At 38.5% G+C, this 72089-nt stretch overlaps 1 protein-coding gene across 2 annotated transcripts; it reads left to right on the forward strand.

The window, feature by feature from the left end:
* Positions 1-28036: 28036 nt before the first annotated feature.
* Positions 28037-52313, forward strand: LOC129728342 (BCL2/adenovirus E1B 19 kDa protein-interacting protein 3). Of its 2 annotated transcripts, none has more exons than XM_055686781.1 (5): positions 28037-29076; positions 47794-48065; positions 48675-48751; positions 48819-48983; positions 49048-52313. In XM_055686781.1, exons 1-5 carry the CDS (start codon positions 28998-29000, stop codon positions 49097-49099), a joined length of 645 nt encoding a protein of 214 aa, XP_055542756.1. In that variant the 5' UTR covers positions 28037-28997; the 3' UTR covers positions 49100-52313. The 2 variants fall into 2 exon arrangements, with proteins under 2 accessions (XP_055542756.1, XP_055542761.1); XM_055686786.1 differs by lacking the exon at positions 28037-29076 and adding an exon at positions 35877-35897.
* Positions 52314-72089: the final 19776 nt, after the last annotated feature.

Genomic DNA, 72089 nt, shown 5'->3' on the forward strand with positions numbered 1-72089 from the left:
CGGTTCTCCCATTTTTTTTTTTGGAAATACACTAGAAGAATGAAGGTGTGCAGCCACATCATTTTGAGGTGGAATTTTTTGATATTGGTTTCTATAAAAGTGTGAATTCCAATATGATTGTTCTGTCTGCACTGATCAATGATTGCTATTGTTTACCATGGAAACTGTAAAACAACAAAATGGGTATTTGTGTTAGTGGTGTGTTTGTAGCTTGTTTATGATGCCATATTTATAGTGCTGTGACTGTGGTAGTTTTTTTCACGAAATGAGTTGATTCGACTTTAGAATCGTTAATCTAGAAGACGTAATGTGAAACCACAGACTAACAGACATAACACGTCGAACAAATTTTCAATTAAATCATCGTTTGGATGATTCCAGTACTTTACGTTAGTAACACTAGCACCATCTGCTGTCGTATTCGCGCTGCGTCATGTATTTCGACATTAGCGCCAGCGTTACTGCATGTGTCAAATGGGGAACTACAAAATATGTATGAGATTGCATGACAGCGCCCCAGACGACGTTTTCGCGCGATGACTGTAATTCGATTGAAAATTTAAAATGAACGTTTTTTGTGGCGATGGAGCCAGGTTCCAGTGTTACGTCTGTTAGTCTGTGGTGAAACTATTAAGCGGGTGAGTTCACGTAAATTTAAGAAATATTGTGTGCCAAACGCTCCCAACTCCTTCTTACTACTACATATATAAGTGTCGTTGATGATCATTAGAAGAATGATGGTTCTTTGACTCTTCAAGAAAGCAAATGTTTGTGTTTTTCTCAAACGCAGTTTCCAGAATATGTTGCGTTATTGCTTTTAAAGTAATAAGGAAACATTTTGCGTGTAGGTAATAGCACAGACTAACAGACGTAACACTGGAACCTGGCTCCATCGCCACAAAAAACGTTCATTTTAAATTTTCAATCGAATTACAGTCATCGCGCGAAAACGTCGTCTGGGGCGCTGTCATGCAATCTCATACATATTTTGTAGTTCCCCATTTGACACATGCAGTAACGCTGGCGCTAATGTCGAAATACATGACGCAGCGCGAACACGACAGCACATGGTGCTAGTGTTACTAACGTAAAGTACTGGAATCATCCAAACGATGATTTAATTGAAAATTTGTTCGACGTGTTATGTCTGTTAGTCTGTGGTAATAGTTTCAATTCAGATAACAAAAATTGAAGACAACTTATTCTGTTTAGGCGTCACCAGGTTAAAGTCCTTTAAGGTAATACTCCTAATTAAGCAAGCAGTAGGTGACATTGGATGCCATCCATACAGAATAACATAAAGTCGAGCCGTTTCAGCAGCATAAGCTTCAAACTTTGCAGTTTAAATACTGTATCCACTAGATAATACATCAAGTTTAACCTCAAATATATTGATGAGATTTATATCCACTCCAGTTATATTACGCGATGTAATACCGACTTCACCTTTCGGTAGATCCATCAATAGGCCCAATTGTTCTTCAAATGCAAGCTAAATTTCGAAGTTTTTTGAGACACAACTAGTTTTTCACTTTCTGTTCTTGCTTGCCATTTCATTATCGGCAGTTTACAAAATAAGCTCAAAAAATCTGATTATAGCATTCGATAAAGATAGGCCGAACTTGTAAGTCTCGGCACAGACTAACAGACATAACACGTCGAACAATTTTTTTAATAAAATCATCGTTTGGATGATTCCAGTACTTTACGTTAGTAACACTAGCACCATCTGCTGTCGTGTTCGCGCTGCGTCATGTATTTCGACATCAGCGCCAGCGTTACTGCATGTGTCAAATGGGGAACTACAAAATATGTATGAGATTGCATGACAGCGCCTCAGACGACGTTTTCGCGCGATGACTGTTATTCGATTGAAAATTTGAAATGAACGTTTTTTGCAGCGATGGAGCTAGGTTCCCGTGTTACGTCTGTTAGTCTGTGGTCTCGGGATTGGCTGTACTTTTCTTAGTAAGATTGTTAAAATCCTTCGAAGTTTCACCACATACATAGCATCGCATAGACGAACTAGTACCTGTAGCAGCATTGCACACTTTCCCCACAGACTAACAGACGTAACACTGGAACCTAGCTCCATCGCCGCAAAAACGTTCATTTCAAATTTACAATAGAATAACAGTCATCGCGCGAAAACGTCGTCTGGGGCGCTGTCTTGCAATCTCATACATATTTTGTAGTTCACCATTTGACACATGCAGTAACGCTGGCGCTGATGTCGAAATACATGACGCAGCGCGAACACGACAGCAGATGGTGCTAGACTTACTAACGTAAAGTACTGGAATCATCCAAACGATGATTTAATTGAAAATTTGTTCGACGTGTTATGTCTGTTAGTCTGTGCTTTCCCGTTAACCATAGTTAAAAGCAACGTACTATGGCCAGATGTCCAGTAGAAAGCGGAATTTCTGTTTCAGCTAGAAATTTTATTTAGTCCTCAATATATGTTATTTCTTCGTTTGTGGTATATTTGGATTCTCAGACAAATCTAAGTCCCCTAGGATGACAAAACCTTGGCGATGACGGAGCCGGATTTTGCCAAACAATTTTCTTATGACCATTGACATTGATTTGTAATCTCGGGAGAACGAACGAGCTGAAAGCGTGAGAACCAGATCCTGACTGATTTTCAAAAATTTTGATTATACTGGACCTGTTGGGATCCATTTAATCCCCACTTGCTGAATAACTTTATATTTTGTTTCTCTTCCTCTGGCAAATGATTTCATCGAGATACATACACATACGGGGCACTGTGTGATCCAATAACGACTGCAACTTATCCTTTGCAGAGGTATCTGTCACTAGAATTGCTTCCTCTGGAGGGTAACAAACTCGTTTTGTATTTTTCAGGAGTGAATAACAAGGGTAAAGATCTTTGTTTGCAGAATGGATAACATTGTACCTACTGCTTTTTTTAATGATCAGCATCAACCAATATAGCAGGAGCTTGTTCTGGTGAAAGCTTTTTTTTGCTAACATTAGATTCTACAGCTTTCAAGGCGTCTTTCGAATTTTCGCATTAGAAGGATCTTCCCCAGGGCTCATGTTTAAGCCCTCTCCTATATAATTTTTACGTCAATGACATCGATGAATGTCTTGCAAATTCATGCACGCTAAGGCAACTTGCAGACGATAGCGTTGTATCCATTACTGGTAGCGAGGCTAGCGATCTGCAAGGACCATTGCAAGATACCTTAGACAATTTGTCTGAATGGGCTCTTAAGCTGGGTATCGAATTCTCTCCGGAGAAAACTGAGCTGGTCGTTTTTTCTAGGAAGCATAACCCAGCTCAGCTGCAGCTCTTACTAACGGGTAGAACGATCTCTCAGGTTTTAGTCGCTAAATATCTCGGGGACTGGTGCGACTCTAAATGCACCTGGGCTTGTCATATTAGGTATCTGACACAAAAATGCCAACAGAGGATTAATTTTCTTCGTACGATTACCGGAACTTGGTGGGGTGCTCACCCAGGAGACCTTCTAAGGTTATACCAAACAACGATATTGTCAGTTCTTGAGTACGGCTGTTTCTGCTTTCGCTCCGCCGCGAACACGCACATTATAAAATTAGAGAGAATACAATATCGTTGTTTGCGTATTGCCTTGGGTTGCATGCAGTCGACCCATACGATGAGTCTTGAAGTGCTAGCGGGTAGGCTTCTGTTGAAACATCGTTTTTGGAATCTCTCTTACCGGTTGCTAATTCGATGCACAGTTATGAACCCATTAGTAATTGAAAATTTCGAGAGGTTGGTCGACCTTCAATCTCAATCCAGATTTATGACTTTATATTTTGACTATATGGCTCAAGATATTAATCCTTCTTCATACGATTCCTCCAATGTCGCACTTTTAGATACTTCTAATAATGCTATATTCTTCGACACCACCATGAAAGAAGATATTATTGGTATCCCGGATCATTTGCGACCGCAAGAGATCCCTAAGATTTTTTCCAATAAGTTCAAACTCGTTAGTTGTGATAAAATATTTTACACTGACGGATCTAATCTAGATGAGTCCACTGGCTTCGATGTTTTCCACGAAAATTTTACCGCCTCCTACAAACTCGATGCTCCTGCTTCCGTGTACGTCGCAGAACTTGCTGCCATTCAGTACTCTCTTGGGATCATCGAAACCCTGCCCATAGACCACTACTTCATCTTCACAGACAGTCTCAGTGCCATTGAGGCTCTGCGATCGATGAAGACTGTGAAGCACACCCCGTATTTCCTGGAGAAAATACGGCGGTTTTTAAGTGCTTTAACAGATAAAAATTACCGGGTTACCTTATCGTGGGTCCCTTCTCATTGTTCCATTCCGGGCAATGAAAAGGCTGACGCTTTAGCTATTGATGGCGATATTTACGTAAGACCAATTGCTTATGATGAATTTTATAGCATTTTGCGTCAGAGAACACTCAACAGTTGGCAATCATCATGGAACTCAGATGAACTGGGACGGTGGCTACATTCCATTTTTCCTAAGGTATCGACGAAAGCATGGTTCAAGGGGTTGGATGTAGGTCGGGACTTCATTCGCGTGATGTCCAGACTTATGTCCAATCACTATACGTTAAACACGCATCTCTTTCGTATAGGGCTTGTAGACAGTAATCACTGCGTTTGTGGCGATGGCTACCATGACATCGAGCATGTTGTTTGGTCGTGTACCGAATAGTGTAGTGTTAGGTCTGAGCTTATAGATTCCCTTCGGGCCCGAGGAAAACAACCGAACGTACCCGTTAGAGACATTCTGGGAAGCGGTGATCTCCAGTACAGGACACAGCTATACGGGTTTATAAAAAATGCTGGCATTAAAATTTTTGATTTCTTTTATCTATTTGCTAGAATACAATTTCTGTCACAAACTGAAAGAGAATGATACACCCGGCTTGAGACACTAAAACGAAGACTCGGCATCTCTATGTTTACGCAGACACCTCAGACCAAAACTGCTCAAATAGATCATCACTGGTTATCCACGTACAAATGAATACATTCTGTAATATAAAATAGTTAAAAACAAAATTGTAACACCCCTCCTCTCACCTTAAATCCCCACTAGCTCGTAGTCGGCCGCGAGATATAAAAAATGTGCCTCCCTCTTTTCCCTGCTTTTTTAGAATTAAAAAAAATGTACTTGGCTCAGTTAAACATAAATGGTATCGTGCCGTGTCAAATAAACTATTTAAAAACTCAACCAATGATAATTCGCAGCAATGAAACGAGTTTTTTCGTTTTCCGAAGTTGTCCATCTTTGTTTGAACTGGCTTTTAAAGCGGCTCAGTTGTCATCTTGAAGATCGAGTGTTTCTTGTGTTGAACTTTTTTTAAGTGTTAAAAAGACATTATTTTGCACTGAGAATCAAGGAGTAATTTATTAAATAATAATTACATCGAGTCATATATACATGATATGGTAGATTAGCGATTTATTTCTATTGCGTGTATTACATGTGTCTTCCCTTACTGAAAGCTCCTTTTTATATCAACGTTACGTAGCGTTATCTTTAACTTTGTATGAGTGTTTTGTCTAACGTTATCTTCTACTACATCTATCGTTGTTTAGTCTAAGCTTCTGTTCGTAACAGTTGTTTGGATGAATGACAAACTGTTTACATCTGCCGTGCTTGACCAGCATCTGCAGATAGTATTTTAACATCTTGGAGAACACTTGAAAATTTCTCTAAGTTTTTCCTCCAGAAACAGAAACTTTTTGTCGATTGAACGTTCAGAGCATTGCTCAATTAACCCAAATAGGGTATTTCTGGTGAAGAATTTGTGAGTTATTACTCAATATGGAACTCATTCTATGGAAATGATATACAGCAATCTGAACGTCACATAATTAGATTACAATCACGAATGGGTAAGGATGAAGAAGATATTTCTCGCGGTACTTATTCGGGAAAACCTAACCTTTCAAATAGTGGGTGAATTTCTGCTGGGACTTGCTGGGAACCAAAAACTCTGTTTTGTGAAAACTTTGTTAATCAAAAGAAACTAAACAACACGTGTCTGGCGAGGCCTTGTTTTGATGCAGTTTTTAAACCTATACAACACGTCACCGGCATACATTTACTTAACATACCTCTATTGTTACCGCTCATATTAAATTCTCACACAAAAATCAAGAGTTACAATAACGTCAGTGGAAGTTTTTGTTTCCCGTAGAAGAAATTGCGATTTATTCCTGCGCTCTAAACAATACCAAGGTTTGTGAACAACTCAGATAAATTCAAGATGACCGGCATACAATGCAGTAAGTATCAGAGAATGCAAAAATGAGCAATGGCACAAGGTACACTGGAATTTTTTTCGTATTTTGATCAGGTTTTTTTTATTGGAATACTCTTATGTGCGACATCTTAATCGATCTATACAAAATGGAAGCTGCTGATTTTGTACATTGAAGATGGTGCAATAATCCCAAATTAGCCATCTAACGGTGGTTCTTTGTGCAACTCCACTAACTCAGATCTGGTCGTTCAAGCACAAGCTCAACATCGATCTCAGAATTTTGACAGATATCGTTCCACGTTCGAAAAGTATGATATAATGAACAGTTTAATGCACAATTTCAGGAACTCATCACTTCCTGAAGCTCGAGTGAAATTTAGTACAGCAATTATTGATAACGAACTTCGACATATTATGCGTTTGAAGAACATCTATACCAAAAATTCCGTGATCCAGCTTTGAAAGTTATTTTTCAAGATTTACAGTAGAAAATTAAACATAGATTCACTGTTTTGCGAAAAGAAAAATTTATGAGAAAAGTTGAACAACAACAACCATATCCAAAACTCTTCTGGAAACTATCGACGGTTATGAAAAGGTCTTCAATGACTATTCCAGTGCTCAAAGATGATTATCGCATTTTTCTAATTAATGAATAATACGCTCAAAAACTTGCTCAGCAGTTTGATAGTGTGCATATTTTCAATTCGAACGGAGTGAGTCCTATTGAAAATGAAGTATGCCAAAAGTATGATCAGATAACCACTCCAGAATTTCTTTTTGAAGTGGTACTGGAAACGAGCTTGAATGATGTGCGACCAAGAACTTCAAAACATTAAAGCAACAGGGGATGACCGGACTTTAAATATCCTAATCCAAAGGAAAATATCTAATTTCAGTTTTTTCCTCTTTACATTGGAAAAATAATACAAAATTACTTGACTGACCACACTCTTCAGGTTAACTATTTAAATAGCAGATTTGATAGATCGCCTGTAAGAGCTGGTGTACCTCAAGGAAGTATCTTAGGTTCAATCTCATATAATACTTTCAGTTATAATCTTTCTGGTTCACCACCAGCATGTGAGGAAGCTTCGTTCGGCTCATATGCAGTCGATTGCAAAAGAGTCTAGGTATATTTTCTTCATACTCTCAGAAATGGAAGAAGTTTCTTGATCCATCAAAAACACAATTAATTAGTTGTTCTTATAAGCCAAAAGATTCATTCTTCGAACCCGCCAATAATCAAGCTGTTGATTGCTCAGAAACTTTTTTTTTATTATATACGGATTTGGAATAGAGGAGTAATAAAGCCTATTACCATCAGAAAGTTGTTGAAAATGCCTGTCAGATGCAAACTTTTTTAGAAAGGTCTCATTTTTTGCAAAACAATGCAGTACAAAAGCTGAATGTCTATAAATAAAATGTCATACAAACATAGTTAGCGTTTGCTAACGTTTGCGGTTAAGAGTGCAATAAAGTGATTAGAGGCAGTGCAGGCTTTTGCACATGCGTCCGATTGTCAATATGGATGCTATTTGGCGGGTCATATTACAAAAGTTCACATCTCATATAATACTTACGTAATCCTGTTCCCCTCACAAAAAATCTGATGGGGAACTTTTGAAATAGTTATCGCGCAGAGACGATCAACAGTCGGTTTTTGAGTGAGGGTCACACCAAGATCATTCATCTACTCAACTCTGTTCAATACGTGATCCAGTAGTTGAGTATTGTAAGCGGTTTTTACGATCGAAAGTTTTTACGTCGGAATCAGCAATGCAATTTACTCATGTATCACGAACGAATTAAATTTTAACATATCCTGGCGGCATTTACAATTCTCTTTGCAACGAATTGTCCAAAATATCTTAATACCGTCATCCAAAAACAGTACACAATCAACTCCAAGTGCAGCACTAGTGTCGTTGAAAAAAGAAATAAACAGCAGTGGTCCAATATTGCTGCCTTGTAATGACTGGAGATGATAATTGTAATCCTAATTTTACTGGAATCACTCTGCCACTCAAATATGAGCAGAGCCATTTTACGAATTGTTGGGAAGCACCCATTAGTAAAATCTTGTCCATAAGTCTTCGAGGAGTACTATAAAAGGAAAATACCAGTGATTACTTAACTTAATGCTTTATTTGGTAGGGTTGAAACTTGAAAAATAACATGCTTGATTTCATGAACAACAATTGTAAACAACTGTAGTTTCTATCAAGCTACTATGTATTAAACCCCTCAAGATTCATTGAAAATCATTTTGAAAAATGGTGGCAAATTTTAAAATAATTTCTGTCTCGTTCAGTGTAAAAATCACATCACATCAGTATCACTAAAGCATGCTGGAAAAAACGAACGTTATTTACATGTGACATACCTAGTTGAAATTGTATAATTAAAACAGGGGTGGCATTGCGCATTTCGTTTCGAGTGATTTTTGTTCGTTTCGACCACATTTGACATTGCCGATTTCGATTCGAGCTCGAAACGAGCAGATTGCGTATTATTGCAGTTGATCATCGAGCAAAACTGGCATTACGTAATGGTTTGATTGAGCATTTTTTAGCTTGAAAGTCATAAAAAATGGTCGATAAGTTGGAGACGTTCGTTTGTATCTAAGTTTGTTGACTAAAACATAAATAAATTCACTAAAAATCTGTGAATCGGAAAAACATTAATTTGGTAGGATCCACTAGCGAGTAAATTCAAAATAGAGGCTAACTTTAACGGAGCAGGAATCGTACTTGTGCAGTTTGGAGGGAAATATTGAATTTAAAATAAGTTTGAGTGCTCCCCGCCTTATCTTGAAATGTTGACGAAACCATGGAAAAAAATTTCTTTTGCATCAGAAAATAACTAACTTTGTTTCATTTAATGTAAGCCTAATACTCATATCTTATCGTTTACGTCTTTGTATATTCCTAAAACCAATCGTAGAAAAACATTCAAAGATTAAGATTTTGTTTCAAGGACAAATCTTATTATAAACGTAAAAAATACCTATCTCTAGGGACAAGACACTATAGATATATGGCGGAATATTTCCAATAATAGATATTACAAAGGATTTATCGTTGCATTAATAGGCGTCGGTGTGATGTCAATGTGTCGGATAAACGATAAACATCCAAATTTATCAACTGATATCGTATAATATATCTGAAATATTTTTCATAAAAATAAAGTTGTCTAGCCCCTAGATAAATCTGACATTTATTTTCGAGTCAATGTTTGCTCGAAATAAACTGCAATAAAATTGGGGTGTCGAAAATAATACGCAATACCAACTCCACTTCAAAACGAGTTTGATTTCTCTCGATTCGAGTTACTCGAACTTCGAGTAACATTTCGCTTCGAGTCTCGAAGCGAAATGCGCAATGTCACGCCAGTTTTAGCGCTGCGATAGACTTTTTCGAGCATGCAGCCCACCGTGCAGCGGATGAACCTCGCTCATGTTTCCTCTGTCGGTTTTTTTTTTGCTGGGTGATGGTTAGACGGTGATCAAGCAAGAGCAGCCGTAAACAGCTCCAGCAGAAGCAGCTCTTTGAAGCCCAGTTCGGACTCAGCGAGGGAGGTCCGCTGGCGGTGGCAGTGGAAACGCAACGGCTTCGGTAGTGTAGTGTGAAGAGAAAAACCTGCGGTGCGGTGTATCATTTAGCGTGTTTTCTTTTCCGTTTTTTTCATGTTGTGCCTTTTATTATTATTTGTCCGATTCTCATTCTTCACTTCACACAACACTAATATTCAATTTAAAATATTTTAACAGACGGGACCACACACATACAGGCACGCGCGGAACCGGCTTGCAAGTTGGAGGCGATGATCGTCCTCTCTCCGGTTGCCTGCGTCGATCGCCTGGGCTCCTACAAATCTGTTCCCTTGGATCACCGGCTTTTCGTGTTGGCTCTTCGGCAGCTTGTTAGCGTGGAAGAGGTAGAAGAAAATGTGATGACGGTCGTCCGGTGAATGATGATGATCATGAGGTGCGCGTTTGGGTGACCGTCGGCGCGGCAGCCGGCAGTAGGTATGTTGGATGCTGCCTGATGGCTTTTCGAATGTGCAGAAGTGGAAGCGATTTTTAAGAGAAACTGGGATAAGCGCATGTGTGTTCACGCCAGGTTCAAAAGCGTGTGGAAGAAGAGCGACGCATGTGGCTTCCTGAGAAAGGAATAAGCTTGGAATCCGGCGGCGTTTGACGATCTTGGGGCCTCTGTGTGAACGGAACGATTATGGTCGAGGGGAAGAGCCTGTTGATGGGTGCCGTGCAGGAAATCGAGAGTGCGGAATGCGAGATTTTAAACGCGCTTTATGTGAGCCAAAGATAACGAGAAAGACATTGGAAGCTGTTTGTGTTTATTGAGAAATGTTTTTGGAAAATGGGATTTTTATCTCTTGACGCTTTGTGAAGCTTTCTCGTTTCGGATCGCGATTTTGAAGTACTGGGGTACAGAGTATACAATGTGCTAAAGTAGTGTAGTTATACCACATATGCAAGACACAATATGTTGCAGTATGAATTTTAGATCTCCGACTGCCGCTGAATGGATACTATTTTTAGTTAGGTTTCCTGAATACTTTTACACAATAGTAAAGTGAGTCTCGGGATTTAGTCTGCTCTTGGAATATGTAATTTTTTTACTGAGGAAAAATTTCTCAGCCAACTGTTGGGGTATATTTTATATGTCGTGCCCTAAGACCTGTATCCAATAATGCCTCAAAAACTTAATACAGGTCGGACTCGATTATCCGGAGTTTTGAAAAACATTTCGCTCCGGATAACCGAATCCTCCGGATAATCGAGCCATTTTCACTTGTTAAATTTTCAACATCTCTCATCTAGAACAGTGAATTTTCTTTTATAATATATTGTACACAATACATGTGCCGACGAAAAAAAAAATGAAAATTGTCTTTCGACTGTTTGTTGGCGTTTGTTATACATATATACGTATTAATAAATTATGTTATATTGATAATCCTGAAGACGTAAAAACGGAATAAAATCCACAGTTGAATAAACAAAGTCAATCATAATGAGATGAATGGATCGTGCTACCTCTTTTTATGCATCATTCGGTTAACTATGTAATTGATATATAGACCATTGCATTTCGCTTTAAGAGTTTTGGTTCAATAATCCAGGACTATCCGGAACATAACCACGACAGGCCTGCTTGTGATTCTAAGTACTGCATTGATCATTATATACCAGGAATATGTTTTGGCCATAAATCCGAAACCGGTTGACCAATAGCGGTTGTCCTCATCTGCAACAAAAAATCATAATACCTTGCTTTTGGAGGTTGTTGAGTAAGAATTGGTTGAAGAAAGGACGAGAAAACTGCCAAACACCAACTGCCTAAGCAAAACGGGGCTTGTACCGTTATAATTTCAACAACCCCGAACCTCCCAATGACCCGGAAGACAAAAGTGCGTTATAGAAATACAGAAGAAAAAAAAAATACTCCGGATAATCGATCTCCGGATAATCGATCTCCGGATAATCGAGTCCGACCTGTAATTATATTTATTGAATGTTAATAGGCAAATATGCTGCATTCTTTTTATAGTTTTGGATGATATTTTTAATGTTTAAAACGAAAATATCTTCTGCCCAACGGCTATCAGAAAATGCTTTCTCCGAAGCATCCAATATTCACCCAAAATAAATAAATCCTTCCTTTGTTCAGTTTTCAAATATACCGACACTTTTTAGAAACATCAAAAGTCTTGTTTGTAAATCTGGTATACAAAGTGGTGCAGTTACTCAAGAGTTAGTGTATTTGGAGCCTGATTTGACTATTTAATTCAAAAGTACAATGTAATTAATGTGCGGATTATAATTTTTTGCCAGATTCTGCTAAGTTTGTCACTAACGAAATTTTTTAAAAACTTCCGAGATTATTTTTATTTACCATGCTTGGGCATTCAAGAACTCTTTTGTGTGTGTGTGTGTGTGTGTGTGTGTGTGTGTGTGTGTATGTGCAGATTTTTATTCTCACTCACTTTTCTCAGAGATGGCTGGACCGATTTTCATGAAATTAATTGCAAATGAAAGGTCTTGATGTCTCATAAGACCCTATTCAATTTTATTGTAATCGGATTTTTGGTTTAGAGGTTATTTAACAAAATGCAAAAATCATGAAACATCAATATCTCAGAAACTACACATTCGATTTTAACAAAAAATTGATTTCAAACGAACGGACTACCTGAAATACTCTTAACTTTTGAATTTTATAAAGATTGAACTTGTGGTTCAAAAGTTATGAAAAGAAACGTGTTTTGAAGACTGTTTAATCTCACTCATATTTCTCAGAGACGGCTGGACCGATTTTCATAAAATCAGTGTCAAATGGAAGGTCTAGTTGCCCCATAAGACCCTATTGATTTGTTTTACAATCGGACTATTACTTTGCCTGTTATGTTTAAAAATGTGATATCCAGCTATGAAAAGGAACATATTCTGAAGACTACTTGAACTAACTCACTCACTTTTCTCAGAGATGGCTGACCCGATTTCCACAAAATTAGTGTCAATTAATAAGTCCAGCTACCTCATAACACTCTATTGAATTTTACTGTAATCGGACTGTAACTTCGTCTGTAATGTACCGGAATGAGAAAACCACGAAACTTCATTATCTCAGAGACTACACAACCGATTTGATGAATATTATCATTAGATGAGCGGGCTAGTTAAGGGTTAACTGATTAATCATGATTGGACACGTGATTTCAAAGTTTGGCTACCCTATACGTTCCCATTTCATTTGATAATAATCGAACTTAAGCAACCGTTATATAATAAATTGTTAATAAAACAACGAAAGTCTATTATCTCAAAGATTACATGACTTATTTGAACATAACTATTGTCATACGAACAAGTCATCTCTCAAACTTACAAATAACAAACATCATAACAATTTGATTAGCGGCATTATGCGTTATGCGAAGAAAAGAAATTCAAAGACTTTTTAAAACTATACCTGCTTTGATCGATATATGTGGCCTCAACATAATTTGAATGTGGTGTCGTACTATTTGAACGTTCCAAATCCGTTGATTCCTTGCGATGTGCTTGAAATCTGCAAATGTACGACGAATCGGCCATAGGATATTTAACGTGTACTGAAGACTGTTTAATCTCACTCATGTTTCTCAGAGATGGCTGGACCGATTTTCATAAAATCAGTATCAAATCGAAGGTCTAGTTGCCAAAGTCAAATAAAAATCGTTTAAAATTATTGGTTTTATCGAAATGACAACATCGTCGACTTTTGGCTTCTGTACATTGCCTTAATTCTGAATATATTCATATTGGGTGGTATTCGGTCATTTTCAGCATCAGTCTGACACCGGAAATACCTATATTGGGAGGCATTTAGTTATTTTGGTTATTTTCCAGAAACTAAAAGTGGTCGTCTTTAAATTCAAAATGGTCTCCAGCGTCAATGTTTGGTTTCTATGCATCGTCTCGATTACGGAAACATCCATATTGAGTTATATTTTCGACTGTTTCCTAGAAGTTGCCATTTAGCAATTCAAAATGGTGCCTGAGGTCAATTGTTAGCTCATTGCATCATTCTGGCTCCAGAAATACTCATATTGAATGGTTTTTGGTCATTTCCGGCCATTTGACAGACACCGGAGTTCACCATCTTAAAATTCAAGATTGTGTCTATGATCAATTTTTAGCTTCTTCCCATCTTTCTGGTTCCGGAGATACTCAAATTTAATGGGAATCGTCCATTTTAGGCCGTTTTCTAGAAACCGGAAGTTGCCATCTTACAATTCAAAATGTTGTCGAAGTCGGTTCGTGGCTCCAGTGCATCATTACGGTTCCGGAAATACCCATATTGGATAGTATTTGCTCGTTTGCCTCTGTTTTTCCGAAACCTGAAGTCGCCATTTTGGATTTCATAATGGCATTTGAAGACAATTCAATCGATTTTAGCTCCTGTGTAGCATTCTAGATCCAGATACTATTATATTGGGTGGAAATCTGCCATTTTTGGCTGTTTTCCAGAAACCGGAAGTTGCCATCTTACAATTCAGAATGTTGCCCGAGGCCGCTTGTGGAACAAATTTGTTACCATTAAAAACATTCACCTGCCAAATATGGTTCCATTTAGTTGGCTAGCTCTCGAGATGTGCAGACATTTGTGTTTCTTCTGTATGGAACCCCTCCCTTCCAGAAAAGGAAGGGGTGTCGAACTATTATGGACATATTTGTTACATTTTTGTTTTGTTTCATTTGCTTGGTTTGTTTTTGAGTTGTGCAGAAATTCATGTTTCATTTGTATTGAACCTCTCTCTTCCAGAGGAGGGAGAGGTTCAATACAAATCGTGCACTGCATGCATTGCACGCATTTAAACTCAATCGATCAGAGTGTGCGGTGCAAAAAAACTCAAACTATCAAGAGGAAGTAGATACAAGTTGGATTCAAATCTGGAAAAGTGTTACTCAGTTCAACTTTGCACGAGTTCATGCCATCACTGTTTTAAAATATTACATGTCAAGCCTTAGGTTGTTCAGAAAACGGTTAAGTCCCAGAAGGTCGATTTTCGGTCAAAATTTCTGTTTGGAGATAACACTAGATCTCGACGATTCATGCATTTTGAAGACATTTGGCATGGAAAAAAAATGATTTTCTCAATTTCCTGTACTTCCTCTTAGGTATTTTTTCGTAGGTCGAAAAATCACAACTTTGAGCGCTTTAAGGCATCCCTAAGTCATGTCCGATTGAGCTAAAATTTTGCACAGATCATTTTTTTGGGCCAATGAACAAAATGTATATGGTCGGTTCTTAGAATTCAATGATAATTTTTTTTTCATACAAGCATTGTCACCCTATATAGGTAGAGTAATCAAAAGTATGATTACTATATACCATTTCGTTCCTCGGAATGTCCTTTACCAGTGTGGTATAGCTCCTTACTGTATGACCACTTCCAGGGAACCAGCAGGCATTGACAAAAGTGATAGTCAGTGTTGAGACGATTTACCTATCTATCTCTTAGTGATTACATTGAAGTTTTCGGAATTTAAATCAAAATCGAGTTCTAAATTCTCGTTAATTTCATAAATAAAACATGCTTGAATGTGTATAAAGAGCACCTAACTGCAACAAAAATAGAATAACCAACATGTTGAACCTTTAAGATCGACGATAAAATTCATTTTTCGCTGATTTTTTAGAGCAAGAAGTTACATCATAGCTTAAGGGGTAATATCCACCAAACGCTCAAGAAAACAAGGCTTTTTTCTTGATTTTTTTAAAAGAACATTCGAGATGTAAGGTATATAAATAATTTATCATTGGATTCAGCAACTCTTGCAGAAAAATATTATTTATTGCTATTTCTGTTACAACATGGCGGCTGTGCAGCGATTGCCGTGAACCGCTTTTTTCAAAAGTTGTTCCGCGGCGAGCAGTAGAAGTCGTGCCCAACTCCACCTATCACCAAAACAAAAATTTTCTCATTATCTACAGAAGTGTCGCTATTTAAGTGATGCTGATGATACACATGATCAGGGATACCAAATGTGCAGATTTGTCTGCAAAACGCAGATTTTTGGAGTCCTTGTGCAGATATTTATTGATTAGCAGATAATTGCAGTTTTTCCACGGTTTCTGCAGATTTTTGTCAGAGTCTCCTTATATTTGCGCAGATTTTCTAAAAATGTGTGCAGATTTTCACAGACTTTTGCCTGCGGGAGCGAATTTTTTTCGGATTACGGATAGATTTTTTTCAGATTTCGAGCACATTTTTCCGGTTTTTCGAGCAATTGCAGACATTTTTCAAAAACATCTGGCATCTCTGCACATGATTGTGTTTCTAGAATTTTTTTTCGCAAAATGACAAAGGTTTGGAAAAAAAATTTTCGACAAAAAATGTTTATAACTTTTGTTGTTGTTAATCAAAACTACAGTTAAAATTTCAAGTTAATCGAAACCGCACATCACTATTACATTTTTTACACACTCCTGATTCAGAAAGGACAGTAAATACAGCGAAAAATGTATGAAACAGTAGCCGAAATCCCTATCAACATCGCGATCACGCTTCAAATCTAAAGTTATAATTTTTTTCGCCGAGGTACTAACGTACTCCAAATCGCCTTTGAACGCATGACGGTTAGGCGGGTGTCAGGCCAAGTATAAATGACAGTTCTTAAAGGTGTGCTATTCACGTCGATGCATTGGTATCAGTGAGCGTTATGAACTTTTTCCAATTTTGTATGAAATTTAAAATGATTATGCATTTTAAACTAAACATACTAAAACATACTTTCCTGAAAAGTTATAGAAATGATGTTGAAACATGTTTTATTTGTGAGAAATACATAAGCATGCTGGGGTTTAGGTAAAATATGCTGTTTTTCATCAATTTGCCGGTAACCTTTTTGCACTTTTCGTTTTTTTCTTGTACTCTAATAGTGCTTCTAAACAGCGTCGCTTATGTTTCATACAGTAACAAAAGTCATAAGCTGTGACAATGACTATGATTATGCTCCAATTACAGTCGCCGTTCGATAACTGCAAGTCTTTTAACTGTAACGCTTTTTAACTGCAAGACCGATAGTTGCAACAACTTTGCAGTTATCGGACCGCAATCCGTCAAATCTGAAGTTAAAGTCATATTTGACATTGAAGTGACAAATATCGCGGGGGTATTCTAAATGCACCCGAAAATGAAAATTGTTCAATCTCTAGAAACATTTCAAAAGGACTTTTTCATTTTTCTCGATTTCGTTTACTTGTTGTATCTTCATTCTAGATGGGAGATTATAGATCTCAACTATTAATCATGAAGCAAAAATCACCATGTTATGTGGTTAACTTTCCATAATTGCTATAAGAGAAAAAAAAATATTCCTTGTGCATTGTTTGTCTAGCTTTCACTATTAAAGCAGGTATTATACGACGCAAATATTTGCTATTTTTCGTACGTTTTATATTTGCACAAAATAAAATCTGTATTGAAAAATAGCAAATATTTGCTTCGTCTAATACCTGCTTTAGTGAGGCAGTGCATAGTAGATCACAAACAATATTTTGTGACCTAGCGTTTAATAGACCATTTTAGGAACTGACGGATCCTGCTGACATTGATGTTGCTTTTACTTGCGTTATGTCAGCGGTTCCGAGCTTTCTGTCGAAATTTTGTAAGGTGCTACAAAATTTGTAGAAAAAGTTATTCACCTTAAACTGATCGAATGTCTGACGAACGGCTCAACATTGAATTTTTCCAGCAACACTGCTGCAGCATGCTGCTGTTGCAAACTCAACAACGTGATGAGAAACAGTTTCGCGTAGAATTAAGCTTGAAAGCGTGATTTTTTGCTCATAGTATCTTCGGAGAAAATGCTGAGAGTATCAATCCCTATATTTTGATAGTATTCGTTGTGTGATTTATACCCCTAAAAATGAGAAATCAGCTTTCTTCTTCATTATCGGAGAGCTTGCTTAAAATATTAACTATCAAGTTTAGATGTAGATTGATTACTCCCCCTAAAAAAGGGAAATAAGCTTTCTAAACACCCACGTCGAGTGACAACTTGCCAATTTAATAGATCATACCCAGGTGTCTTTCAGAATGGAGTTTGGAAGATACATAGCTACAATTTGCGCAGATACATGGCCAGCAGGTCACTACGAACCAATGAGGTATACACAGGTGAGAAAGAAGAAGACATTCGTCTGTTCTAGTAGCAAAAAAAGGGAAACAGAAGCAGGTGTTTGGATTGTGACGTAGATCTTGGTCAACAAGCAAATGCCATTTGAAACCAGGCTAGTCCAAACCCATGAGGAACTCGAAAAGTGCATGGGAGCTAATATTTATTATTTGTCCCACCCTAATGATCATAGGTAACTTCTACCATAGACTAGAAACATAGATATCCAAGTTGGAATTCGCTGCATATAATCTCAAGGCAACACTATGAACTTTCCATCTGTAGGCCGTTGGGTAAACTAAAGCATATCCACACGAAAAAATGTCATGGTACTTCTTTTCAGTGAGCTTGACCAGATTCGCACACCCAGTAAAATATCATGTTACTTTCAATCGAATTTGTACGGCGGTTTTCAGTCGACTATCGTATACACTGGGGTCTTTTTTACGCGGTTGATCTTATCGCTTTTTAAAGGTTAGATTAGATATACTTAAACTAAACTTATTTGATACCGAGTACAAATAGTCTTCTAAATCACCTAAAAATAATCCGCGTTATTGTAAAAAAATCGCGTTTAGTAAAACTCATAAAAACGAACCGCGTAAAAAAAGACCCCAGTGTATGGTCTAGATGATTTGGAATTCCAATTTATTACAACAATACTAAAAAGCAAATCTCGCGTAATTTTTCAAATTAGCGTGAGTTACAAAATGTAAACATCTCATAGATACTCTCATCAAATTGGCGAATGTGAAGAAGAGAAAAAAAAGCCTCACATTCTTTTTATTTACTGAACTATAAAAAAGTGCAGAAAATATTTAAGTTCACAGAAGAGGTCAATAATGTTTTTTACGTCCAGTGAATGTTATTCAACTGTATTTCGGCAAAAAAGTAAACCGACATCAGCATTCTCTCATGAAATTACAGAATGGCCAGTTAAATTTCAAATTTACTGGACGTGACCGTAATGAAAATTACCGAACAATTAAAACGAAATAAAGTGTGACTAGTCATCTTTGGTTATGCTTGAAACATATTGTTGAAACGACTATAAACGACTAATCATACTATTATCAAAATGAATAATTCATATCATGGTCATACATTGACAATTTTATCATTTACTCTTTTAGTCTTGTTGTAATAAATTATTATTATTATCTAGACTATATAGATTAGTCTGTTAAAAACACCGCACAAATCTGACCAAGCCTAAAAAAAATAGCAATTACCTGGGAAGGAGAAACGGATACGAAGCTGTGTGAGTGTCAAAACGAACCAGAATGAGCTGTCATTGACTGTCAATTTGTGCCAAGGGGAAAAAAGCATTTTTTGCAACGAGTATTATTATAACAGAACGGTATCGCGTTGCTCGAAAATATATTCATCGCAAACAGTTTTTGTATTCATTGTCGTTTTACAAAATATTTTGGTTTGTTTTGACGTAAAATAATAAATGTCACAAGCTTTAAGTAATAATCATGCTAGCGTACTGCGATTATTAAACATACGCTTCTTTGGATTTAAGGCTTTGGTTACAATTCCGAACGCACTTTATCACGGTCGAACTCAAAACTCTGAAGAAACTTTTATACAACGGCAAATTGAAAAAAAAAACACAGACTCGGAAAATTAGTCTGTAAAATTTGCACATTCAGTATTCCTGATGTTTCTAAAAACTTCGTTTGAGTCATGCATGTGTTACAGCAAGAGTTACACGCTATCAGAAAATGACACATGTGCGTGTTCTCTGTTTTGAGTGTAGTATTCGTTTCTCCCTCACAGGCAATTACCTTAATATTTTGCTGCGTGTGCGCAAGAAATTTAGTTCACCCGACCGCCATCATACTCGGAGGGGCGCCACATTTTTGTTGTATATAAATTCAAATATAAACATAAAGCTCATCACCTTCAAGATTTTTGAGATGCACTTTATCATTCCTCAGGGCTTCCACCGTCACCATTGAAAAAGTTAGTCAACATTGCGATTTGAGAAGAGATCTGGCACCTCTGACATGTGAAACGTAGCCAAATTGGCGGTTTTTTTCCATCGTTTATCTCTGAGTATCTCTAATTTTTACTGTATCCGATGGGTTCACATTTTTTTCCATTTTTTTAATTGAACTGACTGTTCAATTAAAAAAAAATTGATATATTTGAATTTTCCAACTACCCAAATTTCTGATAACTCACTACAAATAAAATCTGTACGGGCAAAATGCCGCTCGCAAAACACAATCATCAACTCTACTTTCGCTACATCAGTAATATAACGTGATATCAAAGATGACATAGAACAAGATACCACAAACAAGCAGACGTGCCTCTTCGAACAGAAATCCTGAAAAATATTCGTTCTTATTCGAAACGTTACACTCATGCGCCACCATGTGAGCTTATTGCCTACTAACTAGTTTTCGTAAAACGGTTTTTGTTTTTGCTAATGGGTGTGCACGCTTGCTTAAATCAACACAAGCGGCATTACTGATGGTTTTTGTCTTTGATAATGAAAAGGCACACATGCTTATATAGCGACACTGGCGGCATTATTGCTCACTAAGCAAAATTTCAAAATTATCGTTATTTTTCTGGTCGATGAAATCGTCATCGAGTGGCACGTCTGTTTGTCTGTGAAAATACTGCTTTCATTTTTTTTCATAGATTTTGGCCATGACACCTTTACAACAGTTAGTGCTGCCATCTGATTACTTAAATGCGCATTAAATTGGTTATCAGCAAAATCGATTTACCGTGCATAATCCGCCAGATGAAAATGAAATTTAGATGACAGCACCGTATAAGGATATTGAAAATTAAATGCAATTTAATCATCTCAAGTTTGAGAATATTTTTGAATAATATCATCGTCAAGACGAGTGACAGATGCGCATGCTGAGTTGATGGAAACGACTGTGTGATATTTTTTTGACATAAGAAGGAAAAGCAGTAGACGAAATCAAAACTTAACTGTCATTGAGCTGGGCTCCTCTCTCAGCTGTCAACCAATTTCATGCATATAACAGACTAACAGACGTAACACTGGAACCTAGCTCCATCACCACGAAAAACGATCATTTCGAATTTCCAATCGAAAAACATTCATCGCGCGAAAACTCCGTCTGGGGCACTGTAATGCAATCTCATACATATTTTGTAGTTCCACATTTGACACACGCAGTAACGCTAGCGCTGATATCGAAAAACATGACGCAGCGCGAACACGGCAGCAGATGATGCTAGTGTTACTAACGTAAAATACTGAAATCATCCGAACGATGATTTTATTGAAAATTCGAAGTGTCATGTCTTTTAGTCTGTGTGCATATGTTGTAGTTACGAATTTGACACATGCAGGCACGCTAGCGCTAATTTCGAAATACAAGACGCAATGCAAACATGACAGTAGATGGTGCTAGTAGTACCAACGTAAAGTGTGACGATTTTCTTTGAATATTTGCTCAACTTGTTCCTCTCGATGACGATTTCTTCGTCCAGCTCACATAGCGGCGTGTAAGTGTATCGTTTTGAACAATGACGAAGATTTTTCAGAATTTTGACGTTGACTAACGTCTATATCGAAGTTAGGCCCCTGAATTTGAAAATCTAGTAATTCAACCAGGGAAAACCAGAGAAAAGTGGTCAGGTTTTGAGCGCTTATTTTGCAGTCATCTATAATCGGGTTCTCGAGGTTTTGGCATCAATCGATCAGAAATTCTTTTACGGTTAAATTTATGTAACAAAAACAAACTATTGTTTGAGATACACTATTGAAAAATTGGTAATTAATATCGATTGTCTAAATCATACCGCGCCGCCAATCACTACCTCTCTTCCCAAGCACAGTCGACACTAACGGATACAATCTATCTGACTTTGTTGTTATTGTTGTTGTCACTTTCTGTTTCCGATGTTTATGCTGCTGCTAGCGGAAAAAACCTTGCAAATATGCCTCTTTTTGTTGATGTTAATTTTACGACAGCGGCCGGCGCCCCATCATTCTGATTCCAAAACCGCACCAGTGACATGCGGACGCTAGGTGATAGCAGCTGAAAGGAGGAAATACAAAAAAAATAGTACCGGTCATCTCGTGCCGGTTTCACCCGTAATGCTGGTGGCTTTAGTAGTAAATGGCTACTGCAAAACACTTAAATGGCTGGAATTCTGGACGGACTAACCAGGAAACTATAATCGGCAACTGGCACCTTTTGGTGCCTCGAAATTTTGGTACAGAAGCGGCTAATTGAATTTTCTGTTTTACCAAATGCTGCTGCTAGCGGAAAAAACCTTGCAAAAATGCATGTTTGTGTTGGTGTTAATATTACGACAGCGGCCGGCGCAGCTTTCAAGAAAACTTTCAAGAAAGCTTTCGGCAACTGGTACCTTTTGGTCCCTCGAAATTTTGTTACAGAAGTTTTGTAAAAGAAGCGTTGCAATTCCCTCTACAATTCCCTCTTCAATGGAATATAAGAATACGGTAGTCAACGTCATGCGGTCGTGTCTTGAATACCACCCTCCTACTTTTTCACGAAGAGGCACGGCCGTTTATCTTTGTTCGAAGTGTTCTCGTGATGACTATTTTAAATTAGATTGAAAATTTGAAATTATAGTGTTGGCACAGAGAACAGACGTTCATCTTATTTTCAAAAGATGTGTAAAAACTTTCAACCGTCATTTAACAGTAAGTGGTAATGCTTCCGCGTTGTGGCGCTCGCGTCACTTAAAAACCAAGCACAGATATCGATAAAATATCGATACAGCAAAATTTATGCAGTGCAACTGGGGCACCACAAGACAGATGGCGTTAGTGCATTAATGTATTTGGATTCAAATTTTCGCACACGATTTTCAAATTTCTTTATATAAACATGAATGTCTGTTCTCTGTGGTGTTGGGTTTGTAGTTTCTTAATTTATGAACTTATTTTTGCATTTCAAAATTCATCGGCTCCCCAAACTCCTATAGACTGGTCAAAAACAAAGCATCATTATTTTTACATCAGTACCGGCTATGAGTCGAACAAAACTTTTATTTGCCCAGTAAGCCTATGATTACAATTTAATAATGATTGTTCTCTAATTCTGAAGCTCAATCGCCAGAAAAACACGATCATCTCAAACTTTCAATCAAATGAAAATCTTCGAACAATAACACCATGTTAGACACTGACAATCTCATGCTTTGTGGATCGAAATTTGAAATAAACGGATACGCTAGCGCTGCTCAGAGATGGTCGGGTTTCGGGTTCTTAAACCCAAAACCCGAACTCGACCTGTACCCGTCGGGGTCGGGTATGAAAAGTTTTGAATGTGTCGGGTTCGAGTTTTGAAATTTTTGAAGATGTCAGGTACGGGTCGGGTTCGGGTTTGGTGGGGAAAAAAATTTTCGGGTTCGGGTCGGGTTCGAGTTTGAAAATGTCTAATTTCATGCAACAGTAAAAATTACTAACATTTCAATACCAATCGAGGCTCAAAGCTTCAGGGCAGCCTCAAATTGATGCAAAAAATCGACCCTAAAAAAATCTCGGGTTCGGGTTCCACAAAAATAAAATTTTCGGGTTCGGGTCGGGTTCGGGTTTCAACCAAAAAAAAAACTCGGGTACGGGTTTGAAAAAAGCCAAACCCGACCATCTCCAGCGCTGCTGTCGAAACAGCACAGACTAACAGACATAACACGTTGAACAAATTTTCAATAAAATCATCGTTTGGATGATTCCAGTACTTTACGTTAGTAACACTAGCACCATCTGCTGTCATGTTCGCGCTGCGTCATGTATTTCGACATCAGCGTCAGCGTTACTGCATGTCTCAAATGGGGAACTACAAAATATGTATGAGATTGCATGACAGCGCCCCAGACGACGTTTTCGCGCGATGACTGTTATTCGGTTGAAAATTTGAAATGAACGTTTTTTGTGGCGATTGAGCTAGGTTCCAGTGTTACGTCTGTTAGTCTGTGGAAACAGTATGAAGCGGTTGAAAGACGGCAGCAGATGGCGTAAGTAAGGTTAAGTACTGTTACCAACTAAACGATATTATTTAAAATTTGCTCCATGTGTTATGCCTGTTAGTCTGTGGTATTCTACGAAACCGAATCTCAATTTATAAGTGAGATTTCTAACATGTTGCTTCACAAGCCTCACACCATACATCAATGGGACATCCGAAACAATGTTCAATGCTAAGAGATGGCGCTGTAGTAGTAGTGGTAGTAAAATCAAAATTTCAACGAGCATTTTGCTTAATAACCAAAAAAACCGGAAAAATTAGTTACCTTTTTGCCTTTCTCCTAGAAAGGTATTGCAATCACTGAAAAACCCTAAAGGTATTAAAGTTCTCCAGAGGGCCGAATGTCGTATATCACTCGACTTAGTTCGACGAGCTGAGCATTTTCTGTATGAATGTATGTATGTGTTTATGTGTGTGTGCGTGTGTGTGTATGTGCAACTTTTTTTTTCACTCACTTTTCTCAGAGATGGCTGAACCGATTTCCGTGAAATTAATTGCAAATGAAAGGTGTAGTTACCACATAGGTTGCTATTGAATTTCATTGTAATCGGATTTTTGGTTTAGAGGTTATGTATCAAAATGTAAAAATCACGAATCATCAATATCTCAGAAACTACACAACCGATTTTAACAAAACTGATGTCAGATGAACGGGCTATCTTAAGAAACTCTTAACTTATAAATTTCATAAAGATTAAACATATAGTTTAAAAGTTATGTAAAGAAATGTTTTCCAGAGGCTGTTTAAACTCACTCACTTTTCTCAGAGATGGCTGGACCGATTTTCATAGAACTAGTCCCGAATGAAAGGCCTAGTTCTCCCATAGGTCGCTAATGAATTTCATTGTAATCGGTTTGTAACTTTGTCCGTTATTTATAAAAATGTCCAATCACGTTATAAAAGCAAATCTGTAATGTATCGAAATGTGAAAATGTGTGTTAAGGGTTAACTGCTGTATTATGATTGAACACGAGGTTTCAAAGTTTGGCTGCTCTATACGTTCCCTTTTCATTTGATTATAATCGAACTTAAGCAACCGTTATGTATTAAATTGTCAAAACAACGAAAGTCTATTATCTCAAGTATTACACGACTTAATTGAACATAAGTAGTGTCATACAAACGAGTCATCTCTCAAACTTACAAATAACAAGCTTCATAACAATTTGATATGTGGTTCAAAAGTTTTGGAAAGAAAAGAAATTCAAAGACTATTCAAAACCATACCTGCTTTGATCAATATATATGGCCTCAACATGATTTAAATGTGGTATCGTACTATTTGAACCTTTCCGGTCAGGGCCGGATTTACGATTGTGGGGGCCCGGGGCCCAGTTATAGTGGGGGCCCCGAAATAAAACAAAACCTTTTTTTTATCGTACGAGTTAAAAACATTTATTTGCTATTGAAAAGTTATCAAAAATTTGTTAAATTTTTTCTTTCGTGTTGTTTTGCAGAATTAATTAATAAGTAATTAAATAATCAACATTCAACTCCTTCAGTATACTCGTACTCGAAACTTAATAATGCTAAGACTGCCTTTCATTCTCCACAGTCGTACGCAACCTATTTTTAATTAGTTTCATCTTCGATATTTTTTCTTGACACCTGAAAAAAAAACCTAATTTGAAAAATTTGCGATCCACAGGCAAAAATTTGCACACAATTTGAGAAAGACTGCGCAAATATAAGACGACTCTGACAATAATCTACAGAAACTAGGAAAAAACTACACACATCTGCAGGTCAATTAAATCTGCACACGAAATCAGAAAATCTGCATTTTGCAAAGCACATCTGGTGTTCCTGATTCGGACAAGTTAGCAAAAGCAATGCATTAAAAAAACTTGTGGGTTATTTTCTTTCTCTGCTTTATCTCCCATGCGCGCTGGTTCGATTCAAATGGTGTGTTAATGTGTGTCATTCCAAGAGAATCCAAGGCAGGGTTGCCACATATACAGATTTTTCTGTATTATACAGATTTTTGAATTAAAAAAGCAATACAGAATCTGTATTACAGAATTACAGAATATTGTCAAAAATACAGATTTTACAGAATCTTTTGCTATTCGAAATGAAATCAATTTTTTGGAAGGTTAAATTCAACTCAACGACCTTCAAACTTTTGTGAAAAAACCTGATGCTGTTTATGTTAGTATCGTTGCAGAAGAAGAGGGATGAGGCTTGGACGAAGGCGGAAAATAACGTTTCGAAATATTTGACGGGATTTCTATTTAAAATTTGTGAAACAAATTGCAAAGCTGTTCGATTTTATCGATTCTGTTGTAAAAACGGTAGCTTTATTCAATTCTAAACATTCGTGAAATTGGAAAATTAAAATGATTTGATTTCCAAAATTCGTAACAGTAACTGATCGACAAGACATGAATAACGAGTTTTACTCGCTAAGAACAAACTTTTTGACCGGAAGATTCGATGAAACAGATGACTTAACTTGGTCTGAGTAGTTGGACGCCACAATGCGAATGGTAAATTTATGTTTCCGTTACTGAGATCATTTGTGCGAATTTTTTCAATTATACCACATTCTTCGGCTTTTGTAGAACGCATATTTTCAATATATAATTGCAGCAAGTCTAAAGCCAGAAATCTCATGGCCCCTAAGCTTATGAGCTCAATTTTAAAAGCTAAAAGCTACGTTGCTAACCAAGCAGGAGCTACTAGAATTAAATTAACAAAAACATGCATGAACATCACGTAAAGATAAATAAGCAATATCGTGTTCAGTTACTACATTTGATTAACTCGCCTAATTATAAGTTTGGATCCAATAAAAAATTAGGCCAAAGCAAAAAATGGTGATTTGTTTCAATATATTCTTTAAGGAAGAAGATTTTCATGCAACATTTTTAGTTTGCTGGATACAGATTTTTTATATAGATTTTTTAGCCCATGAAACAGATAATACAGACATTTTCGAGCAAAAATACAGAAATAAATGTGGCAACCCTGATCCAAGGGGAGCTCCATGGATGTAGTTGTGATATTGGCGCTAGCGAAAAAATAACACTGAAAGAAAGTGTCAGATTGAAATGGTCTGATCAAATTTTCTTACTGTAATTCGAACTTTTGATTAAATCTCATTTTTTAAAGAGAAAAAACCTTTTTCTCAATTTGTGGGGGCCCCAAAAATGTGGGGGCCCGGGGCCCGGGCCCCCTGGGCCCCCCCATAAATCCGGCTCTGTTTCCGGTATAGCTCGTGATTAAATTGTTCGAAATTAAAAGTCGTTTCTTTTATTTCGCAATTTTTTAAGCACTAACATTACGTCAAATTTCATATTTTTTACTTCAATTACAACATCAATATATTGGAACCCAAAGAGTGAATACATCTCTATTGGATTCGTAAATCTATTTGTACAAATAATAAGTTTGAATGAGAAAGGCTGAGTTTGACCGCCAGGTGGATTAATTTAGGTTTTTATATTACTCTAACTTTCTAGTACTTACTGTTACTATAAGAAATCTATTTTTATCAAAAAACTTGATTTTCCTATACAACTCCATAGACTCAATAAAGTTGTATAGGAAAATCAAGTTTTCTGATAAAAATAGATTGTATAAAGTAAAAGTAACTACTAGAAAGTTAGAATAGTATAAAAACAGGGTAACTAATAGCAGTTTTTCCGGTCATTAAGCAAAATGCTCGTAGAAATTTCGATTTTACTACCAGTACCACTACAGCGTCTTCTCTTAGCATTGAACATTGTTTCGGATGTCGCATTTTGAAAAGATTAGTCATGAAATTTTGTCCTGGTTGTAGCGTAGCGAAAATTTTTGTATCACCACAACTTTTTTTTTTGAACCTGATACAACGATTATGAAACGGTCACGCAAACATGATAAGCTTTGCTTTAAACCGCATTGGAGCTTTTCACATGTTGTCGTTGAGTTTTGTTTTTCAAAGAGGCCACTAATAGCGTAAAAAAGATTGAATTCTCTGATAGCGACTAGTTGCCCCTTAACCGATGTCAGCGATGTAGCGGGGAATTTTCATACTACCGGTCGTCACGTACGCAAAGAACGGTGCACTCAAAACAAAGAACCAAACGAACAACAAAACACAGTTGAATGGCAAATAGTGAAGTCGTGCTTTCGCGAGTCGCTAGGTTTTGTTGTAAACAGAGAAAACAGGGTTTTCTAGTGAGCGTGTTTTGCTTGTGTGATCCGTATTGAAAATTACAATAAAATTGTTGCAAACGACGGCCAGTGAGAGTGAATGACGTGAAGCTGGAATGTTTTTCTGAGTTTTATTATATTTTGTGTAATCCTCAAGTCGTATCAGTAGAACACAGATTTAACTGGAGCGGATTGGTTTGTTGGGTTGGTTGTATTTTGGTTTTTACGTACAGACAACAGTAATGCGCAGCGAGGTGTCGACAGCTGGTAACTAAAAACACAACTGCGAATAAATTTGCATTAGCGCATTGTCGTTCGGACTGTGAGGACGCAGGTCGTATCAAGAGTTCCAGCGTTTTAAGCAGTATTCTACGAATCTCCCAGAGCTGTTATATTCCAATAGAATTATTAGTTCTGTGATTCATGGTGAAAGAAGAATCGCCATTTTATTACACCTTGTTAACGAAGTGAGTGAACAGAACTACGGCAGGGTTCAATAAAACGTTCTGTATACATTTTATGCATACAAAAGGTTCCGTTTACCTGCCTTGCGAAAAAAATTGCAGTGAAATAGAGTGCCCAAGTACATGAAAAGGAAACTGGATCGACGTAAACAGTTCTACAAAGGTGTGCGTTTTTTACGAATTGCGCGTTGAGTTGCGTTGGCAGCTGTGTTGGTGTTTTGTTTATACACAGTTTCTCCTTCTGTCGTAACCTGGAGAGACGGCTGCAAAGATTCCACGTACACCATCGGCATCTTTGTTTACAAATATAGCGAAGAGCAGTATCGGGGGAGAATTGATTTTTCCCTTGGCTCGGTGCACCAGCGCGCAGAGAATTTTTCTTGTACAACCAACCGGAAATCATCCATACATTCCAGACAAAGAACAGGAGAATGTTTAAGTCCATCAACCTAACGAGTGAAACGGGTAAAATGACAACGACGCCTAGAAAGAGTGAGGATTTACTAGGAGGTAAGTGAAGTGCGGTTGAGAACTTACGATAGAAAGTACTGTTTACGTTTACATTTTTTAGATATTTTTTTTTCTAGTGAATCATCGTTTTAATTTTACTATACTTACTTCAAGTGAATCACATTTCACCTTCGAATGGTCATTATCAAGTTACATTCACCGATCACTTTCCTGTCCCCTTCTTTCCTTCTGGGCTGAATACACAGCCAGAGCCCACCAAATCGCATATTGCGACGCAATTACGCTGAAGCTGTGAAAACATGGCGGGCTTTGTTTATTTTCGTATGCGGCATCTCTGACCGGCAGTATCGCGAAACCAGTTTCCAAACTGGTTTTTCATTATGGCGAATTGTTGGCTACGTGTCGATTCTCTGTTTTGTAGAAGTTTGCCAATTTTCAAAGAACCTTGGTTGAGGTCCATGTCAAAGTTGACGTGGCTTTTCGTAAGAAAAAAGTAGGTACATCACTAACAGTTTTAATCAATTGTAAAGGGCTGTTAAATGTAAAACCAATACTCTGTTTACTGCCTACATTTTTTTATCAAGCGATTTTCCAGAAAATTCGAAGTCGTCTTCATAGAAAACATCGAGTCAGTCAGTGAATTGTGTAGCAACTTGATAAACACACAGATGCCCCCGGTAGTATTAAGCAGACTGTACAAACTACCACATGTGTGTCGATATCAACAAACAGTAAACATTCACCGACCTGCTGAACTCGAATGTGATAGAAATCACAACGCCTTCCCTGGCCATTGGTTGGAAGCAGCTTCATAACTGCTAAATTTGGCTTCTAGCAGGCAGCGTCGGAAATAATATGCATTTTTCGCTTTAGACCTTGATCAATGTTTTCCTTTGTTGTATCTATGCTAGTTACTATTGTTGCAAAAATTTGGCTTCTTTGTTTCTGACCGTTTGAAAAGCTGCAATAGTTGATAGTTGTAGCCCATAGTTATGTTTGTTTATTGTACGCTATCGCTACAATTCTCAAATTTCAATTGGTTCGAAACAATTTGACTTGGGATTCGAAGAAGAGTTCTATCGTTCATAATATCGTTTCGTATTATCTAAAAACGTAGCAGTTCAAAGCAAATGCCAGCTCATCAAGCGACTGGAGCACGGATTTGTTGATTAGCAGAATGGACTGTACACTGCATGTCGTTGACATCGTTTTCTATTTTTGGAAGCGCAAATATGCGTCGTTGTGAAACGGGAAGTGGCCGGTAAGTTTGAGGCAACAGAGAGAAAGGGTAGTTTTGCTATATTCGGTGGAACCAAATAAAGCAAAATGTGTTTGTATTTGAGTGTGACGGCTAGATTTGACTTGTACAACAAACGAGAGTAAATATGACGATACGGGACAAAACCTGTCTGTCAGTTTAGCTAACCGATGGGTGAGCTGATAAGGCTAGTACTTCTTGCAATTCATTGAGCGATCGAAAGATGAGATGTGATAGTGCATTCACGTTAATAGTGACTCGTTTTACGTATGCCTAATGACGTGATTGATTCTACGATGTACGCAGTTCGACGGGATCGAAACCTCGCAATATAAATATTGCAGATTTACCCTTTGCGGGCATGGAGATTTCGTTTCTATAGAAATGTATAATTAGAATCGCTACAATATGTTGCATTATACTTTTTCTTAATTATTAGTTATTTCCTTCCTTGTAGCATGTTCTGATATCATACTCATTTTTCCATTGAGTTAATATTAGAATTTATATTTCAAATAAGCATCAATAGCACAGAACTATTGGGAATGAAATAAACTGATGATAACAATGCATTTATTAGTTAACCCTATCCCTGCGGAGAGAAATGAGTTTTTACATCGAAAAATGGCATTCAAACTCTTATTATTCAGCAACCGCATGCATATTAAGCACAAACTATAATATTGCATGTTAAAGATCAATCTGTTCTCTAACTGCTTAGAATATTTTCATCGTTAAAAATTTCAAGTATAGTTGTTACACTGTTATCAAAGTTTAAATGTTAGGTGATGCTCGCGGGTAATGGGTTAATGTATATTGCAAAACACGTCTGGATTCGGAGGTGTGCTGATGAACGTATAAATTATAAATATCGTCAATTTCGAGTGCACAAGAAAATTACCACACATTTTTCGTTTTTCGGAACCTAATATTAAAAATCATTCTGCCTATTTATTTTCACTGCTCTATCCGCTCTAGTTGTATGCCTTTAGTACGAGCTAGGCAATACTAGCTCTGGTTTCGCCATATTCCTTACTTGAGTTACCTGCTTATCGGAGTTCGTTACTCTTTCTTTGTTCCTTTTGAAAGTGTTCGTAGGCTGTCATCATTTCGACCACTAGTCATCGTTAGGATTTCCGCCGATTGCTGGTGCCACATCGAATTTCCTTTCTCGAAAATACTGAACGTATTTTCTCAAAGTGGGATGTTTGATAGCTAGTGAAGGGTGTCTCATATAAAATTAACCCCCCCCCCACTTTTGACGTTGGACTAACGTTTATATCGTTTATATATATTTATGTCCCACAAAAGTTAAAAATAATGGTCGCAGTGGTCCAAATCTTACAAAAAATCAGTCATATCTTTTCAGAATATCCAGGTTTTGACATCAACCGATCAGAAATTCTTTTTCGGTAAAATTTATTTGTCAAAACCAATCTATTGTTTGAGATACACTATTCAAAAATTGGTAAATAACATCGATTCTCCAAATCATAACGAGCAACCAATCACTACCTCTCTTCCCAAGCACAGCCGACACCAACGGATACAACCGATCTGACTTTGCAAATGATTTGTTGTTGAGTTGTTTTACTCGAGGTCGCTTTCTGCTTCTGATGCTTTTCTACTTTCTTTGCTATTCCCTATTCTTCTTGGCTCCGCCCTCTTTCCAAATAACTGATGGAACCTTGATATAAAAGGTACCATTTTATTTAGATCAAAAAAGGCTTTTTTAAGTACTGTAAATTATTGATAAAAAGAATGCCATAAATTATTGGTAAAAAGAATACCATAAATTATTGGTAAAGTTTTCTCAATGAGCATACATTTAATTTCCGTTTTTGTTTCTCGGTGCGCGGTTTTGTTTTCGTTTTTCGCACACAGAGAAAAAAAACAAACGTCTCTATCGTGAAAAATAATAAAACATTTATAAATGCGCTAAATCATAATTAAAAAAGTTGATATATATTTTCCTGTCTCTCGCCAAAACCTTGATAACAACTACGCAAGAAGCGTGTAATTGAGCTCTTGCTTTTTTGAGTCATTGAAATAAACGTAATTTCTTAAAATACTTGTAGTTATATGCTGGGCTGAAGCTAACCTAGCATGAGTTTTATCGGTTCAATGTCAAATAATTTCCAATCTTAGAATTTCCGCTTGAACGGTTCTGGTCTCTAATTTCAGTCAACTCAACGATTTGCTTTTTGCTAAGAAATGAAAATTTTACCCAATTCGCTGAATTAAATGATTGTCTTGGTAGTGCAGCTACGAACGAAGGTTTTGCGGTCGTGTCGTGGATACCACTCTCCCACTTTTTTCTTCATTTCATCCTCAGATTTATACTTGCTTTCGTAAAGTCCGCTTCACAATAGCCCAGTATTTTTAGATAGGCTTTAGTTACGCGGCGTTGGGAATATTCATGTCCTTGGGTACGAAAGTGATCTGGTGCCACTCCAGGACATAATTTGAACAGTGGCACGAAGCTAGATCCGGTCAGAGGATCGCAGGTCCCTCGTGCTGCTTTAACAGAGGAAGCAGACACCTCTGTAGACACTCCTTGAGGTATATCTCCCCGTTTACAGTCCCGGTAAGCACGAGCAGCACACTCCTTTTGCAACATGAGCTGATCGCTTGCCAAATCAGGTGTTTCTTGGCAAACTTTGAAAATTTTCGTTTCCTTACTTTTTCCGGAACATCAAACTTGGGTTGGGCAGTGAAGAATAGTAGCCCCGGAAGCTGCCGGAAGTTTGCTTTGACGTAAGTCTCATCATCCATGATAAGAAATTGAAGGCTTTGCCAGCCAGTGCTGATTAAAGTCATTTTCCACAGCAAAATTCTTCAAAAATTACAGTCAATCATTTTCAATTTTCACTTCCAATGTTCGCAGCACTCTTTCAGATACACGAAATTTTTGTCCTAGTAACGTGCTCTTATTCTCCGATGAAATATTTCGCGCGCATCGTTCACGGTTACGTGATAAAATTTGACGACTAATCCAACTAAATAATCTTCACTGTTCCTTCGTCGAAGCAAAAAAGAAAAACGAACAGCAAGCGTTATCAAGACGAAACGTCAATATTGATCTAAGCATGAGTGAATTCAAGAGAACAGTGGTCCACATGTAACCTCGAATTGTTCTAAGTTTTTTGCTCCAAACGTGATTGGCTAAATTTGACACCACAAATGGACGCAGCATTTACAACAACGCTTCGTTTGCTGTGTTTTTGTTTTTAAGTGCCGGATTTTTTTTGCTTCGCATGAAGGAAAACTGTGTGATTGCAAGCCGGTTAGGGTTCTGGTTGCGGCTGTGCCATTTTATTCCCCTCACTTTCGAAAATTGCAGATTGAGATTTCGCCAAAATCGGGAGAAGCGGTGGTTGTTTCTGGTAGCTGGTGGCACGACATTTTTAATATGAAACGCCAATTGTTTTTGGTGTAATATTTTTGTCCATTGTTGTCGTCGATCACAGAGTCTATGTTTGAAATAAGAGTCCCGCAAAGATGAAACCAAAGGAACCAAATCAGTGTCAAACGAGGGTACCAATCGAGCAATGTAAATAAACAAGGTGATAATGTAAGGAGTGGATGAAAAGTGTTGTAATTGAGCGTAATCAAGAATATGTGTTTTTCTGAAGTTTTACTTACACATTTTAATCCAACAATAAACCTGTACACTGGTTCACTTAAATTCAACAAAACATCACCGGTGCAATCTTTCAAAACTGTGTACCTTGGAAGAATTTCAAAGAATGATATTCGCTTATGCATAGTGAAAAACAGAACTGTATAGTTCTTGGCAACAAACGGCACAATAGCTGTGTTGCCGAAACGATAGATTTTCTCTTCGCGCGACTCTATATACACATAGACTCTGGTCGATCACTGTTTCGTTCCACTCAGCCAAAATCAACTTCTCCGAAACACTTTTTCACTGACACTGACCGATGACTTGACAACCTTCGTTAACGAAAGAACAAAGAAAGAGTAGATGAACATTGCATGAAAGTGAAATATTTCATCGGCATAGTGAAAAGAAATAAATTGATTTTGCTGTCTTGTTCCCATCGCATGGAAATCATATATGTTTCCATCGCATGAAATATAACGGAGTGTTTTGACAGTTCACTTTCATGCAAAACGCGGGAAGAGAGAACTCTGAAAGGATTGTGAAGAAATAACGTTTATGGTTGCTTTTTTTCACTTTCACTCAAGAGTGTTAACAAATATCAACCATGATCCTGATCACTAATGGAACATCCATTCTGACCGCATTTCTCCTTCCGTTCGATGCTCAGAGTTTCGTAGTAACGTTCAATTAGGGAACCTATACATTAGAGATTTTTCTAATGTATAGGTTCCCTACGTTGAATCACACGACTCACCGTTGACTGCACGATTCCGTGCTTGTGCAAAATCGAATCACGACATTGCTTTTCGGGTAACGGCATTTTTCCAATTTTACAATACACTCAAAACAATTTCTACCCAATTTTTTAAGACAAAATATCCTATGGGTGATTTTCTACAGCGGTTTTTCTCGTGATGCAATTTGATGTGGGATGCTCTTAATGATCGATCCGAATCACATTAACTCAGCATTTCACCAGAAAACTATCCAACTTTTGCGTGTACATCGTGTTAACTGTTCAAGCTGTCAACGCTGGAAAATTATGCTAAACAAAATCAGCTAGGAAATCTCCCATGACCTAGTCACCATGGATTTTATAAATTTCCGATAGTCCAAGCAGCTGGTTTGTTTTTTTTTCCTGTATGGACTTCCTCACTGCGACCAGAATCGTTGAACTATTGTAAGATATGCCAGGGTGTCTGCTGTATCCCGCACTTTTATTATTAGAAATACCGCTATTGAGAAGTGACATGCTTTTAATTTTTTTTTTTCGTCAGTGCTTGTGTGTAATGTTAAGTTACCCTTTCTTTTAGCACGCTTACTGTACTACTATACCGAGCCTCGTTCCTCCTGCCAAACATCAACAATTATAATTCCCTGGAGAAGGTTCGGCGTGCGTCCTTCTGGTCAGATTTATTGATAAGAGGGACTTATTGACGTTGACTAACGTCTATATCGTAGTTAGGCGCCTGAATTTGAAAATCTAGTCATTCAACCAGGGAAAACCAGGGAAAAGTGGTCAGGTTTTGAGCGCTTATTTTTCAGTCATTCATAATCAGGATTTCGAGGTTTTGGCATCAATCGGTCAGAAATTCTTTTACGGTTAAATTTATGTAACAAAAACAAACTATTGTTTGAGTTACACTATTGAAAAATTGGTAATTAATATCGATTGTCTAAATCATACCGCGCAGCCAATCACTAATCTCGACACTAACACGACACTAACGGATACAATCGATCTGACTTTGTTGTTATTGTTGTTGTCACTTTCTGTTTCCGATGCTTATTTACGTACCTTGTCATCCCATTTTCTGCTTAGTCCCTCCTTCTTTCTAACTAACTGACGAAGCCTTGGTATAAAAGGTACCGTTCGAACATTTCACCCCATCAGTTTCATTACTAAACCGGTTACATACGGACGCTAGGTGTTAGCTCACACAAAGGTATTATAGAATTCAGCGTAAAAGATGGGTAAGTGGTGGGGAAGTTTGAGAATAAACCCATGCTAAAAGTTCTGTTTGACATCGAATGGCCTGATTATACTAAGATTCGAACCCACGACCATCCGTTCGACAGAGCGGATTGTATAACTTTGCGGCTACGCAGCTCCCCGCATTTCAAGTAGTTACGAACGCTACGAACCTATTCTTGTCTCTAGTAGTGATTAAGTATGTGCTAGTATCAGGAAGTTTATCATTTTTTTTCTTTACACTTGTGCGCGGCCCCAACAGCATTCTTACTGTTTGTTAGTTTAAACGGGTACCAAAAATTAATAAGCTAATCGTGCTTCTCTAATCATTTAGCTGAACAAAGAATACATCAGAAATAGCTAAATCACTCATAGTGAATTCTCTAATCTACTCTTCTCTATTAACGAAAATTTGCCTTATGTGATCTTTGTGAAGATGCAGACATTAACACGGTCTCCAAACAACAAAGGTCACACAAACATTCCTTCTATCTTTTTAGCTTTTTGCAAGTGGACGGTGCCGTTATTGGGTTACTTAAACTTGTGCAATAAGAATGGTCGGTCACTCAGCCCTATCCAGTTGAATCACTGTGAATTTTACTGATTCGGATCAATAACGGAGTCAGCAACCATTGATACCTACGTGCAGTCAGTCTGAACTAAGAATAACAACGTAAAAAACAAGTAATAACGAAGTCGAACTTCTACCTCTCGATGCCGATGTCTTTCTCATGACAATTTGCGATTAAATAAATCTATCGAATCTATTTTTTGCCGATTTACGAAGGCTGCTGCCATTGGTGTGGGTTTGCTCTAGTGATAACCTACGAACCGGAGGAAAATGTGTACGATTCGTTCCAGTTGACGTCAGTCTTAGAAACGCAACCACGTTCCGCCCATTGGAGCGAAGCATTGTTGTTTTTTCTGATATACTGTGAAAACAATTAAGATACATAAAAAATACGCTAGTAGGATGACCATGGCTCGCAAGAAATGCACTAGATTCGAGGTGTTGCCGCCAGTTTGCGCTTATCTGTAGCAGGAAGAAAATATTATTGTGTTTTGTTTGGTTGAAAGATGACACCAGTCGAGTCACTGGGTACAGTCATAGACAACAACTTAGACAATGGATGTGTGAATATAAAAAAGCTACCCAGACAAACGGGTATTCAACAGAGCTTACCGCATCATGAAAATAAAATAAAGACCAGTGCAAATATTTAAAACGATTTGAGTCGCGAGTCCTCTGCAACACTCATTGTTCACTGGTGCAAGAGTCAACAAAGAATCCCTGTGAATGCCCTCAGTTCATTTATATTGAGATAGGCGAGGTATTAATTATATGAAACAACATCTCCTCACAGCTGTTGTCATTGAAATGGTGATATTCTCAAAAATAACTTGCTGCTGGTCGGTATCACAACGCAATTCCGATAATTTGGGAAGGAAATAAAGCACATTTTTTTACGAGAAGTTAGAATCGCGTGAAATGTGTTACCTTGAAAAATCTCGACGAAATATTCGCTCGAATAAAAGCAGTAGCTTAAGTTAGCTGACACGCCGCCTCGTAGTGGAATATTGCTACGAAACAAGGAAAGGAAAACAAACCACCTTCAACAAGAGCGAGATTTTTTTGTTCGCAGCCGTTTGGTTTTGCAAACTGTCTACTTCCGGAGCTGACTGACAATGCTAGTATCATCCACCGGGAACGTGATTGTGTTATGTTTGATTGGTTAATAATCGAGACTACAGTCGAGAGTTTCATAACGTGATTTTGGAATTATGAATTTCAAGCCCCATCTGGCGTTTTTTTCTGAAGATAATACTTTCAATCATGTCAATGTCAAGAAGGTTTTCTTGTCCGCCTAGTGCAAAACATTCAACGGTATGCCGCAGAAGAGGTGTATTTAAAAATCTCTGACAAAACGTTTTTTTAATGAGTCTTATTACAAACACAAATTAGCCGCTTGAATGTTTGAGTATTTGCTTGAGTTGTGGGAAGTTTAATTGTATCAGAACGCATCTGCGGCATGACGGATGTGGCTTTAGATACAAATGTCCGGCGATAAATTCTTTTAATGTGGTGTGACACCGATTTGGTTCACTCTGTAGTCGCGGAATTTCGCTTTTTATTTGTAAACAGCGGGTAAACGATGCTCGAACGTTTAGCGGGATTAGGTTAAACGATGATTCAGCATGTATTTTCTTGCGTTGCGTTGTTGTATCGATTGCCTTGGTCCACGTAAAACCCAAGCGTAAGTTCGAAATGCACCCGTTTCGACTCGTTTGCTCTAGTAGGGTAGTTTGGGGTAATTTGGATCCCCTAAGGAAAACTCCTGTTATTTCGTAACCTGTTTTTTCTATCCCATAAACGTAATGTACTATAGTAATATTGATCTGTTTTCTATGTTTCTGCACGAAAAAACCTTGATATTGAGGTCAAAAGAACAAAAAAAAAATAACGAAACTAAAAGTTATGATTTTCGGACATAAAAAAATCGTTTAGGGTGAAAATGGACAGCTATTGGGGTAATATGGACAGTGTTTGGGGTGATGTGGACAGGGTAAAAAATGTGAGTTTTAAAGTATCAAATGTTGCTTAATACACAGTAGAAGGTGGTATCAGGCATACGGAATGATAACTGCAATTCTTAGGCATTGCACAGTGGTTCCACAGTAGGTCAAAAAAATTTCCCTTCTCAAATTATTCATACTAGAAACTGAGTATGCGATCGTGTGTCGCACACGCGCGTTTGTGTGTGTGCGTGTGTGTGTGTGTATGTGTGTGTGAGTGTCTGTGTGCGTGTGTGTTTGTGTGCGTGTGTGCGCGTGAGTGGCTCAAAAGTTACAATTTTTTGAAAAATGATTGCGGTTTTCTGGCAAATTTAATTCAAAATGGATCACACTAAGGACCAAACAAAAAATACGGGTATAAAGTTTTTCGATAAAGAACAAGTATACCAATGTTGAACATGATCTGAACAAAAAAATAAATCTGATAATAAGAAAGGTTTAACGGCATTTTAGGGGAACAGCATTTTCGGACATCAGAAATAAGTTCAGCACCCATGAATTGGCATTATACGTCATTTTCAAGCATTTTAGAAAAAAAATTAGGTTTTTTCAACTTTCGTTCAGAAACCCGCCACTCTGCGGGGCATTGAAAACACTTTTTGTACAGATAAATCATCCTAGATTGTCTGAAACACTTTTTACAGTTCATTGTTTGTACACCGCCGTCTATCCGTTCGTTTTTATATGCCCGCGGCATCAGTCCGACAAAAGAATTTACTTCAAACTCGCCTGACCATATCACCCCAAAAAAACTGTCCATTTTACCCCAAACAGGACGCCTTTTTAAAAACGCAATTCCTTCCACTATTTTCGATCAAACTTATCGCAATCTTTCATTAAAATGTACTCTTTTACTAGACAAACACGGCTGCAAAGCTCATTAGACTGAAAACATCAAAGAAGTTCTCAAAAAACCTTAAATACACGAGCGTAAACTTACAGCAAAACCAACTTTTAATGTTTCCTTAGTTTACATTGGCACTGCGGTGCACCTGTCACAGCAAACCATGAAATTTTTATATTAGTTAGGGTTTAGTAGTTCAAGGAAAGGATGAAGTAGTATATGGAACCCAGAAATGTAATACTTTCCAAGATAAAGCACCTGTCCATTTCACCCCCTAACTACCCTAACCTTCGGAAGGAACGCTTCTTCGGTATATGTATTTCAGCGCGCGCTTCTCCTGTACTGCCGTTATACGCATAGTTGTCCCATGTTACTTTTGGTCGATTTTCGTTTTTTAACACCAATGAGTCTATTTTCACGTATATTTTTCAAAAACTTTTTAAAATAACATTGTTTGTTCCGAAAATCTTGAAAAACCATATCAAGTCTGTTTGTCCCATCGATGATTTTCTACACATATTTGTCACAGTAGATTTTTTCTATTCTAATTCATCCCAATAACCACTAATTCCCACATTTATAACTTGGGAAGTGCTACAGAGCACTGAAGACTTCTCCTAACAACGTTTGGTACATTACGGGTTTCAGAAATTCGGTACCGAAAATCACTTTGCTTGATTATTTAAATGCGGTACGTTCATATCTTTGTTAGGGATAACTAAGAAATGTTTGCTGGTTTGTAATCTGAATGCTCTTCCTTTTCGAGCATAAAAAAAGATAAACGCATGATATTCATACTAATTGGCAGTTGGAAAAACTGTCTTTTGTGTATAGTCAAAATGGTGAAAGCCCAACAACGTTCAAATATGATAGGAATGGGCAATCTAAAAAAACAGCTTTCCTTTTTAATGGTAAGTCATCTGATACTTTTTCAATTAACTAAACTTTCATTTCGACTATCATCACTTGCGTATAAAGACAACAAGATTAGCGTGATCATTTTCGTTAAAGGTTAAACAGCCTTGTATCCCCCCTGAACGAACTTTGTATTGGGAAACATCGAATGCACGTGGTGGGACTGATATGCGTAGAATTTACATATTAGAAGGCAAATTTCTCGGCATTATTGTCCCAGTGGGTATTTTTATGAAGAAGATTGTTAAATGCAAAAACCCTCAACTAGATTTATTGAAAACAGTCTTTTACAAGGTAAACCTGGTTACAAGCCCATAATTGCATTTGTCACATTGACGCAATGCGTAAAAGTATTGTAAAACTTTAACATCGTTTTTCTCGTTTGCATGATTTGAAACATGGGACAAATATGCGTAGAACGGCAGTGTACATTTTAGCGCACAATGTTGTTGTGCATTTAGTATCGGCTTTGTTTATATAGAGCTGCATTGATTCGAGCCATAAATAAATAGAAAAAGTTGTAGTAAACACACGCATGTACGTTGCTTGAATGTTGATATCGTCGCAGAGAACAGAGTCTATTAATTTTTTTGATTTTTTTCGTCAAGCAAATGTATGTATTGTAATGACTCCATACAATATTTTATTACAGTTGTAAATGTGTGATTTAGTGTAGTTTTTTATCCTGATAGAGACAATGTTTTTTCGATAACTTTTAATGACAGCTTAATCATCGGTAAGTTTTATCTATTGTAATAGAATTCCTACTCATTGTGCCATCGTTATGGTATTCAAGTGGTTTTGGCGATACGCTCGATCGATGATCACATGCGGAGTCTGAATATCCTCACAGAATCGGACTCTGGATCTGCTTTTGGCTTTGCGTAGCTCGGCGTTGTATTTTGTAAAGGATGCTCCATAAGTTGGACGTGATGTTGGCCCTGTTGAACAAGCGTCTAGCTTCCCGATAAAAGTTGCTAAGAGTTTCGTTCCACCAGGGCACATCACAGCAGACTGTCCGTTTTGTTAACGGACAGTTTGAATTGAAAGCTTCCATTATCCTATGTTGTAGGTCACTCGCTGCGATATCCAGTTCAACTGAAGTGCGAATATTTATATGGCAGGATGTTCCTTGAAAAAGTTCCAATTGGTTTTCTTAGGATTCCTAAAGTGTTCTTCTCTGTGAGGAGTAGCCTCGATGTCAAATCTGATATGTCTATGGTCTGATAAACTAGGTTCATCATAACATGCCAGTTTTTGACCTTCTCCGTTATCGAGGCGCTACATAGCGTGAGATCTAAGACCTCTTGTCTAATAGGATTACTAAAAGTAGGTTCATTACTTACATTGCATACATTAACTTTGTTAGACGTTAGGTATTCAAGCAGGTACTCACCTCGTGTGTTTACATCTGAGCTTCTCCAGACTTTGTGGTGCGCGTTGGCATCGCAGCCAACGATGAGTGGCTTATTGATGCCTCGGCAGTACCACCCAAGCGCTGCAAATTCGTATGGCGGTATGTCGTCCACGTCCCCTGGGAAGTAAGCGGAGGCAACGACCAGTTCTTGTGTGCCGTTGGTCGTCTGGACTTCCACCACAATGGTAACCAAGTCCCGTTGGATGAATTCTGTAATGGGAACAAATTTAATATTTCTGTTCAACAGAACTGCAGTCCTAGGGTTTGACGTTTGGCTGCAATAGATAAGCTTACCGTTTGGATTGGCTAAGCCAAGGATCCTGGTGTCGTGGACCCATGGTTCTGGGATCAGCGCTACGGATAGCTGATCTTTGGTGAACCTCCGGCAAAGAACACTAGAAGCGCCCTTTGCATGATGGAGGTTTACCTGGACGCAGCGTATGCTGCTCACTTTAAGTGTCGTAAGCGGCTCTAAAATGGATAAATGAAAAGTGCGTGGGAACTGGGTATTCGCAACACTTTTGGAGGATCTGTGCTGCGTAAGATTTGGTTCGTAGTCGATCGCCTATCCACAAAACCGGCTTGATAACTTTCCATAGACCTTTGTGCTAGCGATGAGAGACAGCGGAAGGGGGGGAGAACACTTTATAAGCTGTGTTGAGAATCGTGATCGCTCGGTAGCTCTCACATTCCAACTTGTTGCCCTTCTTGTATATTGGGAATATCACTCCCTTCGTTCACTTCTCCGGTAGCTGGCAATCAGCTGATGCAGACAGGAAGCCAACCTATCCGGCCTGATTGATAGCATCCTTAACTTCACTTATCGTGGGGGCGCGTGGGCGGTATGTCTCCCTTATTCGCTGTGCTGACGAAGTCGTTCCTCCTACCATCTTGGTCCTCTGCTTCTGTGCCATTTAGCTGTTCATTGTAGTACTACCTTAACCTCACGCTCAACCGTCAAGTATCCTCCATCTTTATCCCGACAGATTTCAGCTCGCGGTACAAAGCCTGCGCGGGAAACGTTTATTTTTTTTTGTAGAATCTACGTGTTTCTTGAGAACGATACAGCTGCCCCGTTTCCTTACACTCTAGCTCTCCCAGGTGGCGCTTATTGACTTGAAAAGATGGGTCTGCTGTCTTTGTTTCTGTTTTTATCGACTAACGTTATTACGGGTCGTTTGCTGTGTTGTATGCCCGCGCTGTATTCTTTTCGTCTAGAATCGTTTGACACTGCTCGTCGAACCAGCCGTTACGTCAATTCTTCTCGACGAATCCAACAGCATCCCGCTGCGTCAATAATGTTGTTCACAGGACTCCAGTAGTTCTCCAGAGGGGCTTCGGTGAGCTGATGAAAGAATGCGGGTGTTTCCCAAAAAATCTAGAGACTCCATGATCCGAGTTTCCAATCGTTAGTTCGTTTTCGTTGCTAAGGTCTAAGCCGATTGCTGGCTGGCTTGTAAGGCTTGCACCAACCACCGGTGGACCAGTGACGACACTGTTTAGAGTCCCGCGCTGGCACCGAGACGTTGATCAGTCGTCTCGAACATGGAAATGGACACTGTTTTGAGCCGCACTATCTTGGTGAAAAGACGCTCGAGTTGGCGAAGCATTTCCATTTTATCGCCGAGATATGGTTAACGCGCCAATTATCACACCTTCTCACTTAGCTATTGTCGGATGACAATATTGCCCAGAATACAGCAATCAGTTGTGACCATGTTTCAGCTGGCAGTCTATTGTGATCGTATGACTCGTGGAGGTGTGGGATAGGAACTTGTGAGGACCGGAGTTAAGTTTGACGCACCTTCCAGGTTGTCAACTCACCAGTTGAATCTCAATTGATCAACGTTACGTAAAGAAAAAATATCTATAGTCTTTCGTGCCTACTTCTAAAAACTGAGCAAAAGTCCGGGCGTGTTTGTTGAAAAAATAAACCTGATTATTGAAAGTCATATGCTTCGATTGCAGAAAGTTTTTCTTACTGAAAAGTCTTCTGGCTTGAGCGTCAAGAAAAATGAAAAAGTGAAAAATGAATTGACACACTATCACATTTTCAAAGGCTTTCAACAATATCTCAAACAGTTTAAAAGCAAATTTAAAAACTGAATACTGAGTGATAAAGAATTTTAACGAATATTCTGTACTTAACTCCTAACTCATTCTACTCTTCTACTCTAACTCTTTCAGTCTATGATAGAAGATCACATATAAAGAAATAAGAGTGTTGTACCTTAGTTTCGACGGTTCAAATTTCTCGAATGTATTCAGTTGTGCTTCCAGATTTTATCGATTTCGTAATAGGATAGCGTGCTCATTACTTGCTCGTGGCTTAGGAAAGAAACCTTAGTATATTGTATACGATTCTTTCCGATTAGTATCGATATTCGTTGTCTTACGATACCCAATGCATTTACGTTATTTGTTGTACACTTGATGCAATTGAATTCAAACGCGCAATGACCTGATGGTCAAGAGCAATGCCACGACGAGTGCAGACGGCAGTCAATTTTATTGTGACTAGCAATCTATTTATATGCTTAGGAGGGCAGTCTATTTTTCTTCATTCATTCCCAAACGAGCCGCTCATCGCGATTATAGCGCAGGGCTTCCCCAACAACTAGATCGATAGCAGTCGAAACAAATGTGTATCTCGCGTAGTACGGTTGTTTTTTAATTAGCTCGTAAGTTTTGCACGAACAGAATTTGTGTAGTGATTTCACCGACCGTTAGATGCGGAAGTATATATATTTTTAATATTCTGTGGATGCTTTAAGCATTCCGTAACGCGCCTTAGTTCATTAGTGTACAAATATCTTTCTTAGTTTTCAGCTGCTCATAGTCAGAAAAATCATAAGTTTGATTCCTTTCTCAAAAAAACCTTTGAATTGAATTAACTCAACAAACACATAAAATTAAACCATTCTAGTGAACTGATTCGAGTGATATTCCATTACACTCGGGATTTACTGCAATAGTAAGCAATTCACATTACGTACCGTTGGATTATCATCTGATCACCAGCTGGGTTATAATATGATAGAGCAATTACGTGATGGGCGCTAGCATGCAAAGCAGTTTTCGACTTTGTAACTTTTGTTGTAAACTTTCGTTATCAGGGTTCATTGAATTACGCCTCCTTCAGTGAGCATGCGGCCGTATTTTTTTTAAATTCATTCATGTTTGCTTTGAGAAAAGATTATGATCTTCCGTATGGCACATGTTCGGTCAGTTCGTATAACATGGGTCTGACAAGATTCACATATACAAAATTTTTGTACATTTACTTGTTTTTCTCATCGCAATCATTGTAGAAAGATTTCTACGCTGGGACGTCGAATGTGAATAAAATATGGGAGGAAGAATGAAATTATTATAAAGTCTCTTTTTACGCGGGGGATATGTAGCGCGTAAAAAATCGCGTAAGTTCCGAAATCCGTGAAGAAAAACGCGTAGATTCCGGAATCCGCGCAAGAAACCGTGTAAGTTCTGGATTCCGTCTAAAAAAACTTTATTAGCTAAAAGTTTTCAAGCACTTCTGCTAAATACATTCGTATAATAATGAATAGCAGTGTTATTTCAACCTGCGAATCGAGTTATAATCAAGGAAAAATAGTAGTACGAGCTATTGTCATTAGTTAATGTTGAACGTTTCTAATTTGATTTTTAAATCGAAATGGGTTTTCCCAGGCCCATGTACTTGCGGGGGATTCGAGTAACATTGAATGCATTGATAACGTAACAGTCTCTTCAAGCTCGTGACTGTATGTTATGTCTCATGTGTTCAGTATTATGTAATTGATTAGGACGTGCTCTTCGTTTAGGTTCGTCAAAGCGATGCACAGTGGTTTAAAATAGCAATGTCGCGAACTTAATTCTATAGTGCCTAAGTGCTTTACTTTAGGACTATAGTGTCTTCGAAGCAATTGTTTGTATTGAAGTTGCCCACATGATGGTGCTATGCAACAATAGCCATAGCCTACTATAAAACAAATAAAATTTCTAACTTTTTTGTTTCTGCATGAAACTAAAAGTTGTCTTCGGCAAAGTTGTAGATAATTTCATTACAAACAACTCTGCTTACACGGTTTTTGTTCTATATACTGTAGATTTTGAAATAACTTAAGTTTCGTATGACTATGTCCGTAAAATACGTTTTTTGCTCCTAACTTTTTGGTTTAATTTTTTTTATAAACACACTGTTCTAGAGAATTTTAGGCCTCATCATGCTTTAAAAATTCCATGAAAACACTATGCTAAAATTCCTTTTGGTTTAAAAGCTAAAAGCAATATTAATAATAATTTACCCTATTTTCAACTGTGGATTAGAAAAAAAGGGGGACGCCCGGAAGTACACACTCACCGCCATTTTGAAGCTTCAGGTTAGTACTATAAAATGGCGGAAGAGTTACTCGTCCGACTCGTCACAATTTTGAGAAAGAGCGTTAAACATTTTCGTAGTTTTGCGTACTTTTCCTTCAGCGGAACGAGATATCTTCATAGTAATACGGTTTTGGACATCGTGTGTATGTATATATGATTGCGTATGTAAGTGTGTGTCTCTATGGACGTATGTGTGTGTATAGATATCTATAAGTAAGAATATCGTTATATGTTTTGCATTATTCAGAATGCTGTAGAAAACCTGCCGAAAACTTCACTACCGAAGTAGTCCGATAACCTACTGCAATTTTCATTGAAAGGTATAATCATATTCTCTGATATCATACGTGAGTTTAAAAGCAAAAAGCAAATTGGTATTAGTCTCTATCTCCTGCTTATTAGTTTTCACAACCGCTTGCTGACGATACACACACTGCATGGCTTTTTGCGATATCACACACAATCACCCAGATATATTACATAATCCTACGAAAATGTTTAACGCTCTTTCTCAAAATTGTGACGAGTCGGACGAGTAACTCTTCCGCCATTTTATAGTACTAACCTGAAGCTTCAAAATGGCGGTGAGTGTGTACTTCCGGGCGTCCCCCTTTTTTTCTAATCCACCGTTGAAAATAGGGTAAATTATTATTAATATTGCTTTTATCTTTTAAACCAAAAAGAAATTTTAGCATAGTGTTTTCATGGAATTTTCAAAGCATGATGAGGCCTAAAATTCTCTAGAACAGTGTGTTTATAAAAAAAATCAAACCAAAAAGTTAGGAGCAAAAAACATATTTTCAGACATATTCATGCGAAACTTAAGTTATTTCAAAATCTACAGTATATAGAACAAAAGTCTTGTTAGCAAAGTTGTTTGTAATGAAATTATCTACAACTTTGCCGAAGACAACTTCTAGTTTCATGCAGAAACAAAAAAGTTAGAAATTTTATTTTTTACATAGAAGGCTATGGCAAATGTTGCATAACACCATAATGTGAGCAATTTCAATACAAACAATTGTTTCGAAGACACTAGAGTCCTAAAGTAAAGCACTTAGGCACTATAGAATTAAGTTCGCGACATTGCTATTTTAAACCACTGTGCGATGTAGATATTCAAACACGGATTGACAACTTGGGCAATAAGTAAGCCGGCGTTGATATAGAGACAGAATAATGTTCAACATACACTAAATCACGAAAATGCAAAGACATGAAAACGTTTAATCACTACTTAGTCTTCAATTTATTAGTCACATCCTGAACATCAACAATAATTATTATAATTAAATAAAACAGGTTAATGTTGAATAACGAACTTAATGATATTGTGTTGTATGATATTCTTCTTTCCACCCTCTGCTCGAATCACATTTTTAATAGTCAGGATGGCAGCCTTACCCCGTTTTCCCCTTAACGAGTTGCCGCTAGGAAGTTTAACACCGAATATTTCGTCGCCAGACGTGGCCAGTATGCAAATTAAGTTTCTGACGTTGTTTTATCGTTAAGCCAACCTACGTGCATATTTGCGGAGAAGTTTGTCGCTTTTGCAAATGGTAATCTCGCCGACGCGGCAAACAACTGGTTGATCATCCGGTTTTGCAGTTAAACTATCAATATTGCGTCCTTGACTTTGCAAAATGCGTGTACAGATTATAACTAACCGGTAGTGAGGTTTCTCGACAGTAGTTTATAACTTTTTATGTAGAATTCTTATCCATAATCCGATTGTAAAATAACCATTCTTAAACTCGTTACATTCTAGAATCATGGATTGAACTATCATCGAACACGAACACATGCCCCAAGAGCCCCGACCGGACAACGCCACTACCATTTACCTCAGTGGAAGAATACTTGAGACTGTTACGGGAAGCCCAGAGGGAATCGAAAGAGTCTAGCCGAGTGGCCTCGCTAACCAGTTCGCGACGAGATTCGCCCCGCGGCAGCCCAAAGTCACCTCCCAACAGCCCAAACACGGAGCTTGCCACCACCGAGGAGGAGCTGAAAGGTGTCTACATCAACTATCTCAACCGAGTGAGTATATCAGCGTCAGCTTCCGGCGATGTGACCTTGGCAGCCGCAAGGTTTTCCAATTTCTGGTTTGTGATTAGAATGATGATTGCGTTTTTGAAGACTGGGTGACACTAAAGATTTTGCTGTCTCGTAAACCCACTGTCTATAACAAAATCGTCTGCCTGTTTGGCTGCCGCGTGTCTGCGTGTCAGAAACATTCTTCAAAGCTATCGTGCGTGTTGAACATTACTAGAGAGTATGAAGTATTCTCCCTTAGCTCTCATCCACTTCCCGGGAGCTCTCATCCTTAGTCTGCCAATGCTCTCATTGCAGGGCTTCGTAACTTCATCTAATAGCATTCCGCAAAGTTCTAGATGTTCCAGTTCGAAAAAAATAGGTATACACAATTAATTCGACGAACGTGAGAGTTTTCTTTGTTTCATTGCCGCCTCACTTTAATTTATACTTTGTTTATGCGCTTAAAGGCGTCTGTCATCCAAAACATTGTTAATGCCAAATGAAGATATACCAGCTGTGGGATGCATGCAACTTTTTGTTTTTTGCAGTATTAAACCAATGAAGGTCTGTTTAAGTTTGTACTAAAATATTTTTTTCGTTTTGTTTCAACAGGAAGGTAAAACTACCGCCCAGAAAGATAACGACTGGATGTGGGAATGGAGCAGTCGATCGGATCAGCTGCCACCATCGTAAGCATCTAATCCGGCGTGATTCTTAAAATAAATAGTGATTCGTATTCTCATTTTATTTCCGAAGAGACTGGAAATTTGATCATCCCAAACAAAGGATCCGCAAGGTTCAGCAGGGAGGCTATTCGATGCGCTTGGCCCGCGTGGGTAAAAATTCCCTTTTCTCTCGCGAAGTTCTCTACTCCCTTGTACTGACCAACGTATTATCGCTTTTGCTGGGCGCAGGAATTGGGTAAGTTCGATTCGAATAATTAAGCAGCGAGCTTGCCAAAATGTACTCACTTTGCTTCTTTTAGCGCGTGGTTGCACAAAAGAGGACTGCTGTTTACCAGAATTTCGATTGAATAATGTGGCAACAGATAACATTTCTTGATGACAGATTGCAGTGTTTTAAGTTATGTCCTGAATACGCTGTTGTAAATTATAGTCATCATTCAGCATTATGATTAGTGTCAAAAAAGTGAAGCAAGTATCGGCACAATATGTTTGCCATGCATCATAATCTTTTCAAAAAAAAAATCTGATGCGTAAACAAAACTGTAAAACCTACATGATGCAGAGAAATAAGTTATTCTTGGGATCGTGTTTGGTTATTGACTGCTAGGGAAAAATATTGGAAACTCAGGAAATTATTGAATACCAAAATTATCAAAAAATCGGATAGAAGGTTTGCAACGTTTGAAGCTTGACAATGGAAAGTAAAGTGGTTTTTAATTTAAATTACACTGCTGTTGCTAGTGCAGAAGCCGGTTTTTGTGAACGAACTTGTTATTTTATTTATCGTTGATTCATATGTCAAAATTCTACTTGTATATCGGAGATTTTCAGTCTATTCGGTTGCTTATTGCTTTAGTATAATACATCAACCACAAACACCTGGATGGATCAGTTTCAGTTTCAGTTGTTCGTTATTTTTATATAGATACGTTATGCTCAAGATTTATTTTATTCGAAATAACATATGCTCGTCGCTAATAAACTGGTAGAAAAAGCAATCAGACAAGTCAAAACACATGCACGGTAATTTTTTTATCGATTATAACGCCAACAAAGAAAACGAGAAATGAGGATTTAGTGAGGAAATATGTGGAGCCCTTTGAAAACTATGATAACGTTCGATAATAGTATAGAAGATATTCAAGCAAAGATTTAACCATTTTGTGAACGCGTGAAGTGGTGGTAATTGCACGCAAGACTAGGTTTGTTTCACTTTTATAAAATCCACTGAAAAAATTGTGGACCCACTGAATAAACAAACGAACGCAAAAGTAAAATTCCATTTTGAATCAAACCAGAGGAGACAGCTTTCACTAACTGTTTCTTCACTATGACTATAAATTAGGAGAAGTTTTTTGCTTAAAATGTTATGTTATACCATTGTCATATAAATTGCTATATGTGCTGCATTAGTTTATGTTTTGAATCCCATCATTGTAGAGCCTGTAACACAAATCTGTTTTGCTCATGCTAAAAAAGTTTTTATTGAACTGCTGATATGATTAATATGTATTTCATACAGAGTTTTACCTGTTGATCAGGCAGCTTCGTTTAAAATAGGTATTCAATTTTAATCAGCTTATTCTCAATCGGTTTCCAAAACGTGGTCAAAATGTGAAATTTATCTGGTTGAGAAAATTATGTAAAACATTGATTCTTTTATATCATCATGACGCCATCTGGTAGCATTAAATTTCATACTCTGACGAAGCTTTTTGCTATGCCACAGTTTGTCCCAAGTATGGTCAAAATACAACGTTCATCATCAGTAACAGTAAGGGTAATGGATATACTTGGAATTATATATTTCAGCATTTCGTTTGAATTCCATTTTTCTCGCTCACTTTGACATGCTAGTGTAAGAAATAATCTGAATTTGATGTCTTATTGGCTTTTCTGTAATCGGTAACAAACAGTATAAATATTCAAATATTATAATTATTTTTTAGCATAACCTTTGAACTAGAAGTTTTTTTACATACATCCATAATGTGAAAATAAAACTGTTCACAGTACAATGAAAATTGCATTATTTAAAGAAAGAACTTAGTAGGCAAAAAATAGAGACAGATCTCGTACTTAGGAAATCCAGGATAAAGGCGCAGCAGTATAGAAAGTATGTCTGCTTCTTGATTCTTTGTATTCAAAGCACTTAAGGCGACTGTCAAAGATGATTGTCACTTTTTGAAGCTCATTTCTATTGACAATGCGTTATTAGAAGTTTTGAATGCTTCAAAAAATGCTAGGATATCGGATCACGTCGGAAGATTTTCTGCAGGAGTCTTATTCAAAACCTGCCGAAGAAGTTTGATACCCTATTCAGTGCCTCCACAATTATGGGTCAGCTACAATTATTGGTCACTTTTACGCAACTAAGTCTATTCTCACGAAACTGAACAATTTTTATTGGCAGTGGTATTTTTTATAACTCAATTGTAACCCTATTCATACGATTGAAATGATTTTTTGTTGAAAATGTTACTAAAAATAATAATTCTGCTCGGTGCAATAAATGAAGTGACCCATAATTGTAGCAATGTTACGTTTTGCGATGCACAATTGTGGGTCAGTCCATATTTTGGCTATTTTTGTTACTTCTGCATGAAAATACATCACGACCTAATAAAATAACTTATTATCAAGCTTTTACAACAATAAAATAACTTTTGTGATGGATTTTGATGGTTTTATAAACTAAATGATCTTAAAGGCCCAAAGTGACCCATAATTGTGTCTTTTACTTTGCAAGTACTTTTTTTTCTTAACCGATTTACACAAATCAGCTGCAGTGAAACTAATTGTCGTTCGAAAATTTACATCAGAACACAGAAATAGATAGTAAAACATTCGTAGTTGATAACTTATCCGATTTTATATTCATTTTTAAGCATTTAGGCAATACGTTGACTGACCCATAATTGTAGAGAGACTGTATAAATAAATAGAAAATTATGGGCTTTAAGCTAATTATTGATTGAATAATTATTAGAACACGAAAAAGTTTTAGTTCTATTATTTTTTTTTTCATTTTATTTACAAGAGTTTTAGGCAACAATGCTTCAAAAGTTCCACTAAATTCTGAAAGGGGGCTGCCAATATCTGGTGGAGATATCGCGAAATCCTTCTATAGTTAATTTACATCTAACACTGTCGGAATATATCTGCAACGTTTTAATCAAGATGAAACTTACTTGGATATCTGAAGAATATAGTTAGGAAAAAAAAATTCAACATTCCGAGATCCGCATAAATTTAAAATGTGTAGGAAACAGCGCGAAAATATAATAAAAATGAAACAGGAACCATCGTGCTGCTTATTTAAATTTTGGAATACTCGAAATAATGTTTTTATCGAAAAATGTGTAGGGTTTATAATATTTCAGACTCTGTAGACACTCAAGTTTATTCGCCGAGAAATTGGTTTACCTACAAATGGCCGAACGGCCGAATTTCAAATGGCTGAAATAACAAACGGCCGAATAACAAAAGGCCAAATCAAGAATTTTCAACAATTTCCTGCAAATTGATTGATTATTGGAATAAAACATTCAATTTGATGACACTAGCACTGACTGACAGATATAAAGCCTGTATCACACTCTTTGACCAAGCATCAAATATTTGTCATTTTTTGACAGATAAAAATTTGGTCAAAGACAATTGTTTGTCACTCTCCAATTTCAACATGGGGCAAACAACAACCATAATATCAAATAAATTAGACCATTATGTCAGAAGGTACCATTAGACAAAGAGTTTACTGACCGACGATGGATAGAGTGATGTGTACAGTTTATGTGTAGAGTTTCGGGGACGCTCTCGAGTCCTTTCGAATAACGGAGAGTTTTGCGGCGGGGTGATGGACTTCCATGTTCGCTTTTTTGCCATAAAAGGTGTTATTAGATGAGCGGGGATAGATACGAGTGTTACGATCTTCTGGAAGTCCGGACACTTATTTGGAATCACTGATGACCTTGAAATTATGGCACGCAACTTTGAGACGTTGCCGGAAACGTACAACAGACTTAAGGCAGAGGTCAATCGGGTCGGACTAGGGATAAAAACGCCGAAGACAAAATACTTGAAAAGTAGAGGGTAAATTGAGTCAATCTCATGGGTGGTTCATCAAGAAAAGTGGTCCACCGAAGTAAAGCGACATCCATAAATTACGCAACGCAAAAACCCAATTTTGGACCCATATGTAACGAAACGTAACGACAATACCTACCGACCCATAAAAATTACGTTACGCCGTAGAAGAACTTGCATAATAAACATGCTCGTTTTTTTGGATAGTCTCCAGACATTTTTTGTTACGTGATCTTACCTCCCCTTCTCCTATGTAACAAATCGTAACGTTCTAGGATAAACCCCTCCCCCTGTGAGAGCTACGTTATCTATGAATGCCGCCTAACTGGTTCTTCCAAGGCAGACCACTAAACGGCTTGCGCTCAGGGTGCGGTACGTAGCAAGCAGTGCATGCATCGATGTCGATTGTGTGACGTGCGCTAAAAATGCTGAAACTCTTTAGAATTTCTTCTTAACTTTCAAATGCCGGTCTCAAAAAAATTGGTGCTTGCCAACTTATTCATAGAAGCGTTTTCTTGATCCGATTCAAGATGGCGGCCAAAACTTGCAACACTTTAATGACGTGCTATTTGTAGAGGCTCCAAGGCCCACTGAAAATTTTGAGATATAGATCGAGAAAAACTTTTCCATTTTGCTAAAAGCTAGTTGGACCCTTGGCAAATGAGAGGTTTACCAACACTGAAACTGATATAAGTCTAATTACTATTTTATACTGCATTTGATCGAACCAACATTAATAATACAGGTATACCTCGATTTTACGCATATTCTCGTTTTTGAAATGTGCGTAAAATCGAATTGTGCTTAAAATCGAATCAAAATTTTTAATTTTTTATAGCCCAACATCAACTTCCGTGATCGGAAATATACAAGAAAACATGTAGGGGTCATCCAATTAGTATGTAACGTTCGAAAGGGGGATTGGAAAGCTTGACAACTCATAGAAACAATATTAAGGGTTCAAAAAAGAGAATGACATAGGAGCGGGGTCGAAGAAGGTAATTATTTGCGTTACGTAAATAATAGGCGTTCTCTAATGTGCCGTGGGAAACTCACCCAGAACATACGCAAAATGCTTGAAAGGAATTACTTGAAACAATGAAATGGGCGTGTGTGTATGTGAGTATATATGTGTATGTGTGTTTGCGTGTGTACGTGTGTATGTGTGTGCATGTGCGTATATGAGAGAGAGAGTATATGTGTGACTCACACATTTATTTTTACCCACATACTAAGGAGACATTGAAAACAGCTCCTCTATCTTGTAACAGTACACGTTTTATATAAAAGTTTCAGTAAATTACTATATAAGAGATTGTGTGCATGCGACATCAAATATTTTACGCGTTAGACACGTATACAACCTCGAAAAAGTTCGCTGTTTCGCAAAAGAGGTCTTGTTGTTACTGTCTCCCGGTTTTCGGCAGATTTCCCAGTCTATATGGACGGCCCCTTATTAGTAAACCATGTCTAATATATATAACCCTTCTCTACGCACAATTTAATGAAGAAAACATACGAATTTAAAATGTGTTTGAAAAAAGTGTGCGTAAAATCGAGGTAAAATGTACGTTAAATCGAAGTACGTAAAATCGAGGGTGCGTATAATCACAGAACAGATATGCAACTTCGAACAAATCTCTGCAGCAAATCGGTGCCCAAGCTCTCGCATTAATTTTTTGCTGTTCTATCCTACATTGATTTTACAGTGCATCGTTCGAACAGTTCGCTCCAATATGCACCATGCACCAAAAAACTATTTTTTTTTTGCTTTAATGACCAGGCAAAAAGGTAATCTTGAATAGTTGAATTTATCAAAATCAAGTTAAGACAGGATCGCATTCAAGAGATCTTTATAGTGGAAATTCAGTAACAATTCACATTGAACGTCAATGAAACAAATTAAACTAAAAATCTTTCAACCACTCAAACATTCTCTAACAAATTTTCTTGGATCGTGCACCTCACGAATGTTAAAACTATTTTAACCTGTTAGTTGATTTACTTGAATATTTTCGTTGGACTTAGAAACCGAAATTCTCGATCAACGACAACATTTTTTTTGTACCGTTTTTTATACCTAACATTGCTAGAAATGCATATCAGACGCGCTGTTCCAGCACTGCTTACGACATTAGGTACAATGTAAAAAAAGGATTGTCGTCAGTCAAGGTATTCAGTTTTCAACTTGGGCAACAATGAAATTCATTAAAATATATCTACATAAAAACCGTTGCACGTATGCGGATGGTACTGTACGTTTATCATGAAAAGGCACCCTCGCTATACCAGTACCGGGGAGAACAAAGGATCTCTCGATGAAAAAGCGGCGAGAGCTCATACAGTCCTTTTGTTGAATGAATGGAATATAAGCGTAATGAAATTTCGAGTGTAAAATGCGTTCTCTTCACCGCTAGATGGCGATACTTAAAATAAAGAGATTTTGTCTCGTTTTTGGTTCTTCAGTTGAACAGATGTGGTATAATCGAGGGTGTGTATAATCGAGGTATAACTGTAGTAGGGGGATGGTATCCAAGACACGACCGCATGGTAGACGTGGGACTACCAACAATTGATCAAGAAACTTCATTTATATGATTATGTCATATCGTACGCGGCCTTACCATGTTGCATTTAAGCGACAAATGAATCAAATTTGCAATTGCATTTATCGGCCTTTTTCAAGGTTATTACATGTATTCGAAAGAGCATGATCAAGGATTTTTGTTAAACTGAAACTGTGGTTAGAAACCACTGCAAATGCGCAGCAGCGTGATGTTCACCACATTTCGATGATAATGAGCATAACCAGCGGTATATCCGAAACTATTCCGATTTCAACCAGGCAAGTTCGGCATGTTCTGCTATCAATGCAGAATCAGTTTTAAAAAATTCACAACACTCCTTTAGAACAGGAAGTAATGTCCTAAAAAACAGACGGTTATAGTTTGACATCATAGCATAACATCGGACTTCATACTTATGTCTGCCACCAGTTAATGTAAGTACGAACAGAATTCTCCCCAGCCGCGTATCGGAAATATGCAACACGCAACATTTGCACTCTTGGTATCTGCATCCGTCTGACACGAGAATTATTTGTCTTTCTCCACAGCCGCAACACGACACCATACGTGACATTGTTGCGTTTGGGAGAACTCCATCGGTCCGGCTTCGCTGATAGCCAATATATCTAAATCAAAAACATCATATTAAGAAGACTGGGAACTCTGCCTGAAATTGAGCGGCAGTTTTGATAGCGCAGTCTTTTGAGTAACAGTGGAACTGAAACATGCTAGTGTGTGTGCTGCCGATACGAATGCAAGCCGAACGCACAGGCTGGACCACCACATACGCACACTGTCTTCGCAGCGATGTAATTTATTCATTTTTTTATTTATTTTATTTTAGTCAACAAATAATATGTCTATCCCAGTGACCTCACTAATAATAAAAACTAAAGTGAACACAAAATGCGCTTAAAACTACGTTTTTTCGCTTCGCGAGCAGGCTTCGAAATGGTCACGGTAGAACCACTTTTCACTGCGATAATCGTCTTCTTCTTCCTCTGACGCTACCAAGGCTCGCTGTCTGAATACATTCTTAAACAAACATGTCAAATGAGTCTCGCCATCACGACGTTATTTTTCTCAAACGTATTCTGACATTTTTTTCTAGAAATGAGAATTACGCACGTTGAGTGCGTGTATTCTGGAAATTATTTATACCATTGATCTTGTAATTATGTTTCTCAACATAAGTAAACGAAGTAGACAGAAAAAGGCCGAAATGACATCGCTAAAAGATTGACAGTGTGCATCTCTTCGATACGCGAGTGTCGTTTGACTATTCTTTTCTTTCTGTGAGCTGAGCGGCGATGGTTTGGTTATTTTACATTTACGAGCGAAAGCCGACTGTGACGCACGCTAACGAAGCGAGATCAAATGAAAATGGTGACCGTTTACAAGCCTGTTCGCGAGACACATTAATGTTAAAAACATGGTAACAGCTATTAAACACACGAGACATATTACTTATTGGTTCATGACGGCCATAGTCAGTCCTTGCCCGAGAGATTCTCAGGAACGGGTGCGATCGGAAGTTGCGGCGGCGTACGTTGATGTTCAAAGAGCTAAATAGCGAAGAGCAGTCAATATTGCCCTGAGGGAGGTTAGCTATGAAGCACGCTCTAGCCAAGTTGCGTCTATCCTCCAACAGTTCTAACCTAAACACGGCTGCTGGCCATTTTCTAATTGACGAGTTACAAACGATGTGAAGCAGGTTAAGTTAGTCGTTGTCGAACGTTTAGACATATAACCGTGTTGATCTGGTGATATATACTGTTACATATCTCTGAACCAGCATGCGCAGCACTGTCAATTCAAACAGCTTAGAGGTAGCACTCAACGCGGCTATACCGCGATAATTCGAGACGATTCGCTCACAGCGTCTTTCCAGCAAGTATTCCATCTTAGATAACTTTTCGACGCGTGTGTCAATCCTGACGAAATTTTCGCCACTGAGTAGACAATCCTTTCAGATCAACACGCTGTCATTTATTTCTCGGTACGACAACTAGAGGCGCAGCAGTAAACAAAATAAAACGGCCAAATACTAAGTGAAACAAACCTTATACGAATTAAAACAATCGGTATCAGCTCAGGCGAACAAAAAGAGACAATGATTGAAATTTCGGTATTCGGAACGTCAAAACTTTACTTAACCTGGCTCGTATGCTTTCAAGTCACAGCCATCCGGAAAGTGCGATGGTCAAAGATGGGTGAACGAGATGTCGGTTTCGTTATACAAAGGAAGCAGATCAAGCGTGTCATTAGGCAGTGGTCCATCAGTGACCGGCTATGCTCGTTGAGAATCAAGGGCAGACTCTTCCATTATGGTCTGAATAATGTATACGCACTGATAAACGACAAACCCAATGACGTGAGTTTTATGAGCTGCACACGGAGAGTGTCCGAAGCATCGAAAATTATCAGCGAGAACGCAAATGCACATTCCAATCAGTTCTTCTGTTCCATTTTCGGTAGACACAACTTCCATGCTGCCAGTGATGAAATAGCCTGAGGTTGGTGAACTTCGGTGCAGACAGAGGTATGGTAAACTGTAACATATACTTGGTAGTTCATAATCGGAAAGTTGATGAGCGGATTGGCGAACCGGTATGAGACCTGAACGAACAATCGAGGCACATCCGTGATATGATCAGCACTACAGTGTAAGAGGTGTTGGGTACAAGCGCAGGAACCACACGCAACACTGGGTTTAATACGGATTGTCATGAAGTGACAGACGAGAAAAATCGAGTCCGTGCTCACACGATTATATGACATACCACATGAGCAAGAGTTATCGATAGGCTAGAGCGGCCGAAGAGAGACTCCACCAAAGCAAAAAACGTGAACCTCGAACTTACGACGACCAGGACAGCATCGTACCTCGAGACCAGCTGAAACGTTGCAAACCTCTGCGTTGAAGAAGTTCTCAGCGAGTGGTGCCCTTATACTTCGCGAACACTACCGACAGCTAAACCACGAATATAAGAGACTTCGCCGACGGTGCTACTCTAACTACAGACTGCGTATGGAAGGCAAACTGCGAGCTGATCCAAAGAAATTTTGGAATTTTGTCAATGAACAACGGAAGGAATCAGGCTTATCATCCACGATGGAATTCCCCGGTGAGAAAGCTGATAATGTTGCCTCTATTTGCAGAATGTTCGCAATTAAATTTTCTAGCGTATTCAGCAACGATACACCAACGGATATGGAAATTTTTGACGCTGCTAATAACGTTCCTCTCCCTGGCCGCTCCATCATCTCGGTCAACATTGACGACAATGCTATCCTTGTTGCTGCTAGTAAATTAAAACATACGTACTCCCCAGGCCCGGATGGTATTCCAGCAATGCTACTTGAAAAATGCATTACTGGCTTGATTACACCGCTTACCCACTTGTTTCCCTTGTCACTCGCTACTGGTGAATTTCCCACAACTTGGAAACAGGCCTTTTTGATTCCAATTCACAAAAAAGGCGATCGCTCGAAAATAAACAATTATAGAGGGATTTCGGCTTTGTGTGCAGTTTCGAAGCTATTCGAGCTAGTCGTTCTCCAGCCAGTTTTTTCTCATTGCCAATGCACTATTGTGGACGATCAACATGGATGGAACATGGAGACGTTACCAACCACACTAGGCCCCTGCTCTATGATGACTTGAAACTGTTCAATGAAATCAAAAACGTCGAAGACACCACTCATCTTCAACAACAGCTCAACTTATTTGCACGCTGGTGTAAATTGAATTGCATGATACTAAACCCCGAGAAATGCTCTGTGATAACGTTTACCAGAAAGCATCGCCCACTTCATTTCGATTACACGTTGGATGGGTCTCCAATACAGAGAGTGGAATGCGTCAAGGAACTTGGAGTTCTCCTTGATTCCAAACTCACCTTCAAGCAACACATATCGTTCATTGTTGCTAAAGCCTCTAGGCAGTTGGGAGTGATTTGTCGCTTGACGCGGGACTTTAGAAATATACAATGTTAAACGACGCTCTACTGCTCGCTTGTTCGGTCTTCGCTAGAATTTTGCTCTACTGTCTGGATTCCTCACTACAACAACGCAGTTCATCGCATCGAAAGCATCCAGCGTCGGTTTGTGCGTTACGCACTTAGAATGCTCCCCTGGCGACAGCCCATGCGCAATATCCGATATGAGGACTGCTGCCAGCTCCTCCAATTTGATACTCCCCAGCTTCGCCGAGAAACAGCACGCGCCATGGTAGTGTCAGACATTTTGACATCCCGGATGGATTGCTCAGCCATTCTGCGCTTGATCAACCTAAACGCGCCATCTAGAAACTTGCGGAGGTCATCTACGCTGCAACTTCCTTTCCGCCGCACTAACTTCAGTGCTAACGGTGCCATCATTGGTATGCAGCGAGCTTTCAACCGAGTTTCATCTGCCTTTGATTTTCATCTATCGCATCGAGTTTGACGTTCCAAATTTATTTCTCTGTTTCGTAGTATTTTATATTAATTAACATTAGGACTAGTTATTTATGTCTGTTGGTAGTTGCAATAAATAAATAAATAAATAAAGCTGGGAGGGGCTAACGCGGTTATCATGACGTTGATCAAATATAGCAAGTTACAGTGGGCTGACTACGTGGTACAAATGTCGAAGATGTGACTAAAGAAGATACTATTTAGCAGTAACCCAGACAGTCACTCCGCGATCGGCGACTCCGTGGTAGAGGATCAACGTTGCCAGTATGCCAGATAAATCTAGATTTTGCCAGATCACTGGTTGCGCGCCAGACAAACAGATAATTCTCAGAATCTGCCAGTTATTTAAAAATGAGCCAGAGATTTGCCAGATTTCATCCGCGTAGTCTCGCAAAAACGTCATTACTGCGAGATGGGCCGTGGCTGGCCTTTACCTACCTACACCTGGCGAGAGCAAAAAAAAGGTCATCACTTTCAATTTTGCCAGGAATATTATCCAAAAATGAGTGTCAGATTTGTGCCGGACTTTTTATATTCGTTTTGCCAGTTTTTTTTAAAACTTAGTGGCAACGCTGATGAGGATGCCTAATCGGTGAGTGTTTGAGGCAATTGAAGGTGACAAGCCCAAGATCGAGTAATGTGGAAACGTATATTTTGGTTTCAAAAGAGGGACTTTAAGGACCACACGCTATAAAAGTAAAGTAAAGTAAGTATGAACCTTGTCACAATTGCAAAACTACGGATTGTCATGAAGTGACAGACGAGAAAAATCGAGTCCGTGCTCACACGATTATATGGCATACCACATGAGCAAAAGTTATCGATAGGCTAGAGCGGCGGAAGAGAATTACTTCACCAAAGCAAAAAACGTGAACCTCGAACTTACGACGACCAGGGCAGAATCGTACCTCGAGACCAGCTGGGAGGGGCTAACGCGGTTATCATAACAGCATAAGCGCAACTAAGGAAAATTTCTAGGGGGCGCTAGTTTTCATGTTTGTAATTTAAAAAAAAACGGAGAAAGGAGTTTTAATATGCTTATTTAATAACGCTTAAAATAGTGTCGTAACAGCAGAAAAAATCACTTCGGGATAGAATCTCCGAAGATGAACTGGATATCTTGAACACAGCGTCAACGCCAACCTCTTTCAGCAACACTGATTTGACATTTAGGAGAGTCAGGTTTGGTAAATGGCTGGGCAGTGCTTTTTAACAGCACACCCGTACTAGCTGGAATAAAATAGACCCCAGTGTGGTTCAAGGCATAATGCCCTATTCTTACCTCCACGTTTTACCGACTGTGATACAAGCAACCAAGGGAAAACCGGTGAACCGGTGGGAACTTGGTCGTATGCTGACAGGAAAGGGGTAGTTGTTCTCCTTAGAGAGCAGCTTGTCTGAACCCCACAGGCTAGGGGCGGCTCAAACAACGACTGATCCGGACCGAACGGCTGCACTATGAAATGCGGTGTCTCGCCAGCTACACCTATGGCGGCAGCCCTGTCGCGAGACAAGGCATCGCAGCCCTAGTAAGGCAGCATAAACATACTACGAAGAATCAAGAGTTCAAAACGACAGGGCATCGCACGCATCGCAGCCCTAGTAAGGCAGCATAAACATACTACGAAGAATCAAGAGTTCAAAACGAACCGGAACAATGGGCAATGACCCAGCCGACGAAATAAGGACGACGATTAGAAGCTCGGTACATGTAACAGTAGATCGCTCAACGCCCCGGATGTCGACTGGATTCCGCTGGATCAGCTAGAATCCCGCCACTTCGACATCGTTGCGCTCCAGGCGCTTTGCCTGAAAGGAGAGAAGGTACGGTGGATTTGTGACCGCAAGGCACAGTACCACCAAAGCGGTGGCACAACCAATGAGCTTGGTAGCGGTTTTATAGTGCTGTGCAGAATGCAGAGTCGTGTGATGAAGTGGCAGGCAATCAGCGACAGGTTGTGTTAGTTGAGAATAAAAGGCTGGTTCTACAACTACACTATTCCAAATGTGCACTGCCCTCACGAAGGAAGACCTGATGCAGAAAAAGAAACGTTCTACGCACAGCTGGAGAAACTTTACGATAGCTGCTCGCGTAGAGACATCAAGATCATCATTGGGGACATGAACGGAAGGAAAGACTTATATAAGCCGGTGATCGGCCCGCACAGCCTGTACACCGTGACGAACGATAACGGCCAGCTATGCACCAAATTCCCAGCTTCCCACGGGCTGGCAGTCCAAAGTCCCTCTCTCCTCGATCCACGTACAGCAAAACAATTGACCACGTTCTCATCGACGGCCCGTTCTTCACAGACATTACATACGTACGCACCAATCACAGTGCTGATCGGACATGACTACTTCAATACAAAAAACTACAAAACCTTGATATAACCGGTAGTCCTTTACGGAAGTCCTCTTGGTGTTTTCGAACGGAAGGTGCTGTGGACTATCTACGGTGGAGTACAAACGGACGACGGATAACGGCGACAGCGCATGAACCATTAGCTACAAGCGCTGCTTGGAGAGAACCCCATTGCGCACCTGGCGAAAGACAATCGGTTGCGGTGGGCCGGTCACGTCGTAAGGATGCCAGACTACAACCCTGTGAAATCACTTCTCTTCAGCAAACCCTACCGGCACCAGAAAGTAAGGGGCGCAGGAACTGGTGAAACACAGCCCAAAACCGAGTAAAATGGCGACAACTTCTTGATACAGCACGAGTTACTACAGCTCTTGTCTGACTGGTAAGATGAGTAAGAGAGCTAGGCTTGAGAAACGATCCTGGGTGCAGAACTAGTTCTTAGCCAATGAATGCCGACATCTCAATTTGTGTTGATGGTGCTTATTACGGGAGTCACTCCACGGTGAAATATATTTCACTCTCACGCTCACTTTATTCTTTTAGACCTCTTCCCGATTCCACCTCAAGTGAGGTGACAAAAATCACCTCCGTGGAGTGAGATTGACAGTGGAGTGAAATTGAGAATAGGACAAGTGAATTGAGATTGTTTCCCAGCTCAAAAATCTCTAAGTCCCAGAAAGTTGTTTCTTCCGTTTTTTTAGATAATACCAGATCTTGACGTGATCTGCATTTCTTAAACATTCGGCATCAAAAAAAATGTTTTGCCTTTCTCCTAGAAAGGTATAGCAATCACTGGGAAAACCAATGGTATAAAAGTGGTCCCAATGGCCGAATGTCGTATACCACTCGACCTCTTTCGACGAACTGAGCATTTTCTGTATGTATGTATGTATGTATGTATGTATGTGTGTGTATGTGTGTGTGTGTGTGTGTGTGTGTGTGTGTGTGTGTGTGTGTGTGTGTGTGTGTGTGCAACTTTTTTTTCTCACTCACTTTTCTTAGAGATGGCTGGACCGATTTTCATAAAATTAATTGCAAATGGAAGGTCTAGTTGCGCCATAGGTTGCTATTGAATTTCATTGTAATCGGATTTTTGTATCAAAATGTAAAAATCACGAAACATCAATATCTCAGAAACCACACAACCGATTTCAATAAAACTGGTTTCAAATGATCGGGCTGTCTTCAGAACCCTTAACTTTTAAATTTCGTTATGATTGAACATATGGTTCAAAAGTTAAGTAAAGAAAAGTTATCCTGAGGTTGTTAAAAATAAAAATGTGAAATCATTTAATGAAAGTAAACATATTGACTTTCGCCTAACGATCACTGGCTAATTAAAAGGTAGAAAAGTGATCCAAATGGCCGAATGTCACATACTACTTGACTCAGTTCGACGAATCGAGCATTTTCTGCATGTATGCATGTATAGGTGTATATGTTTGTGTGTGGGTGTGTACGTGTGTATGTGCACCTTTTATTCGCACTCACTTTTCTCAGAAATGGTCTGACCGATTCTTTCTACCTTGGTGTCAAATGAAGGGTCCGTTAAGGTACTATTGAATTTCATTGTAATTAAACTTTTAGTTTTGGCGCTGCGTCAGAATGTGAAAATCGCTCTTATATCTCAGAAGCTATGAACATAGTTGAATTCAAATTAATGGGCTTTTAAACCCTTAAACAATGAATTAAATAATGTTTAAACATGTGGTTTGAAAGTTATAGAAAGATACGTAACCCGCAGACTGTTTAAAACTATAGCTACGATCAAAATATGTTCGACGAGCTGAGCATTTTCTGCATGTGTGTGTAACGCTCTCTAAATCTCACTCGATTTTCCCAGAGATGGCTTGACCGACTTCAATGAAATTAATTGCAAATGAAAGGTCTAGTTGCCCTATAAGAACCTATTGAATTTTATTGTAATCTGATTCCTAGTTTAAAGGTTATGTATCAAAATGTAAAAATCACGAAACATCAATATCTCAGAAACTACACAACCGATTTGAACAAAATTGGTTTCAAATGAACGGGCTACCTAAAAAACCCTTAACTTTTGAATTTTATGAAAATTAAACATGTGGTTCAGAAGTTATGAAAAGAAACGTGTTCTGGATACTTTTTAATCTCACTCATGTTTCTCAGAGATGGCTGGACCGATTTTCATAAAATCAGTGTCATATGGAAGGTCTTGTTGCCCCGTAAGACCCTAATGATTTTTTTTTTGCAAACGTATTATTACTTTACCTGTTGTGTTTAAAAATGTGAAACCCGGCTATGAAAAGAAACATATTCCGAAGACTACTTGGACTCATTCACTTTTCTCAGAGATGGTTGACCCGATTTCCATAGAATTAGTATCAAATGAAAGGTCTAGCTGCCTCATAACACTCTATTGAATTTCACTGTAATCATAATGTAACTTCGTCTGTAATGTATCGAAATGTGAAAATCACGAAACTCTATTATCTTAGAAACTACACAAGCGATTTGAACAATACTGATATCAGATGAACGGGCTAGTTAAGGGTTAACTGATGAATTATGATTGAACACGTGGTTTCAAAGTTTGGCTGCCCTACACGTTCCCTTGTCATTTGATTGTAATCGAACTTAAGCAACCGTTATGTTTTGATTTGTAAAACAACGAAAGTCTATTATCTCAAGTATTACACGACTTTTTTGAACATAACTAGTGTCCTACAAATGAGTCATCTCTCAAACTTACAAATAACAAACTTCATAACAATTTGATATGTGGTTCAAAAGTTTTGGGAAGAAAAGAAATTCAAAGACTATTCAACACTATACCTGCTTTGATCAATATAAATGGCCTCAACATGATTTAAATGTGGTATCGTATTATCTGAACGTTCCCGATATCGCTCGTGATTAAATTGTTCGAAATTAAGCGTCATTTCTTTTATTTCGCTATTTCTTAAACACTAACATTACGTCAAATTTCATATTTTATACTTTAATTACAACATCAATATTTTAGAAACCAAAGAATGAATATACCCCTTGATTGGATTAAAGCATTCATGTAAATCTATTTTTACAAATAATAAGTTTGAATGAGAAAGGCTGAGTCTGACCGCTAGGTGGATTAATTTAGGTTTTTTTTGGTATCGAAAATTTCCTGAACTAGTTTGCATATTTTTCATCGGGCAAAAAAATGAAAATTTGACCGCTTTAAGGCACGGATCAAACTCTGATCCGCTTCGTTACTGAAAAATAAATCCAATATTTACCATTAGATCACAAATCAATCAACTTTAAGACTTATGGCAGCTTCGTGGAATCATTTCACCGTTCAAAATGGTCGTGAAATAATTCCACGCGAAACGACGCTTTTTCCGTTCTCACTTCGCTGAAATGACACTCATAATAACCCAGATTCCACGGCAGATGTCACTTCGCGACGTTTTTCTCACTTACGTGAGACCCGTAATAGGATTTTGCTCACTTCACTCTGATTTCACCGTGAAGTGACTCCCGTAATAAGCACCGATTTTGATGCTCTGATAAGTAGTATGGAATGTATTTATATTGAATACAATCATTCTCTGGAAAATTCTAGGGGGGGGGGGTTCTAAACACTTTCTAGAGGGGGCTGAAGCCCCCCCCCTAGCCCCCCGTAGTTGCGCCCATGCATAACAGCAAGATGGAATCTGTCCACGTGGTATGTGGATGGCTCCTAAATGAGATTTATTTTTGGTACATTCGTATTGCGAAACTGGGACAAACTGTGAGAACTTGCAATACAGGCGGAGCTAAAAAGAAGATAGTTTTAAAATGAACATCAAGAACAGAAAGTGAGCATGTGATTTGATAGCCGTTGCTCAATATACCAATTTTCAAACCGATAGTTTGAAGAAATCTAAAAAAATGAACAAGACCTTTGTGGTGACACAGATGATGATAGTCGGTAATGTTCGTCACACCAAAATTTCTCTTTATGGCTCAGCAAAGTACATTGCTGAAAGTGTATCACTTGTTTACTGAATCACAGTATTTTTTTTTCAAAAGTTTACTGTAATTCAGTTCTAAAATTATGTGAATTTCGTTCAGTAATTTTATTTTTGCTATAAACCAGTATTTCATTGATAAATTTACTGAAAACCAGTAATCGATTCAGTGATTCGCGAAAATACAGCAAAACTATTTGCTGAACAGAAAACAGTAAATGATTGTATGCTGAAATCCAGCGAAAGAATTGATATGTCAGAAAATTGTACGTCAAGCTGTCATTATCATCGCTAACTCCTGGTGGCAGATATGGGACCATAGCTAAGTCACTGTTGGGCTAGCTAGATCAGCGGTTCTCAACCTGGGAAACGCGTACTCCTAAGGGTACGCGAGAGCCATCAGGGGGTACGCAAGAGAAAAATCAGTAATGGCGGACAAAGCAATGTTTTTTATAATACTTCAGTTGTTGTTCAAACTTGCTCTCAAAACATGGCTGTAGCAATAAAACAAACTATGGTCCAATTTGAAACCTGGACTAGACTACCACAACGTGATCTACCACTACTTTCTCCCACTCTGCGAGGACATTAGAAGCCAGGGGGTACAATTAATTTGGAAAATATTGCCAAGGGGTACGCGGACAAGAAAAGGTTGAGAACCGCTGAGCTAGATGAACCTAAAAGTTTAAATGAAAATCATACATCTCTAGTTCAACAGTAATTCGGCTATGATCCGATGGGAGGATGGAAGCTGGTGCCTGAGGGGAACATGGTTCCCTTGAACTAACTGGTTAACCAGCAAATTTAATTATGCTTTGCTGAATGTACAGCAAATTCTCATAGCTGACAACCAGCAAGTTGTATTTTGTTTTACTGCATGTTCAGTAAACGATCTGTCACTTTTATGCAATTGAGCATTACTGAATAATCAGCAAAGCTGAATAGATTGCTGGAAACACAGCACACCGAAAACCATCAAAATTTTGCTGGTTTCCAGCAATGAAAATTTGGTGTGTAATAATGCTTGTATTTGGGACATATTTTTATATTTGGTTTTAAAATTTTTCAAACGGTTTTGCTTTTAAATGGAATTTTTCGCTTCAAAATGATGAACATACCTATATTTGTATGCAATCTGCAGAAAACCTGTCAAGGAAAACCATTGTCGAAGACGTTCGTCATCGTTACAGGAACAATATTTGAAGCCCTTTTTTTCATTCTTCAGGTTAACTACTTAAATAGTAAATCTGATAGATTGCCTGTTAGAGCTGGTGTACCTCAAGGAAGTATGTTGGGCCCAGTCTTACATAATATTTTTACTTCTAATCTTGCTGATTTACCACCAGGAAATCAGCAAGATTAGAAGTAAAAATATTATAGTGGTGAGAAATGGGGACGGGACACGAGGCATATGGACGCTAGGCCTATGGATGTTAGGCATAGTATGCTAGGCATACAGACGCGAGGCATAATGGATGTGAGGCATAATGGATACGAGGCATACTGCCACAAGGCATAACGGACGCGAGGCCGAATTGACGCGAGGCCGAATGGACGCGAGGCCAAATGGACGCGAGGCCGAATGGACGCGAGGCCGAATGGACGCGAGGCCGAATGGACGCGAGGCCGAATGGACGCGAGGCCGAATGGACGAAAGGCCGAATGGACGCAAGGCCGAATGCGATGTTGTACGATCGCATGAGGTCCAATTATGTAGTTCAGGTGTATATATATTCCTAAAAAGTTTAAGTTGGGTATTATACCTTTCTTGAAATCATGCCGCGAAGACGCATAATCGAGGGCAAAGAAACAAGGCGGCACTAAGCCGCCGTGGTTTCCGCAGTCCGAGCCGGCCGCCGACCCGCCGGAAGCGGCGGCCTCTCGCACCCAAACGACTGATCTACTGGTTTGCTAGGTCTACTCAAACAGAGTTTTCTTCCCTTAGGTAAGTCCGAACGAGCGGTAGCGAGTAAGGACAGCATTCGCTCGAACAGCGAGCCGAAGGCCGCGAGTGTATTGCTTTCCAAATGACACTTTAAAACGAAATACATGGTATTGAAAGAGGGCTGTGATGATGATAACGATAATAACATATTTCGCATCACTTCCCCTTAGCCTTGTGTCCATTCGGCCTTGTATTCATTCGGCCTCGCGTCTATTCGGCCTCGCGTCCATTCGGCCTCGCGTCCATTCGGCCTCGCGTCCATTCGGCCTCGCGTCCATTTGGCCTCGCGTTCTTTCGGCCTCGCGTCCATATGCCTCGTGTCCGTATGCCTGCCGTCCATTATGCCTAGTGTACTATGCCTCGCGTCCGTATGCCTCGCGTCTGTATGCTTAACGGGGAGTCATCGTGAGAAATCTCTGTTCTTGTGACGATACAAGCATTACCGTAAAAGGAAAAAGCCTTCGTGTCATATGCAGTAGGCTGCAAACAAGTCTAGATATATTTTCTTCATATTTGCAGAAATGGAAGATTTCTCCTAATGCATCAAAAACACAATTATTCTTCCCCATAAACCAAGAGTTTCTTTTCTCAAACCCACCAATAATCATGTTGTTAAGATGAACGGTTAAATCTCAAATTGGTCTGACCAGGTTAAATATTTAGGGCTAATTCATGATAAAAATCTTACCTTCAAGGAACACATTGAGAATATCCAAACAAAGTGCAATAAATATATAAAATGTTTGTATCCTCTTATCAACAGAAATTCTAGACTTTGTCTCAAGAACAAACTGTTAACCCTCTAGTGCCCAAGTTAATTTCTAGACGGGCTTCGGTAAAATCACTATGAATCATTATAAACACTTTTTAAGTATTTATTGAAGCTTTTTAGAGGTTCGACAGAAGCCCGCCAAATGGCGGCATTGGGCACTAGAGGGTTAATTTACAAACAAATATTTAGACCAGCAATGTTATATGCAGTCCCCATCTGGACAAGTTATTTTACAACCAGAAAGAAGATGCTTCAAAGGATTCAGAACCAACTTCTGAAAATGATATTGAAGCATCCCCGCTAGTTTAGAACGAATGAATCACGCAGGCTTACTAATGTGGAAACATTAGAAAATATGTCAAACCAAATTATCAATAAGTTCCGACAAAAATCGTTGCAATCCTCAATTACAACGATTGGCTCACTTTATAGTCAGTAAGATTGGTGTGAGATTAGATTTAGGTTTATTTTAAATTCCTTTTTTTTTCTTGACAAGTAGGTTTACAATTTTCCTACAATTATATTCACTTAACTGCGGAAGCAATTACAATCTTTTAATGAAATAAAGCTTAAAATATATGTAATAGTGTTGATTATAGTCACTGTATGTTTTACTAGTCTGGCGGAGTGGATTCGGGAACCAATTTTAACTGTTATAACAGGAACCAGTCGTATTGAATTTGCATTGACTGGTTCCCGTTATAACAGTTTAAATTGGTTCCCGAATCCACTCCGCCAGACAGTAAATATAGGGACTGTAGTGTTGATATGTCACCGTTTGTGGCAGAACACACAATAAAAATTCTGAATAAATATTAGTAAATTATTATTTCATCATAAAACATCCCCCTATCAAAAAAACCCCTATTTTCCTTTTTCTCATCGTATAACAGTTTTAGAGAAGATCATTAGCACAGTTTAAAGCATTGCTGCGCTGCAACTTTCGTTAACTTCAATTTCGTCATCACACATTGAATCAATCCAATAGTTAGGTATGTCTGATAAACTTTCATACGTTTCATACAGAATTCTGCGATTCATAATCCGAGCTATCGTTGTTTTTTTCCCTCGATTTAAACTGACAAATACCCGACTTGGTGCAGTTTGTTCCCGTTTCGTTGTAACAGATGCGATTGACGAGAGCTGCAACCGCAAGAAAATTATAATTTCATGATTTGTAATAAATTTCGCTATTAAATATAGCTTTACATACTTTCTGTCTCTCGGAACATATTTATTTGCAGGCCTTTTTTTCTGCTGGCGTCGATGCAAACTGTCAGTTGCACTTGTGCGAGTCACGGCTGATCCGCCTGGTTCTGTGTCTCCGATTGGCAGCGCTATCGCTGACCAGCAGCGGATGGTCTATTTCTGTTCGGCCAACAGCGACTGTTTGTACCTATGTATGTACATTCTTTATGTGTATATTTATAAGGTTTATTGTGCTGTGCATACACAACGGTTGCTGGCCACAAGGATCCGTATCATGTATCGGGATGTGGGAAAAGTTGCCAGGCCGAAGAGAAAACATTGCATTTGCATTTTTCAGTTGAACAAATGGTGCTAATTAATTTTACGTGGCAGTTCATGCATGCACGTAATGGTTTTTATTTGCGGGTTAAACTTTGATGAGCGAATTTGATTTGAAGTCATTCCACACAACCGTCACTGTACAGGCATCGTGTATTCCTGAGTTGTTCAGGCTGACGTGCCAGAGCGGGTTTGTGTTCCGCCAGTCAAAAATACGCGTACGGAATGCTGTTACGATTGCGGAATAATTACGGAGCACACGGGCAAGTAGTTGTCTTTATGTTTCTGATACGTAAAGTTACAAGGTATTGCGTAGGAACATGCTATTGACAATAATTAGCTATAATACGAGCTGTTTTAGGTTGAAAGTTAAAATAAGGTTTTTTTTTCTGACTAGGTACCTGTTCATTTTTTTCGTGGAATGTTCACGAGTAACAAAGGAATAACTTTTGCTGTGATTCTCATTGTAATATGCAAGCTGCCCCATTTATTCCAAGGACCTTAGGTGCATCGAATATTGCCAAATGTAGATGTGTTGGCGCATCAGAGGACTCGACCCGACAGGGGTTTTCCGGGGATTGTGCTCGAATTTAAAACATTAATTAACGCATCATTCAGGAATCCCAGAGCGGCCATTTAATGATTTGGTTGGGTCAAGCATGATTATTAAGTTTAACAAGATGCAAATTAGTATTGAATATAATATGCAATGCAATAGTTAGATTTTCAGTTGTGTTTCATGGTGGCAGACTTCGTTTGCGTTAATTTTACTTTATTGGTAAACTAGGAGTGTACAGCTTTTGAATCAAACGTCTGGTGATTTCTTTTCCAATACAATTATTCTAGCGCATTTAATAGTGATTTGGTACGGTTTAGATCAGCGGTTCTCAAATTGGGAAACACGTACCCCTAGGGGTACGCGAGAGCCTTCAGGGGGTACGCGAGAGAAAAATCAGTAATGGCGGACAAAGCAATGTTTTGAAGTAGAATACTTCTCTCAGGAAGTTCGGCTACATAGGGATGTGAAATGAAAATCTAAAACCTAAAAAAGTGAAAAATATGTCCAATTTCAAATGCTAATAAATCGGTTAGTATTCGATGGATTTCTTTCGTTCTTGCAGCAATAAATTGGAAAATCTTCTAAGATTATTCCCAAAAGAAGATAATTGTAATTTTATTATTCACACTATTGTACTATTGAAAATAGTCAAGCCTTGTCAAAACGAAAAATTCAACCTCTGATTGTCGTTTTATGCTTGCTTCCCAAGCACGGTCGACAGGATCATATACCTTGCAATTGAAAACATGCTATTTGGCCTATATAAGAGCCTGTTTCAGCCAGAGCCGCTCATAAAAGTTCTAGACAGCGACAACAGCAGTCGTCCTTCCTTAGCAGCAGCACTAGCTATGTGGTTGGTCATCACGTCTCAGGAGCAGCGCGGTTCTCCTCAGCGTGTGTCGCCAGACTGCCATTACTCCCCCCGTGTTGGGGCAGCATGAAGATTGCCATCAGGAAATCCAATTTTGAACATCAAAATGCCTCTTCCAAGGCAAATAAACAAGTCATTGAAAGTTAATAATTATTGTCAACGCAAGCAAGCATTCTGTGTTGCATCCTAGCAATTCAAATTTGTCGCACCCGTCT

Source organism: Wyeomyia smithii, chromosome 1 (assembly GCF_029784165.1).
Source record: "Wyeomyia smithii strain HCP4-BCI-WySm-NY-G18 chromosome 1, ASM2978416v1, whole genome shotgun sequence".
NCBI classification, from domain to species: domain Eukaryota; kingdom Metazoa; phylum Arthropoda; class Insecta; order Diptera; family Culicidae; genus Wyeomyia; species Wyeomyia smithii.

Coding starts and splice junctions, on each gene's coding strand:
- LOC129728342 (XM_055686781.1), top strand. CDS start 28,998: ATGTTTAAGTCCATCAACCTAACGAGTGAAACGGGTAAAATGACAACG. Junction 48,752..48,818: donor TCGGATCAGCTGCCACCATC/GTAAGCATCTAA, acceptor TTATTTCCGAAG/AGACTGGAAATTTGATCATC. Junction 48,984..49,047: donor TTGCTGGGCGCAGGAATTGG/GTAAGTTCGATT, acceptor TGCTTCTTTTAG/CGCGTGGTTGCACAAAAGAG.